This window comes from Notolepis coatsorum, assembly GCF_963971535.1.
Source record: "Notolepis coatsorum genome assembly, chromosome: 13".
Classification (NCBI taxonomy): Eukaryota; Metazoa; Chordata; class Actinopteri; order Aulopiformes; family Paralepididae; genus Notolepis; species Notolepis coatsorum.
In genome coordinates this window covers 7,267,006-7,339,094 of record NC_140177.1, presented here as the reverse complement: position 1 = coordinate 7,339,094, position 72,089 = coordinate 7,267,006, and the positions used below count along the sequence as shown (strand labels likewise).

Below are 72,089 nucleotides of genomic sequence, written 5' to 3'. Positions count from 1 at the left end.
TGGCTTTAGTTAAATCACCATGAATATACCACTGCGCTGGCTTTAGTTAAATCACCATGAATACACCACTGCGCTGGCTTTAGAATGTTGTAGAAAGTTTCAACTGCCATTCATCAAACGGAAACTGTTGTCAACATGACCTACTCCGCGGACGACGTAACGTTTGATTTAACGTACCCGTTAACCATAAACGAGTGGATAGATATAGAGAATGGGCCTACATCTAACGGTATTCATAAGAACAGCATTATTATACATGCCAATCCAATGAAGGGTGAGCTGGACGCACCAAGTCGACGGACTGGGCATTGAACTGGCCCAACACCCGGAACTGTCCGAGGTGCTGATGACTTTTTCCGACTTTCACTAATACGTCATTCGTTTGCGTTGCCAAGCTTGTTGAAGTTCACCTATATTTTTCCTGACGCAACCTGTTGTATAAAAGCAATAGTACACTCGGAAGCCAGTGGGATGTCATGAATATTGCCACGGCTTCGCTCTACTGGCTGCGGGCGCATCACAGCCATGGCAATATTCATGACATTCCACCGCTCCTCGTGTATTATTGCTTAATTATTACATCCAATTGACATATCTCAAGCTCCGCCCTCCTTTATTAATCTCCAATCACAAGCGTTGCTTTCCTCAAGGAAGGAGGGCAGGGTTTGCGATAGGTCAAGTATCTCCTTTTGAAGTGTGTTTTTTTCCCAAATGTATTCTATTCTATGCATCTATTTTGGAATTCTAGAAATCTATAGACCTTTTCTAACATGACAACATAAACATTCTAAATAGGCCCATTTCAAACATTTATTTCAACTTGTAAGACACTGAGGTTACTCTCATTTACAGTGACGACAAGTTTACAAAACATGACATCAGCAATGTCATACATATAGGCACAATAAATAAGAATAAACAATGGAAAATGAGATAAGACAGTTACAAGTCAACACACAGTGGTCGGAGACCATACTTGCAGCAAGAGAAAGAAAAGCCTTCAGCTTCAGAATCAGTCGGAAGGCATTCCAGCCCAGGTGTTGGAAGCATTAAAGCAAAAAGCAGTTTTTCCGAGCTGACTGGAGGAACCCTGTTGCAATGTTTGTTAATGCAGTTGCTGAGAGGAAATAAACAGGGGTCAAAGGTCAAAGCTGTTCCCCTGGCAACAGAATCCTTCTGAAAAGGTCTAGAACTTTCAATGACCAGCAGCCATTGTTACATCATCAAACGGTGTCTATTAAGCCCGGTTTGACCATTATATATCTTTTTACATGTCTGTAGATACTATATCTACGCAGTGGTCACCAACCTTTTTAAGCCCAATATCACTTTTTTTCTTTTTTTGGTGAAGAAGGCAAGATCTACCTATTGAAGCGTTGAGAGAAAAAGACAGCCAAGATTGTACTTTAAACTAAATGACTTTTATTTGCCTGTATTCTAATTACATGCAATGCTTTGGTCCAACATATAGAACTGTAATGTGTACTTTCTCAGTCAGTGCTAAGTGCAGTCATCTTATGCAGCATCACTTTTCACATCAAAACAAAAGTAGAACTGTAATGTGGACTCTCAGGGAAAGATAAAAAAAATGTAAATTAAACTTTTTTTTTTTCAGGGAAAGTCTCAAAGATCTACCAGTCAATCGCGATCGACGGGATGGTGACCACTGATCTACAGTATATATCGTACATATCCCTTACCTACTCTTACTAGTTACGCTGCTGGCCAGTAGGACTAGAGTGGTCGTCTGGTCTGGTTCCCGGGCAATGGGTCGATGTGTCCTTCGTAAATAAATGGTAAATGGTGCATTTATATAGTTATTTGATCCAAAGCGCTTTACAATTTGTTCCTCACATTTTTACCCACTCACTCACACATTCACACACCGACGGCGGAGGCGACCATGCGAGGTGCCGACATGCTCATCGGGAGCAGTTAGGGGTTAAGTGTCTTGCTCAAGGACACATCGACACGCTGCCCGGGAGGAGCGGTAATCGAAAAGATTACCAGACGACTGCTCTACCTCCTGAGCCACTATCGGCCCAAGATTGAGCAAGACACTTAACCTAACTGCTCCCGATGACCTTGCATGGTCGCCTCCGCCATCGGTGTGTGAATGTGTGAGTGAAGGGGTGAATGTGAGGCATAAATTGTAAAGCGCTTTGGATAAAAGCTGCTATATAAATGCCGTCCATTCACCATTTACTATAGTGTCTTTATAGCTGTATCACTGTACATATTAACACTACAACTCTGTACATACATCTGATTAGCACTATTACTCAGTAGTACTTATTTATATAATTTATACTCAGTTGAATCACCTGAACATTGTATATTACCATTGCACTTTACTGTTACATGTGCTCTGGTTTCGATGAACTTCTTTTACTGTACTTGTGCGGTATGGTGACAATACAGTTGAATCTAATCTGATCATTACACCTCAAAGGGTTGACGAATATTCTGAATCCTATGCACCTCTTGTGTCAAGAATGAAAGGTGGAAAATGCTGTGAATTGTGCCCAGTTACCTGTGTGGGATCCCTAGCCCCGCCCCTCCTAGCCACGCCCCTCCCAGCCATGCACCTCCTAGCCCCGCCCCTCCCAGCCCCGCCCCTCCCAGCCCCGCCCCTCCCAGCCCCGCCCGTGTGTGAGAGCAGCAGGTCACAGGTTCAGTGTGCGTGTCTCGACAGGGTGGGTCTGCCCGGCACAGTACTTAAAGGAAACAGGCAGGGGTCTCCCCCCCAGGTGCTGTCAATCCTTGTGTTTATAAAGGCTTCTCTCTTTATGATAAACCAAGGGCAAGAATTAAGATAAATGGGACAGTGTCTAGTTCCTTCGGACTAGAACGCGGGACTAGGCAGGGTTGTCCAATTAGTCCCTTATTGTTCGCAATTTTTATTGAACCCCTGAGTCAGTGGATTATACAGAATACAAATATTAAAGGGATAGATATGAAGGGGGGAGAACAAAAAATGTCCTTATTTGCGGACGATGTATTAGTGTATTTATCAAGCCCAGAACATTCACTTAAACAGTTATTTTTGCTTTTAGAACAATATGGGTCATTCTCAGGGTATAAATTGAATGTAACGAAAACGCAAATTCTTAGTTTTAAATATAGCCCTTCAAGAAATATAAAGACGAAATTTAAATTACAATGGGAAGCAGAATCCATGAGATATTTGGGAGTAAATATACCAAAAGATTTGTCAAATTTGTTCACCATTAACTTCCTCCCCCTGAATCAAAAGATTAAAGAAGACATAAGGAGATGGGATGCAATACCTCTTCTGAATTTTGGATCGCGAATTGAATCGGTAAAAATGAATATTTTGCCGAGATTACTCTATCTGTTCCAGGCCCTCCCTCTAGACCTACCTGACCAAAAATGTCAGGAATGGGATAAACTTATTTCAAGGTACATCTGGCAAGGGCGGAGACCTAGAATTAGATACAAGAGTCTACAACTAGCAAAGAGCAGGGGAGGGGTTGCACTCCCATGTGTGAAGGACTATTATATTGCAGCTCAATTAAGACCAATGACGTGTTGGTGTAGTCCAGAATATTTTGCCAGGTGGAAGAAGATTGAGATGGCGGTAACAGCAGAGTATCCAATTCAAGCTGCAATTGGGGATAAGGCTTTGATGAATGATTTAAGGGAGATGGGAAATCCATGGATTAGTTTACCACTTAAGTTGTGGAGTAAGGTAACAGCCCCAAAAAATTCAAAAGAAGCCATAAAAGTTTTGAGATGGTGTGCGTATGACCCAGAGTTCGTACCCAAAAGAATGGACGTACGGTTTAAAGGGTGGGAGACTCTAGGCCTAACAGCATATTGTACCTTTTTACATCAGGGGTCAATGAAGAGCTTTCAAGATCTGAAGTTGCAGCATGGTTTGAAACATGAAGATTTTTACAGATATCTTCAGGTTCGGCACCATATTGAGCAACTACTGAAGCAAAGTAAACAAACACTTTCTGAAAATATTTTATTAAAAGTCTTCAGAGGGGCTTATGTCCGGATCATCAACAAATCAATCTTAACTATATTCACAGGACATACTTGACTCCTATAAGACTGTGCCGAATGGGGCTTAAACAAGATTCCAAATGCACCCAATGTACAAATGGGGACGAAGGGACATTTATGCACATGTATTGGGACTGCTCACCAGTTAAGGCATTCTGGAAAGATGTGACCCAACAAATATCAAAACTCGTATCTTGGAATATACCTGTACACCCCTCGGTATTACTATTGAATGATGTTTTTGAGTTTGCAGTGAATCCACAGCTAAAGAGATTGGTTTTATCGGGTATCACAGTAGCCAAAAAGCTGATCGCATCACGCTGGTTTCAACCGGAAAAAAATGTGCCGTAAAGTTTGGTTTCTTACATATCTCGATGTAATTTACCATGAAATATCTACAGCAAGAATTCTGGGTCTCAATGAATCCAAAATGTCAATGTGGTTAGAAGTGGTGGAGAGAATAAAAGCTAGCTTATAATGGTAGTGTCTGGTTAGGTGCGAGGGATAGTGGAGGTACTTCTCAAGGTGGGGTCCGGGAGGGGGGGGTTCGAGCTGAGCATATGTGTGTAGGTTTTTTTAGATAACAGGTATTAGGGGTATATCTTATATAAGACAACTAACTAAAATGTGATCTCATTGGATGTGCCCTGACAATTAATGCTTGTATATCTTATCGTGTGTTGTCATGTTTGTTTATATGTTTGTTTAAAAAATAATAAAAAAATAAAATACAAAAGAGGGGCTTATGTCTCGAACTCGAACCAAAAAACCTTCTCAAGACTCTATAAGGGATTACAACAGACGAAAGGTAATTCATTGTATGTAAAACAGAAGTGGGAAAGGGAGGGAAACCTAAATATAACAGAAGAGGAATGGGAGGATTTATGTGAAATACAATGGAAAACATCAAGTTCACCAGTATGGAGAGAATTTTGTTGGAAATCCCTGATTAGGTTATTTAGTACTCCAGCTCAAGGGAGCCACCATACCAAATCTTCCAACTGCTGGAGACAGTATGGCCTCTCAGAGGCAAATCATTACCACATATTCTGGTCATGTCCCTTGCTGATGCCTTTCTGGAGGGAGGTCCATACAATCTTTGAAAAAGTATTCCAGGGGGACATCCCATTTAAATTGGAAAGTCTATACTTCGGCACCAGGCCATTAGAAAATGGGGATAGATATATATTTCAGATATTAAGTGCGGCCAGCAGGAAAGCCATCACTAGAAAGTGGTTAAGAACAGAAATTCCTACAGTGGATGATTGGATTGATATTATTTATGATATTTTTAAGATGAAAAGAATTACTTTTTCTTTTAGGTTGCAACAGGATAAGTTTAGGAAGAAATGGGAAAGATGGATAATGTACATTACACCGTTACGATCTTCATTTGTTTAAGGTGTATAGAAATGATAATTCGGGATAATTGTTAAGTGAAACTTGTGTAAATGGAGGAGAGTATCAGGAAGATGCACCCCAACATATTATTTGGTTATTTGTTTACTTTATGGTAAATGCAGATGTATTGGAGAGGTAACATAACATATCATTTTGTTTTGTTTTGTTATTTGTTATTTTTTGTTATTGTTTTTGCTTGTCTAGAAAAAAAAATAAGTATAGGATGTTATTGACTGTATGGGTCCTCACGCACGTAATGATACTTCTGCACTGCAACTTTTAAGTTAAGTAATAATTATTAACAATTGATGCAATTTGTACAGCAGAAGGCAAAATCAAGATATTGTTTGTATGGACCATGGTGAAAATCAATAAAAAGATAATTTCAAAAAAATATAAAGGCTTCTCCGGCGAGCACTGAATGTATGCTAGTAGTGTATTGTCTTTCCAAATTAAAGCAGTGATTAGATTAGATTCAAATGTACTGTCATTATTACACAGCAAGTACCGTACAACGGAAAGTGCTAATGTAACAGTAAAGTGCAATGGTAATATACAATGTACAGGTGATTAAACTGGGTATAAATTATATAAATTAGTACTACTGAGTAATATTGCTAATCTGATGTATGTGCAGAGTTGTAGTATTAATATATACAGTGATACAGGTATAAAGACAGTATGGTAGTAAGTCATACTGGCCAGCAGCGTAACTAGTAAGAGTAGTGCCAATTGGATGCTACAATGCCAATGGTAACAAATGAAAGATGCTATCCATGCACTACAGTAAATGTAATAGTAACTGTTCCTCAGTAAGACAATGTTATGAGGACCATTGGCACAGAGATTGCATTTTCCTCTCTCTCTCTCGCTTTCGACGGATCACTTAATATTCATCTGCCCCTAACAGAATTCTTAGGAATTCTCATAAAATCATACCCAATACCACGGACATTTTCAAGGATTTTAAAGTAAGAGGCAGATCATTGGGATTGCTGATCATAATGGCAATAGTTTCTGTTTTCTGTGCATCACGACCACTGATTTGACAGTGATATGTTCATCTCATCTTCAAAAAATTATTTTACTTCAAAAAAGATTTGTTAGACTGGCAACCCTCTCAGATCGATTTAAACCATCTGCTCCTCTTTTCAAGAAACTAAACATTCTGACTGTGTCTGAGGTTAATTCTTTACAGATATGTATATTTGTGTACAAATGCATTCATGATCACAATCTACCAAATGGTTTTAATAGTTTTTTTTCTTTTAATTCAGATGTTCATTCATATGTTACACGTCAGTCCAGGGACCTGCATATACCTTATTGTGGTACTTCACTTAGGCAGTTCTCAGTGAGGTATAGAGGGTGCAATCTTTGGAATGCAGCTGATCCTATGCTGAGGAAATCTCCATCTGTGCTTATATTTAAAGCAAACTACAAAAGAATTCTCATCCAAAAGTAGTAGATAGATAAATAGGTCATCCATGTAGGTATGCATTTGGTTATGTGGGTGGGTAGGTTTGTAGGCAGGTGGGTGGGTTGTTATATATTATTATGTACACAGTATTATGCATGTATGTACTGTGTGTATGTATGTTTGTATTAACACAAATCTTTTTAATGTATTCTGGTATTTTATAATATGCATATTTTTGTATTTTTGTATGTTTAATTTTATAAAACAGGGGAAGTTCTTGATAAGCCTCTAGGCTTCTAACTTCTCCTTCACAATCGTTATAACTTATTATGTATTGTTTTTACTTCTGTTTAACTGTGTTAATAAACAAACAAACAAAACAAACAAACAAATATGTTAATGAGAACAAAGTTGTACATTTAAAAGGGACTCCAGTCAACTGCAGAAGCAATTTCCTCACAACTAGTTCTTCAACATTCTTTGAGTCTGCAGATGTTACGGAGGGAGGAGGGAGATAGCGTCTGCAGTTCACCAGAGGTCTGGTCGGCATCCAGCAGTTTCTCTGGGGGGGGGGGGGGGGGGGGGGCTGGATGGGGGAGGCTAGAGCTCTTGAGACGCAGGACACGGTGGTCAGTTTCATGTCTGATTATCACATGTAATCCTCACTACGGAACAACAGGATTCAGGTTCAAAATAACATAAATCCGCGGCGGCTGGGTGGCGTAGCGGAGATTGCGCTCGTCACCAATGCAAGAGACTCCGGTATCGAATCCCAGTCTCAGCATTGCCTTCGACTTGGGCCGGCCGTCGTACTGGCTCATTTGGCAGAGTCAGCGGGTGGAAGTCGATGGGTGGGGATTGGACGTTGTGGACAGCGACTCCTACAGGTCATTGGGTGACGCCTGTACAGCAGAGACAGGAAGTATCGGGGGCAGCGTGAGCCTCCCACGCGTTACTCCTCGCCACTGAGAGTCCGCGCTATCTGGTGAAAAGATGCGACAGGCTGCCTCCTCGTGTACCGGAGGGGACACGTGATGCAAGGCTTCTATCCTCACTACAACCGACCAGTGGGGGGCATAGTCTAGCAACGTTCAAGACAGGGGAGGGGAGAATTGGCAATACGAAATTGGGATGGGAGAAAAATAGAAAATGAGGAGAAAAAGTGGATAAAAAAAAGAATAATAACATAAAGCCCCTTTAAAGTCTGCAACTCTATCTGATATCATGTGTAATTACATTCTGTATCTCTCTGGCTATAGGAGAGCAAACTTATTATGTTTAGCGGTTATAAATCACACGTCCCGTAGATAGTCTGTTATCCCATGTCAGTCAAACCTTTTTTAGACTGACATGGGGGTGAGTAGTTAGAAGGAGAGATTTCATTCCTCCTCCAATATTTTGGGAAATACACTTATTTACTATCTTCCCCAGAGTCAGATGAGAAGATTGACATCAATTTAATCTCTTATGCATCAGTTTTGAAGTTGTATTTCTTCCCTTCTGTTTGATGGAGTTATAGGCTATCTGCTCCCTACTGCTTCCAGTCCTTGTGCTAAGCTAGGCTAGCTGTTTCCCTACCGCTTCCAGTCCTTGTGCTAAGCTAGGCTAGCTGTTTCCCTACTGCTTCCAGTCCTTGTGTTAAGCTAGGCTAGCTGTTTCCCTACTGCTTCCAGTCCTTGTGCTAAGCTAGGCTAGCTGTTCCCTACCGCTTCCAGTCCTTGTGCTAAGCTAGGCTAGCTGTTCCCTACCGCTTCCAGTCCTTGTGCTAAGCTAGGCTAGCTGCATCCCTACCGCTTCCAGTCCTTGTGCTAAGCTAGGCTAGCTGCTCCCTACTGCTTCCAGTCCTTGTGCTAAGCTAGGCTAGCTGTTTCCCTACCGCTTCCAGTCCTTGTGCTAAGCTAGGCTAGCTGTTTCCCTACTGCTTCCAGTCCTTGTGCTAAGCTAGGCTAGCTGTTTCCCTACCGCTTCCAGTCCTTGTGCTAAGCTAGGCTAGCTGTTCCCTACCGCTTCCAGTCGTTGTGCTAAGCTAGGCTAGCTGCTCCCTACCGCTTCCAGTCCTTGTGCTAAGCTAGGCTAGCTGTTCCCTACCGCTTCCAGTCCTTGTGCTAAGCTAGGCTAGCTGTTCCCTACCGCTTCCAGTCCTTGTGTTAAGCTAGGCTAGCTGTTCCCTACCGCTTCCAGTCCTTGTGCTAAGCTAGGCTAGCTGCTCCCTACCGCTTCCAGTCCTTGTGTTAAGATAGGCTAGCTGCTCCCTACCGCTTCCAGTCCTTGTGCTAAGCTAGGCTAGCTGCATCCCTACAAATTCTCAGCAATACTAAACGACATGGCCCCCCTAAGAACCACCAGGGTAAAAAATCGCGCTGAGCCGTGGATGCACTCCGAAATACTGGCCGCTATGAAAACCAGAGACAAAAAATGCTCTGAGTTTCGTAAAAGTCAGTCAAAGCTTACTAAAAGCACGAGCAGTGAACTCCAAGCCCACGTGACTGAACTCAAACTAGAAAGAAACAGACTAAGAAACGACGTAAACTCCATGATCAAAACTGCAAAAAAGAATTTCATCAATGACAAAACTGAGGAAAACAAAAACAAACCACGTGAACTTTGGAAATTACTCAATAATCAACTAGGATGCAGTAAAAAACTTAAAACCAGATTCTCAAACATAAACATAAAAACTGACAACACGCTCATCACAGACAAGCTGGATGTAGCCAATTACTTAAACATTTTCTTCACAAACATAGCCACAACACTGGTAAACAAACTACCCTCCCACTCAGGGCTTTATGGGGTAGAACACATAGTAGCTTTCTACAAAAACCTAGGGGTCCGCAAGGACGACTTCAAGCTGGAAATGGTAACAACAGATGAGGTACTCAATAAACTGAGCGCCCTCCAACCTAACAAGGCCACTGGCCATGACAACATCCCCTCCAAATTCCTCAGAGACTCAGCAGCCGCCATCACACCAATCATCACACACATAATAAACCTCTCCATAAAACAGGGACACGTCCCCAAGGACTTCAAAATTGCGAGGGTGACCCCTCTGCACAAAAAGGGCAGCAAATTAGACCCAGGCAACTACCGCCCTGTTTCTATTCTCACCTCCATCTCGAAAGTCATGGAAAAAATAGTCTACGAACAGGTCGAAAAGTACCTAGCGGAAAAAAATCTAATCTACGAATTCCAATCTGGCTTCAGAACATCCCACTCCACTGACACATGCCTTCTCTATTTGAATGACCACATCAAACAAGAGGTGGACGCAGGCAAATACTGCGGCATGGTCATGCTGGACCTACAAAAGGCCTTTGACACGGTCAATCACTCCATTCTGATTGACAAGCTAAAAGCAATTGGTTTTGATAGTCTATCAGTGAGCTGGATGCAATCCTACCTTGAGGGGAGGGAACAGATGGTGGAGGTAAACGGTACCCTATCCCCCCCCCTCACAGTGAGCTGTGGTGTTCCACAAGGAAGCATACTAGGACCGCTACTGTTCCTAATTTATGCAAATGACATGTCGTCAGCTTGTGACTGCAACTTGTTCCTGTTTGCGGACGACTCAGCCCTGCTGGTCTCTGACAAGAACAAGTTACAGGTTGAAAAAACCCTCAGCTCGGAACTAGGCAGAATCTGCATATGGCTCGCTGATAACAAACTATCATTACACATGGGCAAAACAGAGTCCATTCTCTTCGGTTCAAATAACAAACTCAGCAAGACCGACGGCTTCTCAGTTACAGTGGGTGACAATATTGTCACAAGGAAAGATGAAATTACCTACCTGGGGTCCATCCTAGAGGCTAATCTCTCCTGTGACAAAATGGCATCCAATGTAATAAAAAAAGTCAACCAACGAACTCGATTCTTGTACCGGATCTCCTCTCTGGTAAACAAGAACACCCTGAAGACTCTGGCAGGAGCACTCATTCAGGGGTACTACGACTATGCTTGCACCTCATGGTACCAAAGCACCTCAAAGGCGCTAAAAACAAAATTACAAACATCTCAAAACAAACTGGTCAGACTACTGCTTGACCTTACTCCTAGAACCCACCTCACCCCTGCCCACTTCGACAACCTAGGATGGCTTAGAGTAGACGACAGAGTACAACAACTTGCAATGGGCCTGGTCTACAAGATACACTACACGACCAAGGTACCCATGTACATGTCAAAATACTTCCCAAAGGTCAGTGAATACCACGATCACAACACCAGAGGGAGCTCCACAAATCATGTCAAACCCAGATTCGGCTCAAATAAGGGACTAAACACGTTTCGCAATTATGCCACATCAATGTGGAACGCCCTACCCAAAGCTGTAAAGGAATGTGGATCACTACCCACTTTCAAAACCTCTCTCAAGGGACACCTACGGGAGACTGCAATTCAACACTGGCCCCTGTAAATATCCTAACCCAATCATTCCAACCCCCTCCAATGTACAGTCATTTACCTAGTATGGTTTTGTCAATAGTTCAATGTACAATTGGGTTTGTTTGTACAGTGTCTCCTCCCCCCCCCCTCAATGTACAGTGTTACTTGTTTATACAGTGTGCCCCCCGCCCCCCCCCCCCCCCCCCCCCAACCACCTCCAATGTAAATTACCCAGTATGGTTGTCAATATCCCAATGTACCCAACCCCCCCCACCCAACCTCCAATGTACAGTTTCTACGTCAAATGTATATACTCCCTTTTCTTGACTCCTTCTGTATCACAAACAGTACTGTATTTGCAAATCTGGTATGTCATAAATGTATAGATGTAGCAGTACTGACTATCTGTATGTCATGTATGTCATATATGTCTATATGAATTGAAAATGGGGGACCCTGATGGAAACAAGACAAACGTCTTTCTCAGGTCTGCATCCCCTTAACAATTGTATGTATTGAGCCGTACTGTATTGTACCCATTCTGCAATCTGTTAAATAAAGTTTTCATTCATTCATTCATACCGCTTCCAGTCCTTGTGCTAAGCTAGGCTAGCTGTTTCCCTACCGCTTCCAGTCCTTGTGCTAAGCTAGGCTAGCTGTTTCCCTACTGCTTCCAGTCCTTGTGTTAAGCTAGGCTAGCTGTTTCCCTACTGCTTCCAGTCCTTGTGCTAAGCTAGGCTAGCTGTTCCCTACCGCTTCCAGTCCTTGTGCTAAGCTAGGCTAGCTGTTCCCTACCGCTTCCAGTCCTTGTGCTAAGCTAGGCTAGCTGCATCCCTACCGCTTCCAGTCCTTGTGCTAAGCTAGGCTAGCTGCTCCCTACTGCTTCCAGTCCTTGTGCTAAGCTAGGCTAGCTGCTCCCTACTGCTTCCAGTCCTTGTGTTAAGCTAGGCTAGTGTGACGGATCATACTGGTCTGCGTTGTGTTTGATGTTAAATGACAATGTCCCGAGGGGGAGTCGAACAGGGGGCTCCTGCGTCCGCGGGCGACGACACAGGCCGCTGCACTAAGAAGTGAATTCACTCCTAACTACCGTACCTATGCGTCTGTTAACCCTGTTATGGGGAAGTGAGTTTAATTTACCAGCCCGCACTGCCACAGTCACTCGTCAACACACCTGTTTCCGTGACTGTGGACATACCCACGGGCTTCCCCGTTACTCTAGCTGCTCCCTACCGCTTCCAGTCCTTGTGCTAAGCTAGGCTAGCATGCACCTGGACCTCTCTCTGGGGCTACTCCACACACAGAGATGAAACTGATATCAATATTCTTGTCTGACTCCGGGGTAAGATGGCAAATAAGTGCATTTCTCAAAATGTTGGAGTGTTCCTTTAAAGGCACACCGTGGTATGTTCTAGAAGTACTAGAAGAGAGGTTACTTCTCCGTCGTCTTGCTTGTAGACCTCTATCTGTCCTCCTCTCGCTCCCCAGCTGGCTGGCAGGTGGACAATCACGCCCCCCGACACGAAGGGGTCTACAGTACTAGTCTCCTCCCAGAATCCTCGGCGGCTGCCTCTGCATCATCATCACCGGCAGCCAATCGGAGCGCAGCACATCTGGAGGAATCTGAATACAGGCTGAGCTGGCAGCAGCGCTGAGAGACACGGGCTGGAGGCAGCAGGAGGGGAAGAGTTATAGATTCAAAATGGCCCGAGGGCTGAGGAGAACAATTCTTCTTCAGGTCCAGAGAGGAATCCTATAAGAAAATACTCACTAGTTTTTTTTTTTTTTTTTTTTTACACATTAAATTTTAAATGGTGCATTTATATAGCAGATTTATCCAAAGCGCTTTACACTTTTGTTCCTCACATTCACACACCGACGGCGGAGGCGACCATGCAAGGTGCCGACCTGCTCATCGGGAGCAGTTAGGGGTTAAGTGTCTTGCTCAAGGACACATCGACACGCTGCCCGGGAGGAGCGGGAATCAAACCGCGAACCTTCCGATTACCAGACGACCGCTCTACCTCCTGAGCCACTGTCGCCCCACAGTAAAATTACGAAGTACATTCATGGAACAATGAACTTTTGGAAGAAAGATTGTCTGTTGTTACTCAAGTTCACCTTTGACCTCGATCAAAGGGCATCTGAACTGTGAGCCCAGTAAAGGGTGTTTGGGGGCGTGACCAACCGTCTTCTTAAATCTAATGGGATGGTTCCTGAATGGGTTCGAGTTTCAAGTTCAAGTTTGTTTATTCATTGTCACAATAAAAAAAAACACGTACTTTACAGTGAAATGCTTGGTTCTGTACGAGCCCCCGAGAGTGCGCTTCATACAGTAAAAAAAAGTAAGTAAAAAGTAAGTAAAGAGGAATATACAAGTTTCAAGTTCAAGTTTCTTTATTAGTTGTCATACAAAAATACAGAATACTTTTATATGAAATGCTTTTTCTGTTCTGCTCCTGAGAGTGTGCTAGATAAAAAATTAAATGGATAAGTATAAAATAGAAGTCAAAAGTACGTAACAAGTGTAAACAAAAGTGTTCAAAACAAAAGTGTTCATACAATATACAATACAGAGTAGAATAAAATGTGTAACTGAGTTTTACAATACAATATACAGTACAATGCAGAAATGGGATGAGGTACAACTTAGGTTAAGGTGCAATGAGGTATGAGTTATATGTTATATACATACAATATACACACCTGCGCTAACATTACGTACAAGCGGCCATATACATATATCTATATACATATATATCAATAGGTGTGTGGTTGTAGCAGTGTGGCTTTTAACCCTTTCACTGTGACAATACACAGAAGGTTAACCCTTTCACTGCCACACAACACGCAGGTTAACCCTTTCACTGCCACACTACAGAAGGTTAAGCCTTACCGTTGGTAGTGTGATAGTAAAGGGTTAACCTTCTGTAGTGTGGCAGTGAAAGGGTTAAAGCAACTTTAACCAAGGCGCGGTGGCAACCGGGTGGTCTGGAGGTTCAGAGGCCGCAAACCAGGAACAGAAAGGTCACAGGTTCAATCCCCCGCCACCGGTATTTTATTCCTGTCAGCTGGTGACCGGAGGATCAATGCATCTACTACGGTGCCCACTATCTCTGCCGTGTAGTGCTCTCGAGCAAGGCACCGAACAACCCCAAAACTAATCCAGTGGCACTGAGACACACTGCACTCTGAAATGCTGATGTACGGGGGGGACTGTATGTGTACGACGTGTGTAGGGATTATGTGGAGATACTAATATCAACTGCCTTGTTTAAAAAAGGCGATGAAAGTAATGTTCTTTCTCCTGACGGACCCCGAGGCTGTTGCCGTGACTGATTGGTGTTTGAAGACTTTAAGGCCTGAGATCCTATGAACAGTTTAAACCAGCTGACAGCTCCCAGTGATAAACCTCTTGACCCCCCCCCAGGACAGCCTCGCATTCCTGGGCCAAACGGGCTGCTTAGTTAAAGGAAAACCCCAAACATTTTGGGAAATTAGCTTATTTGCCATCTACCCTGGAGACAAGAAGATACATACCTTTTTCTTCTCTGCGCATGCAGTAGGAGTAGGAAGACGTGCACCGTTAGCCTAGCTTAGCGTCAGTCACTGGAAGTAGGTTCCTCCATTAGCCTAGTTCCCAACGTCTTCCTACTCAAACTGCACGCACAGAGAAGAAAAAAGGTATGCGTCTTTTTGTCTAACTCCAGGGAAGATGGCAAAATTAGCCAAAAGCTAATTTCCCAAAATGTTGGAGTTTTCCTTTAAAGGAAGCTTTGCGTGCAGATACTGTAATAAAGTACCGCTTTAGATCATTTCAAAATAAGTTGACCGTGGGGGATGAGTAAATTATAAGAACATAATGTAGATAAAATGTCTTTTGAAACTATGTTTTTGCGTTTGTTTCATCATTTGAAACTACTTTTAAAAACGCTTTTGGCTGCAGCTGTGTTTTGTCTGTGTGTGTGTCTCTCGCTTAAGTTAAGTTAAAGTGTATTTTGGACAACATTATAACGTTGTTATTAACGTTTAGAACAATCGAACTGATATGGAGAGGCATATGAACGTTTGCACGAGCGCAGAATAGATCTGGAACACCCTTGAATCTAAGCAACAGCGCGACGGCTGATGATGATGATGTGGAGCCTGGCGGCCATCTTTGATTCCATACCCCGCCTGTCTGGTCTCTCTCCACCTACTTCAAGGCTTCAGCTTCAGCAAACATAACCATGTAACTATGCAGTCAGTGGGAGCTCTGCCATCTTTAAAACACATTTCATCCCCCCTCCCTCCTCCTCCTCTCTCCTTCTCCGCCTCCCCTATTACCCCTCCTTCTCTCTCTCTCTCTCTCTCTCTCTCCCTCTCACTCTCTCCGTTGACTTGAGGAAGAGTTGAGTTGGGGTTGTCTGGATAGTCCAACGATGACTAACTGTTTTCTGGCACGTGGGGGAGGGGGGAGAGACGGAGAGGCTCCTGTCCGCGGCGTGGATGTGGAAGGAAAAGGAGATGCGGCCATTTTGAGATGGACGGTTTTTTAGGGAACGGATACAAGGCCCCCAGGAGGAGCAGTGTGTTGTCTTTGTACAGTTTTGTACAGTTGTTCCGAGGTCACCGTGCCATATCACCACCTGTGTGTTTTTGGTTCGATGGATCCCATTGTGGAAAGATTTAAGATATATGGTCATCAATGTGAAAGTCAGATTCTGTGTTTGTCCTCATTCTGACTCTTATTCTATTCGTCTCTTGCGCTTGTCTTTTCCACCTCACAAAAAGTGCCACCTCGAAGAATAGGGTCGCCCCCTGTTTGTCGAATAGCCAGTGAATCGGTCGGTTTGGTCTCAGTTGAAGACTTTGTTGGACTAAATAGACTTCATTGGATGAATAAAGTCTAAGACTTTATTAGTTAAGTTTAGTCATTTTGTTACGTGTTGTTTTTCCAATGCTCTGGTTTAGAATCGTTAGATCTGGAGAGGCCTGTCTGCGGGACTGCGCGTGGAATTGGGAAATTTGTCGATTCAATCAATGAATCCATCATTCTGCAAAGTCCTAGGACTATTAGTCGACTGAGAGCAGCTTCAGTCAAGGACAGTCCAAGAATAGAACAGTTAATTGCATGGTGCCGTAGTTACCCAGAAACATTCATCTTTCCCCTGTTGCCAAGCGCCATATCAGAATATAATTAAATAGAATAGAATAGGTAATTACATGGGTTTATCCAGCACCAGGCGACAAGCCCCATCCAGGGGTGTAAAAAGTACCCAGAAATTATACTTAAGTGAAAGTATGGGTACCGTCTCAAAATCGTACTCAAGTAAAAATCAGAGTATCTGGCTAAAAACACACTTGAGTAAAAGACAAAAAGTTTCTACTTTTAAATGTACTTATGTACTAAAAAGTCAAAGTAAAAACTTTTTTTCTGACTGTCTATTCTTCTGACAGCAGGTGTTTAATCAAAGATCCCCGCTTTCTAGTCTTGCACAAGGACCAATCAGCATGGGGGTATGGGCGGGTTAATTTTCCATTGATGGGGATTTGATTGGCTGTTTTTAAATAAAGTGCGGCCGCAGGATTAATAACGTTAACGTTAGTTCGGCCAGAGAAACAAATATACTCATTTAAATTGTTGGACCCGCATTTTAAATGTAAGGAGTGTTTTTCTTTTCTCTGAAATGTAATTGAGTAAAAGTACAAGTATACAAACCTAATAATACTCGAGTAAAGTACAAATCCCCAAAAACAGTACATAAGTATTGTAACGAAGTACAATCACTCAAGTACTTTACACCCCTGCATATCACCTACTGCCACATAGAACAACCGTTCTGCAGGGATTAGCCGTGATGTGGCCGTTGTTCTTATTCATCACGGTATAAGTTCCCTTCACTTTTTCCCTAAAATAAGGTTACATTACAGTAAAAATGGAACGCGTACATCCAAAGACAATACTCTCACACGTGACGGAGGGAAGAAATGCCTTGGAAAGATAGAAGAAAGCAGGCGGTCCCAGTGGGATGAATGAACCAACGTTTCAGCCACGTAGGCCTTCTTGACCCAGCTAGAGGCCTCTCGTTCAGCCTTCTTGACCCAGCTAGAGGCCTCTCGTTCAGCCTTCCTGACCCAGCTAGAGGCCTCTCGTTCAGCCTTCCTGACCCAGCTAGAGGCCTCTCGTTCAGCCTTCCTGACCCAGCTAGAGGCCTCTCGTTCAGCCTTCCTGACGCAGCTAGAGGCCTCTCGTTCAGCCTTCCTGACCCACCTCTCGTTCAGCCTTCCTGACCCAGCTAGAGGCCTCTCGTTCAGCCTTCCTGACCCAGCTAGAGGCCTCTCGTTCAGCCTTCCTGATCCAGCTAGAGGCCTCTCGTTCAGCCTTCTTGACCCAGCTAGAGGCCTCTCGTTCAGCCTTCCTGATCCAGCTAGAGGCCTCTCGTTCAGCCTTCTTGACCCAGCTAGAGGCCTCTCGTTCAGCCTTCCTGACCCACCTCTCGTTCAGCCTTCCTGACCCAGCTAGAGGCCTCTCGTTCAGCCTTCCTGACCCAGCTAGAGGCCTCTCGTTCAGCCTTCCTGACCCAGCTAGAGGCCTCTCGTTCAGCCTTCCTGACCCAGCTAGAGGCCTCTCGTTCAGCCTTCCTGACCCACCTCTCATTCAGCCAGTAGATGCCAACAAGTAAGAAGAACGCAAATTACTTTGTAAAAAACACACTAACATACATTCTCATTTCAACCCTTTTCAACCTAGGTCAATGGTCTCAAACTACACACCCTCAAGACCCCTACGCTCTGCATCTTCTGGCCGCCTCAGGCCCACTCCTATCCGAGCTCCGGGAGGGTCATCAAAATTCTCTGTCCTTGCCCCACAATGGTGGAAGGAACTTCCCACCACAGTTAGGACAGCCGAAACCTGTCCAATCTTCCGCCGTCAACTAAAGACACACTTCTTCAATCATTATCTGAAATAATAAAAAATAAAAAAATATTAATAATAATATTCTAACCCTAACTAACCTTACTGTCATGCACTTGTCCTAATATACTAACCTACACTGTAGCACTCAACACTTGTTACTCAGCTGATAGAGTTGTGCCCTTCCTGATTGTTGTATAAAACTTGTAAGTCGCTTTGGATAAAAGCGTCAGCTAAATGACTAAATGTAAATGTAGTCTTCTGTCTCTGTGCTGTAAATTTTGGCCCCTCGCGTTGTAATAAAACACAATATCCGTGTTTTCATCTTCGATGAAGATTGATTGATTGATTGATTGATTGAATTGATTGATTGACATTTTTATTAACAGATTGCAGAATGGGTACAATACAGTACGGCTCAATACACACAATTGTTAAGGGGATGCAGACCAGAGAAAGACTTTCGTCTTGTTTACATCAGGGTCCCCCATTTTCAATTCATCATAACATAATATGACATTGATACATGACATACAGATAGACAGTACTGCTACATCTATACATTTATGACATACCAGATCTACAAATATACAGTACTGTTTGTGATACAAAAATAGTCCAGAAAAAAGAGAGTATATACATTTGACGAAGAAACTGTACATTGGAGGAGGTTGGTAGGTAGGAGAAACCCACTCTCATTGCCAAGAGAGAGTCTTAACATGCCTATAAATACTGGTGCTATGGAACTACACACTACGACTGCATTACGTGGCCCACAATGGCCCCCAAACAGCATTGCCAAGTTCAACAGACCAGTGCACTCTTTATCGTCGGCTACTGGCAGTGAGATTTGCAAACAGATCTATTACTCTACTCTGCATTCTCCTCATTTTCTTCATTGTGTCACCCTGTAAGAGGGTCAAATGTGCATTTATTCACTTTCCACCGCTGTCATCTTCTAATCAGTCGACTACTGGGACTAGGTTTGTGCAGAGCGACTTAAAGGACAGGAGGCAGGAGCACAGTATTCACACCCTGGGGGCCCCAGATTGGGGGCCCGACTATCACTGTCTGCTCCTCTGAGAGTACAGGAATGACTCACTGCCTTCTCACCTTCTGCAACTCCCAAGTGCAGAACTCTGTCATTGAGCTGTGTTGACATATTGTGCTAAACATTTATTGGAAGGGTCTCGCAAGTGTGTGTATGATATTATGTGGAGGAGGAGGAGGTGGGGGAGGGTGGGGGGAGGGGGGTGTTTAGGGGCAAGGTGGGAATTATGTGAGGCAGAGGTAGACTACCTGACATGTCTGGTCCTGCTGCGACCACGCAGGTAGGATCTGTTTAGAGAGAGAGAGAGAGAGAGGGGAGAGAGAGAGAGAGAGAGAGAGAGAGAGAGAGAGAGAGAGAGAGAGAGAGGAGAGAGAGAGAGAGAGGTGAAATTAGATCTGTCTCTCTCTCTCTCACAAACTCTCTCATTCACACCTGTCTCTTTTTCAGTCGTTCTCAGTCCGTGTCTTTTTCATCCCCCACTGCATTCCATAGCCTGCGTTAAGGCTTTTGCTGAATAAAGGTTGAATGAAGTGCTTTTTGAACTCTAAAAACCAGCAACTATACAGTAATTATAACTTTTTTTGAGAAATGATCTGTTATAGACGGCAGATATTTGTTTGTAGGACGTAGTTTACATTTGTATGGATGAATGACAAATGTGAATCTGGTACTATGAGATATGGCAGCTTTGGACCGGGGATATTGGTATAAATAAATCCTATACGTGACGAGGCAAAACAGCAGCAACGATACTACTAAAAATGCGTCCCGTATATCGACCACTCATAGATTCAATAATGCAACATCATCGCCATACGGTTAAAAAAAATCCGTGCGTAAAAAGCTACAAGTCAATCGGCAAACGCGCTGTTGCAATAAACAGCTGCGCCCCGGTTTTTGATATAATAGATTTCTGTCTGAATATCCGATCGATCTTGAACGGAGCCAGCCAGGCCTTTCCCCGTGCCGTCGTGCCCCCCGTCCCGACGCATTCCTGCGCGCACCCCACCTGGGCTGGCACACTTTACGCACAGACCCGGGCTGGCGCGCAAGGTGCCACCGCGGTACCCATCTCTCTCTCTCTCTCTCTCTCTCTCTCTCTCTCTCTCTCTCTCTCTCTCTCTCTCTCTCTCTCTCTCTCTCTCCCTCTCCCTCTCTCTCTCTCGTCTCGGTACCGACGCGTTCCATTGCTGCTGCGCGCTGCCTGCGATTGTATGAAAACGGTCTGAGAGAAGAAACGTAGCTAAAGGCCCTCATCTTCTTTTTAACCCCGACGCCGCTCGCTGTGTCCACGTCCTCAAAAAGAATGGATCTAATTAAAACGTTGCACTCGTCATCATCGCCAAAGCTCTGCCAAACAAACGGTCTCTGGTGGAGGAGGAGGAGGAGGAGGAGGAGGAGGAGGAGGAGGTGGAGGAGGGGAAGGCTGGGAGGAGGGAGGGAGGGAGAGAGAGAGACGCGCACACACACAGGACCACATGACCGCGCAGCCTGGGATGATGATGATGGGAGTCAGATTTGGATCTCTCTCTCTCTCTCTCTCTCCACCCCCATTGGTCGGGGGGCAGATCCGTGGCCACGCACACGTAGGGAACCTCCTGCCGTATATATAGAGCCGTCGGCGCATTATTATTCTAGCATCACGGCAGCAGTCCGCTTAGTTTGGAGTTACCCTCGTCATCCCGCACACTGTATGCCCGCTTGAGGAGGTTTTAAAAACAGGGGTTTAGCAGCGGCACAAGGAGTCTGCATGCCTTTTTAGACATGCTCAGCTTTGTGGATATCCGGATTCTGTTGCTGCTCGCAGTAACCTCGCACCTAGCGACATGCCAATGTAAGTTCCATTCTTTTCTGTGATGATGATCGGATACTTTTTGAGGATCTGTGGCGACAAAGCTTTTTTCTCCTCTTTTGCTTCTTCTTCGCTTTGACTGGGGACCATATTGCAGCTTGATGGTGATGATGATGATGGAGGTCAAGCCGAGGACACGGTGGTGCTTCTGAATAGAACTCAACGGATTGTGCTCATTCAGAGAGGATCCTTCGTTGTTTTCCAAGGATACAATAATTAATCGTTTGATTATAGTATAGGGGGCTATCCGAGGGGGGGGGGGGGGAGGCGCACTGCTGAGAGAGAGTTTCCATTGCTTCTTCTGTTGCTTTGAAATTATACAGTCTAGAGACTCTTTTGTAACTTTTTAGCTCACGTCATATCTAGACTAAAATCGGGATCTTGTCAGTTAGAGTCCTATAGGATGAAAAGTTGGGGCGTTGTACATATTGTTCCATCCAGCCCGTCCAGGGAATGACGCTTTATTATAGGGAACTGCAACGTCGCCCCCTGGTGGCCGTGGTTGCAGGCATCCTTTTTTGGCATCGATCCGATTTTCCTTCCTCTCCTTTTAGAGAGAGAGAGAGAGAGAAAGAGAGATGTAGTGATCAGAGATACCAATTTATGCCTTGCTTCTTCTGATATTTCTCAGAATGCTTTCAGAATATGGCACTTACCAATATGGTTCTGTAAGGCCTGCGTGGTTTAATTAGATCAGTGACGTGGCAACGAGATTAAAGCGATATAAAGCACAGTGGGCATGAAGGAGCTGTCAAATTGTATAGATACTGTACTATTTAAATATATATATAATATATATATGATTATGTCCTACTCACTTTCAATTGTAAAAGCTCATATCTCGACTCTTAGAGTGTCCAAGTGCGCCATCTGGTGGTGGAGTGAGGTCACGACGCCACAGGGTTCAGGGAGGAGGCGCACTCGGTGCCAACCCCGCCCCGCGGCAGACGGACCCAAATATAGAGTAGGAGGTAATTGGTGGCCTTCTAAAAAAAAAAAACGAGGTGCATAATAACGTATACTTAGGTAATTTATATATATAAGACACAAGTCGGGCCATGTATCAAACAATAGTATCAAAACTAATTTGAACATTTTGTTTCACTCTTATAGTTATTCCGATAAAAATGCCAACCCTTTCCAACCATAAAAGTAACTTTTCAATAATAGTGTATAAAGTGAGTGACTTTATATTTCCAGCTGCTATATAATATAACCACTACAGGTTTACACAGGCCTACAGCGGCGGTGAATCTGCATCCCTAATTCCAAACGCTGTATATCTAGCTTAAAATCACCAACTATTCGTGCCCCGGGGGGCATTGTTGGGACACAGGTACCTGCCCGGGCCTGCTCGCTGCAGGGGCCCTTTCCTCCAGGGAGAGGGTGTAAGAATGTTCACATCCATATATACGTCGTGAAAGAAGCTGTAAACGTTTCACCTCTCTGGAAGAAAAAAAAAAAAAACACCTCTTTTTGAAAGTGGGTCCTCCTGGCATGCATTATTGGGCCAAATGTTCTATTTGGCTGAGGAGGTGATTGATATACAGCGCTGCGCTGCGGGATGTGTGGTATAGCAGGTTAACTTATAACACTGTGAGACAATTGCCTGTTGTAGCCACGACGACTGAAGGATTAGTCAGAGATTGCCTGAGACTGATATAGGAGAGCAGTGTTTAGTGCATTGTGTGCCAAAAGCCCCCAGGCGGTTGACAGCGGTTAGCGGCCTTAGATGGCAATTTAGGGCCTTCAAAAAGAAACAGAGGCCCCGCAGCCTTACACAATACTTTACACAGCCTACTGTGTCATCTACTGTATTAGGCAGTAACTGTTAGCTTTGAGCGCTTTACACTTTTAGATGGTTACAAATGCTTTTTCCTTCTCTCAGTCAACAGCGTTGCTTCTTGTTTCTGCCTTCTTCACACTGTAATGGTCCTGTACTGCATATCTCCACAGCCCGGGTTTCCTAGATTGCTAGAAGAAGGTCTTTTCTTTCCTCTCTCTTGGACATTTCCCCCCCGTTCTCATGTCCAGGAGGAGCTTTGCATAGTGGATACGAATGTAGATTTCTAGACCTATTGACCTATTTCTGATGATGATGATGATGATATGAAATGCAATGTGTTCTAACAGAATTTCCCCTTTTCTCTCTCCTCTCCTCCACCTCCTCCTCCTCCTCCTCTCCTCCTCCTCCTCCTCCTCCTCCTTATCGCACCGCCACAGACTCGGTTAGTACTGCATGAAGTTATCAAATCAAGATGGATAGAAAATCCAGTTTTACCTTTTGCACGTCGCCTTGTGTTTCAGTTCCTCGCGTTCCCAGTCGTGGTCTCTGAAACGATATCTGTCCCCTCTCCTGCATCCCATCCCGATGACAGCTTGAGCGATCTCAGCGCATAGCACAGCGGAGCGTTTTCATCCAGGAATTTCTCTATACCCCTGAACCAAAGTTATTTCCCCCAGTTCCCCCCCCAGCCCCGGATAGGTGAGGTGAGGGTCCTATTGGCCAACGTTTATGTCAATGAAAGCTAAAACCGGCCGTGCCGAGGTGCCCATGGGGAAGGGTACAAAGGATCCTTTCTGAGGACAGGAAAGAGGGCAAGGAGGGGGGGGGGGGGGGGGTCCCTAACAGCTGGCCTCTGATCAGTTTAGCTTCCTCTCCCACCTAATGTGTTGGAAAGGCGAGCTGATCTCAGAGCTGTGCCTAGAAGTGGGAGAATGTCACCCCAGATACTACTACACACAAAAAAAAGACATTTCCATATCGAATTGTAAAACGATTGATTTGATTCCCCCCAAGGTTTTTAATTTGATCTAGAAACCAAGACCCCTCTTTTATAAACAGCACGTCCCCCATATATGGTATAATTCCTCCTTGTTGGGAAGAGTCCGCTCGTCGCTGAGATTGCATCAAAGTGAACGCCTGATACTGTGATATTAAGCAGTGTTTTGCAGCAGCATTGTGGTGTCATAAAGGAGCAGTAGGTGCATTGTTGTTGTTGATAATTGCCACTGCCTGGTACAGAAGTAGTAAGAACTCTGTTCCACAACAACAACTGACACGTGGAATAAAATGATCCGAGATCTAAGAGATGATTTCATAATGGCGTTCACCATCTGCTTTGACTGGTGCACCTGCTGTAAGCATCTCTCAATGCAGATGTGAATTCGATTCGGTTTATCATTTTAGTAACAGATTGCTAGTATTATCACAGTACTGTTTCACCTTCCAGATTCCAGTATCTGCATGAGCATGTTTTCATCCGTGTGATATCCGTGCAATATTATCCATGTAATATCGCCATAATATTCACGCATGCCACGTTATGTTACAAGCAACACATTTTCTTCTTTGCTAATGTCAAAGACTAGGGACGACGAGAATCGCCGAAAGGTTGTTACAGTAAAGCCTACACGTTAAATGACATAAGAAACGCAGGAAAAGACGGAATAAATAAATATATTCTTCTTTTCGGTGTAGGAAGGCATCAAGGCAGGGGCCAAACAATGCTGTTCTTATGTTCATTTAGCATCTTGAGTGTGGCCCATACATGACACACGAAGCGGACCTAAGGCTAGCATAGATTAATGGTTGAGATGTGTAGCCCAAAGGCCTAGTCTGACAACGGTTTGCCCTCTCACTGTAAGGTCCAAGTCTGTTAACTAACGGATACTAATTTAGCCACTGTTTCCCGACACGTCCACTTGGATGGAGATTAAGAGACGTAGCGTTGTTCAGATCAGAGGCCTGTTGAGACCGTGATAAGTCAGCGAAGCTCTGAAGCTCTGAGTCATGTGTTCTGAACCGAGTCATGTCTTCCGGCACACAGGGCCCAAGAGGAGACAAAGGACCACGAGGCGACAGGGTAAGTTCAAAGAGAACCGCGTGGCTTTTTATTTTTTAGTGGAGATTTCTTTTTAAATGCCACGACGACGCCGGCCACATTTATTGTTTGTGTTTGTAACATCGGAACACGTCCACGACGTCACATATTTGGCACACTTATTTGATGACGTCATTTCAACCGTCGACTTGGATAGGCCACGCCCCTTTGTTTACATGGCCCACAGGCCGCTACATCCACAACGTCGATCACAGAGGATGTTTACTATATAGGCTACATCCTCTCAATTATCAAGTCTCCTGCAATTTATTTAACTTTTCTCTTTTTGGGGGGGGGGGGGGGCAAATATGAAACTTTTTAACAGTAAAGAGGGCAATGGACAATGCTTCCCACATCGTCTGTCTTTGTGACGCCAGCACAATTTTGAACCTTTACTCACATTTCACATCATAGTGTTCTCACGACGTTTCATGGCAACCTAATAACCCACAGCTGCTATTTAGTGATGCTCACCTGTTCCTCAACCACCTGTTTGCTGACCAAGATGTCTGCAATAGAATACTTTAAATACTATGAATACCTTTTTGGAACAGACATTTTAAATCTCACATATTTCACATTATGGTAGTATCTCCAGTAGTCACTCAGCTCAGCTGTGGTTTACTGACATTGTGGTCTGTGCTTTTACAGAACAATATATATGTAGTTTACTCACAATATGGTCTGTTTTACAGGACAATAATATATCTAGTTTACTGACAATATGGTCTGTTTTACAGGACAATAATATATCTAGTTTACTGACAATATGGTCTGTTTTACAGAACAATATAATAATTTACAGACAACCTGTTCTTCTGTGTTTTACAGAACAATATATAGTTTACTATTCAACATGGTCTGTTTTACAGAACAATAATATATCTAGTTTACTGACAATGTGGTCTGTTTTACAGAACAATATGTATAATAATTTACAGACAACATGTTCTTCTGTGTTTTACAGAACAATATATAGTTTACTCACAATATGGTCTGTTTTACAGAACAATAATATATAGTTTACTCACAATATGGTCTGTTTTACAGAACAATAATATCTAGTTTACTGACAACATGGTTTGTGTTTTACAGAACAGTATAACATATATTATTCAATATAAAATATGATTCAAAAACAGTATAACATATATATATATATAACAATATTATTCCTTTACTTATCCCCCTGGGGACATTTGGGGATATATATGTAGTTTACTGACAACATGGTCTGTGTTTTACAGAACAATATACAGTAGTTGACTGACTGTGTTTGTGTTTTACAGAACAGTATACAGTAGTTGACTAACAACATGGTTGTGTTTTACAGAACAGTATACAGTAGTTGACTGACTGTGTTTGTGTTTTACAGAACAGTATACAGTAGTTGACTAACAACATGGTTATGTTTTACAGAACAGTATACAGTAGTTGACTAACAACATGGTTGTGTTTTACAGAACAGTATACAGTAGTTGACTAACAACATGGTTGTGTTTCACAGAACAGTATACAGTAGCTGACTAACAACATGGTTATGTTTTACAGAACAGTATACAGTAGTTGACTAACAACATGTTTATGTTTTACAGAACAGTATACAGTAGTTGACTAACAACATGGTTATGTTTTACAGAACAGTATACAGTAGTTGACTAACAACATGGTTATGTTTCACAGAACAGTATACAGTAGTTGACTAACAACATGGTTATGTTTCACAGAACAGTATACAGTAGTTGACTAACAACATGGTTATGTTTTACAGAACAGTATACAGTAGTTGACTAACAACATGGTTATGTTTTACAGAACAGTATACAGTAGTTGACTAACAACATGGTTATGTTTTACAGAACAGTATACAGTAGTTGACTAACAACATGGTTATGTTTTACAGAACAGTATACAGTAGTTGACTAACAACATGGTTATGTTTTACAGAACAGTATACAGTAGTTGACTAACAACATGGTTATGTTTTACAGAACAGTATACAGTAGTTGACTAACAACATGGTTATGTTTTACAGAACAGTATACAGTAGTTGACTAACAACATGGTTATGTTTTACAGAACAGTATACAGTAGTTGACTAACAACATGGTTATGTTTTACAGAACAGTATACAGTAGTTGACTAACAACATGGTTATGTTTCACAGAACAGTATACAGTAGTTGACTAACAACATGGTTATGTTTCACAGAACAGTATACAGTAGTTGACTAACAACATGGTTATGTTTTACAGAACAGTATACAGTAGTTGACTAACAACATGGTTATGTTTTACAGAACAGTATACAGTAGTTGACTAACAACATGCGTGTGTTTTACAGAACAGTATACAGTAGTTGACTAACAACATGCGTGTGTTTTACAGAACAGTATACAGTAGTTGACTGATGATGTGTTATTGTTTCTTAGGGTCCACAGGGACCTGATGGTAGAGATGGCAAAGATGGAGTGAACGGCCCCGCCGGACCCCCTGGACCCCCCGGCCTCGGAGGAGTAAGTCCACGTTTCTTCCCTTTCTTCTCTCTTTCTTAATCACCAGCTTGTGACGTTTGTTTCAAACCTCGGTCCACTTTGGGCCACGTAGATCAAGCTGTTCCCGAAAGGGTTCGAATAATATACACGAGGCCCAAACCATGTGCTAAGGAGTCTTAAGGAGATGTGAAATGATGTCCCTTTATGGAGCGCATGCTCACACTCCCGTCTGCTCTGTAAAGTCCTACGATATGATCCCATGACCCTTTGACCTCATTAATGATAACATCACCGATGACCTTTTGTATCCATCCCACCTCATGACCTCACAATAGGCTCAGTAATGGCTTCCAGTGAGGTTGACATCATCAACATCATCAACATCATAAACATCATAAACATCATAAACATCATCAACATCATAAACATCATCAACGTCATAAACATCATCAACATCATAAACATCATCAACGTCATAAACATCATCAACATCATAAACATCATCAACGTCATAAACATCATCAACGTCATCAACATCATCAACATCATAAACATCATCAACGTCATCAACATCATCAACATCATAAACATTACATTCAAACGCTTTTTAGCTCCAAATACTGTATATCATGCTATTTTAAATACGGCTAAATAAGTTATTTGGCATCTGATGAATGAACCTGACTTTTGGAAATGACAGAAGACTTAAGTTAGAGTTCACCTGACTTTCTGATGATCTGAACAGGAAACAAAAATAGTTACCTCATTACCCTTGTGTGTCTTCTATTCAACCAATTGTATTGTTGATACGAAAGTAGAATATACTATCTAACTGTGTAGCAATAGATAGTATATGATACTATACTATTTATTTTTGGACCAACAATACCTTTGGCAGGACAGGCGATAAACTCATTGACTGTCTATTGACCCTCTATTGGCTGTCTATTGACCCTCTATTGGCTGTCTATTGACCCTCTATTGACTCTCTATTGACTGTCTATTGACCCTCTATTGACTCTCTATTGACTCTCTATTGACCCTCTATTGACTGTCTATTGGGTGTCTATTGACTGTCTATTGGATGTCTATTGACTGTCTATTGGATGTATATTGACTGTCTATTGGATGTATATTGACTGTCTATTGACTGTCTATTGACTGTCTATTGACTCTCTATTGACTGTCTATTGACCCTCTATTGACTGTCTATTGGGTGTCTATTGACTGTCTATTGGATGTCTATTGACTGTCTATTGGATGTATATTGACTGTCTATTGGATGTCTATTGACTGTCTATTGGATGTATATTGACTGTCTATTGACTGTCTATTGGCTGTCTATTGGCTGTCTATTGACCCACTATTGGCTGTCTATTGAATGTCTATTGGCTGTCTATTGACTGTCTATTGACCCTCTATTGGCTGTCTATTGAATGTCTATTGGCTGTCTATTGACTGTCTATTGAATGTCTATTGGCTGTCTATTGGCTGTCTATTGAATGTCTATTGGCTGTCTATTGGCTGTCTATTGGCTGTCTATTGACCCTCTATTGACTGTCTATTGGCTGTCTATTGACTCTCTATTGATCCTCTATTGACTGTCTATTGGCTGTCTATTGACCCTCTATTGACTGTCTATTGGCTGTCTATTGGCTGTCTATTGACCCTCTATTGACTGTCTATTGACTGTCTATTGATCCTCTATTGATCCTCTATTGATCCTCTATTGACTGTCTAAGGGGAGCCTCTCTGTGAACCTTTAGAATAGAATATCTCTGCACTGCTGCTACACTGGTCATTGAAGCTCACTGTTTTGGAGCAGAATTCAAACCATAAAATCCTACTTCTGGAGCTTTAAAGTGTATTTAATCACGAATGAGAGTATTTATATTAAAGTCGGTACACACATGAATAACATACGATGATGTGTTTCTTTTTGCCAGAACTTTGCCGCCCAGTATGAACATGGATCCAAATCCGCTGATCCCGGCCCTGGAGTCATGGTGAGACACACACACACACACACACACACACACACACACACACGCACACGCACACGCACACACACACACAGACACGCTAGAAGTGGACTAGAGACACTTCCTCTATCACCTAATGGACGAGAGACACTTCCTTTATCACCTAATGGACGAGAGACACTTCCTTTATCATCTAATGGACGAGCGACACTTCCTTTATCACCTAATGGACTAGAGACACTTCCTTTATCATCTAATGGACGAGAGACACTTCCTTTATCACCTAATGGACTAGAGACACTTCCTTTATCATCTAATGGACTAGAGACACTTCCTTTATCATCTAATGGACGAGAGACACTTCCTTTATCATCTAATGGATGAGAGACACTTCCTTTATCATCTAATGGACGAGAGACACTTCCTTTATCATCTAATGGACGAGAGACACTTCCTTTATCATCTAATGGATGAGAGACACTTCCTTTATCATCTAATGGACGAGAGACACTTCCTTTATCACCTAATGGACTAGAGACACTTCCTTTATCATCTAATGGACTAGAGACACTTCCTTTATCACCTAATGGACGAGAGACACGTCCTTTATCATCTAATGGACTAGAGACACTTCCTTTATCATCTAATGGACTAGAGACACGTACATATTTATCAAATACACATCTGCAGTGACACAAATGACTATGTGTGTTGGAATGACCTCATCTCCGATAATGTGCTGATAGTTGAATGATAAATGGATGAAAGTACTAATGATTATCTCTCCTTCCTCTCCTCCTCAGGGAATGCTGGGATCTCGTGGACCCTCTGGCCCATCCGGTGCCCCTGTGAGTGGCACACAGTGTTTGTTTATATTAGGGATGTCCGATATTGGCATTAAAATGTGATATCGGTGTCGATATGATGGTTGTCTGTCTCCTAATCACCGTGTCGTCCTCCACAGGGCCCCCAGGGACACACCGGACATGCCGGCGAGCCCGGAGAGCCTGGACAGACTGTAAGATCATCCTCTATTATCACCGTTTAACCTCTTAACTCTGAAAAAAGTGCATACCCAAAGTAATCTGCAATTTATTATACTTTATACTTACAGCACATGCATGATGAGTCCGGTCTCTTTTCACGATTCAAGAGATTCAAGAGATTCAAGATTGTTTTATTGTCATGTGCAACACAGTTAAACAGACAGTTTGCCATACAATGAAACTCTTACTTTGCTAGTCCGCCCCTTCACACAAAATCACACAATACTTATTAACTAAAACATATTTAAATACAAGCGAGTGCTAAAAAATAAGGTAGAAATTGATAAATATAATAATATACAAGGCACAGTGAGTAACGTTGCACGTTCCGATTCAGTGTTTACAATATGAATGGAGGTGATAGTGGGTCACAGATGGTCCTTCCTTTTGAAAGGAAACATTCAGAAACAGGAAGAATCACTTTGCTTGCTTTTACATTTTTTAAGTTAAGTTAAGTTTTAAAGTTTTTTTTTACTTCCATTTGAATTATCTTGCAAACAGAGGCCTCTTACGGGTTCCAGCTGATAGGTATGACCTGGAAAACACAATGGGTCCATAGCCTAAAGCCTTATCTAGTATAGGTCCAAAGTTGATAACAATACCACAGAAAATGAGTGTTTTACACAACCTTTTCTAATGGTATGTCTATGCGTTTTTCCAAAATGACCATTTGGAGGAGACCCTATGTCTCCAAACGCTGTAACTCTTGAACGCTTCAACGTACAGTCAAAGTCCTGGGCTCTAATGAAAGGTTACACATAGAGCTATCTTCAGATACTATCAGATTCACTCTCAATATGACTGAAACAGAGTAAGTGAAGCATAAACGCATCCCATTGACAGTTATATAGGAAGAAAATACATTAGAAATCTGACTCAGACATGGCCCCTAAATGTGGCCTCAGTTTCTCGATGAGCTGCCGGTCACAGCCCTGTGTGTGTGTGTGTGTGTGTGTGTGTGTGTGTGTGTGTGTGTGTGTGTGTGTGTGTGTGTGTGTGTGATGCTTGCCGGTTCGATGGTTTTGATTGCTCGTGATCTTTCCTTCCCAAAGGGCGGCGTTGGTGCTCGCGGACCCCCAGGACCCAGCGGCAAAGCCGGTGAGGACGTAAGTAAACATCTCGGTTTCTAAAAATAATACCACTTCTGTTTTTTTCCATTTCTTTTTGATGTGTGTCATCTTCTCAAAGTTGTGATAAATTGCAAACATGCTCTATTTATGGACCGTACGTGTCCCTGGAGTTTCCCGGATGTTAGTTGTTTGGATTTTAAAGGTGAAGAGAGGCCACACGCTGATTCCACTGTTCCCGTAATGCACTGGGAGCATCAGGTGGCCAGCGCGTGGTGATTCTCCTCAACTCAAGTGCTGCTGTGTTACAACTCCAGCACTTTGCTAAAGCATTTCCTGTTTTTTTTTTTTTTTTTTTTTTTTTTTTGGGATGTGCACCATGTCTACCTTTGTTTTCTATAGATAAGTAGACTTTAACTTGTGTTTTTTTCGACATGCAGGGTAACAACGGCAGACCTGGCAAGCCCGGTGACAGAGGTACCCCCGGCGCTCAGGTGAGTGAGCTACACCAAAACACACCAAAACACTCAGAGCCGACACATAATGCAGGCTGCTAACACAACCGTAGCTAGACATATAATGAACTCGGATACACAAAATGTATCGGAAACACCTTCTGTTAACACCCCCCCCCACACCACACACACACACACACACACACACACACACACACACACACACACACACACACACACACACACACACACACACACACACACACACACACACACACACACACACGCACACATACACACACACACACACACACACACACGCACACATACATATTATAGGTAAACAAACAGATCATCCACACAGACAAATGCCATAAATGTCATAAATCTTTGTTGTGTTGTAATAATCACCCTATACATCTCGCTGTGATCCCCTGCAGGGTGCTCGTGGATTCCCCGGAACCCCTGGACTTCCAGGAATGAAGGGACACAGAGTGAGTGTTGACGGCCTTGGTCCTGTCCTGTCCTGTCCTGTCCTGTCCTGTCCTGTCCTGTCCTGTCCTGTCCTGCATATAAACGTCTGGGTCCCATTCACTAAGAGCAAATTGGAGAAACACTTCTAAACCAGAGCAAAATGGAAGAGGAGCTACAACTGCACTTTAGAAAAAGAAAACACCTTTACAAGAAGGTTTTGGAACCTAGCGAGCACCCTTGTTTGGACCTCCGGGAGTCTGACTTGGCAGTGGGAAAACAAGCCTCTATGGATTCTCCACTTCCTGTTCACCGACTTCCTGTTTACTCCCTGTTTCCCGTGCCCCGAGGGGTGCCTTGGGAATCTTATGAATGATAAGACCGGGATGGGTCAGTGTGTGACATCATAAAACCGTTGGAAAATGCCTTCCCTTTTTCCGCTTGGAGATAAATCAGAAGAAGCGGTGACTCCCCAGTGCCGAACTTCTTCTGGGGCTGCGTTAATTCCATCCTCATCTAGGAACTAGGAAGCGCCTTCTGACTCCCAAGGAATAATGGATTCAGATGTGTTGGAAGCACGTGTCATACGATCTGAGGAATTGAAGGACTGAACGTCTCTGAATAAGGCAGCGCCGTTTTTTTGCTGTCGTTTTAGATCCATGGTGGCTCTTTAGTGACATGGTAGCTCCAGTAGAGAGTGAGTAGGGGCTGATTTGTGGATTCAGAGAACAGTTCCACCGGAATGGGAGAGAGACTGTAGCCCTGTTTTCCACCTACCTGAGGACAGAGACTCTAACGTGACGTGGGGATAATGTGCCTGCCTCACACGTTCGTTTGCCAACTCCTCTTCCAAATGGACAGATTAGCTCAGTCATTCTACCCCTGTATTGAGCACAGGTCTTCCACTATAGATAACAACTGTAGAATGTTCATATGTGTAGTAGACTAGTAAGACTTTTCCCTTACCACCGGTGGTGAAAGCTACCGTCTCATCAGAATTCAGAATTCGGATGAAGTTTATAGTATTTTTCGATGAATGGATGAACCTTGTTCAATCACTCTGGATAACTAGTATCTCACTCTAACCTTCTATAGAGCCCCCCCCCCCTGCTTTTCTTAGTCGTTGTGGATCATCTCCATTTGTATTTTAGTCCTCTCTGCTCTTCAAGGAGAGCTTTTTCACACCTTCCTTCGCTCAATAGGTGTGTAGGGAGAGATAATTCCTGGTATCCCCCGTCTTCAGCTGCATAGCGTGAATCTGACAATCTGTTTCGGTCACTTTCACCTTCATCTGGCACCTTCGTCTTCCCCGTAGGGCTTCAAGTCCAAAGCCTACTGTGTCTTGTGATGTTTGTCATTTGGTTCCCCGTTAAAACTATGGAGGTCCTCGCTCTGACCCTCTATCCTCCCTGCTGTGTGTTTTCAGGGATACACCGGTCTTGATGGACGCAAGGGAGAGGCTGGTGCTGCTGGTGCCAAGGTAAGCTGGCACCCACCCTAATCACAGAGCCGTGTAAGCTAGTAGCACCCATACCCATCCTAATCACAGAGCTGTGTAAGCTAGTAGCACCCATACCCCATCCTAATCACAGAGCCGTGTAAGCTAGCACCCATACCCACCCTAATCACAGAGCGGTGTAAGCTAGCACCCATACCCCACCCTAATCACAGAGCTGTGTAAGCTAGCACCCATACCCCACCCTAATCACAGAGCCGTGTAAGCTAGTAGCACCCATACCCACCCTAATCACAGAGCTGTGTAAACTAGCACCCATACCCACCCTAATCACAGAGCCGTGTAAGATAGCACCCATACCCCATCCTAATCACAGAGCTGTGTAAGCTAGTAGCACCCATACCCACCCTAATCACAGAGCCGTGTAAGCTAGTAGCACCCATACCCCATCCTAATCACAGAGCCGTGTAAGCTAGCACCCATACCCCACCCTAATCACAGAGCCGTGTAAGCTAGCACCCATACCCACCCTAATCACAGAGCCGTGTAAGCTAGTAGCACCCATACCCACCCTAATCACAGAGCCGTGTAAGCTAGTAGCACCCATACCCACCCTAATCACAGAGCCGTGTAAGCTAGCACCCATACCCACCCTAATCACAGAGCGGTGTAAGCTAGTAGCACCCATACCCACCCTAATCACAGAGCCGTGTAAGCTAGTAGCACCCATACCCACCCTAATCACAGAGCCGTGTAAGCTAGCACCCATACCCCACCCTAATCACAGAGCCGTGTAAGCTAGCACCCATACCCACCCTAATCACAGAGCCGTGTAAGCTAGCACCCATACCCCATCCTAATCACAGAGCCGTGTAAGCTAGCACCCATACCCACCCTAATCACAGAGCCGTGTAAGCTAGCACCCATACCCACCCTAATCACAGAGCCGTGTAAGCTAGCACCCATACCCACCCTAATCACAGAGCCGTGTAAGCTAGTAGCACCCATACCCCATCCTAATCACAGAGCCGTGTAAACTAGCACCCATACCCATCCTAATCACAGAGCTGTGTAAGCTAGTAGCACCCATACCCACCCTAATCACAGAGCCGTGTAAGCTAGCACCCATACCCCATCCTAATCACAGAGCTGTGTAAGCTAGCACCCATACCCCACCCTAATCACAGAGCCGTGTAAGCTAGCACCCATACCCCATCCTAATCACAGAGCTGTGTAAGCTAGCACCCATACCCACCCTAATCACAGAGCCGTGTAAGCTAGCACCCATACCCCACCCTAATCACAGAGCCGTGTAAGCTAGCACCCATACCCACCCTAATCACAGAGCCGTGTAAGCTAGTAGCACCCATACCCCATCCTAATCACAGAGCCGTGTAAGCTAGCACCCATACCCACCCTAATCACAGAGCGGTGTAAGCTAGCACCCATACCCCACCCTAATCACAGGGCTGTGTAAGCTAGCACCCATACCCACCCTAATCACAGAGCCGTGTAAGCTAGCACCCATACCCATCCTAATCACAGAGCTGTGTAAGCTAGCACCCATACCCACCCTAATCACAGAGCCGTGTAAGCTAGCACCCATACCCACCCTAATCACAGAGCTGTGTAAACTAGCACCCATACCCACCCTAATCACAGAGCTGTGTAAGCTAGCACCCATACCCCACCCTAATCACAGAGCCGTGTAAGCTAGCACCCATACCCCACCCTAATCACAGAGCCGTGTAAGCTAGTAGCACCCATACCCCATCCTAATCACAGAGCCGTGTAAGCTAGCACCCATACCCACCCTAATCACAGAGCTGTGTAAGCTAGCACCCATACCCCACCCTAATCACAGAGCCGTGTAAGCTAGCACCCATACCCCACCCTAATCACAGAGCCGTGTAAGCTAGCACCCATACCCACCCTAATCACAGAGCCGTGTAAGCTAGTAGCACCCATACCCACCCTAATCACAGAGCCGTGTAAGCTAGTAGCACCCATACCCCACCCTAATCACAGAGACCTGTAAGCTAGCACCCATACCCCACCCTAATCACAGAGCCGTGTAAGCTAGCACCCATACCCACCCTAATCACAGAGCTGTGTAAGCTAGCACCCATACCCACCCTAATCACAGAGCCGTGTAAGCTAGCACCCATACCCACCCTAATCACAGAGCTGTGTAAGCTAGCACCCATACCCCACCCTAATCACAGAGCCGTGTAAGCTAGTAGCACCCATACCCACCCTAATCACAGAGCTGTGTAAACTAGCACCCATACCCCACCCTAATCACAGAGCCGTGTAAACTAGCACCCATACCCCACCCTAATCACAGAGCTGTGTAAACTAGCACCCATACCCCACCCTAATCACAGAGCCGTGTAAACTAGCACCCATACCCCACCCATGTAGAAAAAAACGATATATTATAATATATTATACAATAATATAAACAGACAAACACACACGGAAGCCACACAGTTCAGCCTACCACTTAAATACACATACGTAATGTTTTATTTATCACAATCAAACCTATGCCTGATGCCTTTAGACCTTTGACCTTAAGATACTTAGAAAATACTTCATCCAATGAATCTGACCCCCCCCCCCCCCTCTCTCTCTCTCTCTCTCTCTCTCTCTCTCTGCCCCTCCTGTAGGGAGAGACTGGTGCCCATGGAGCTGCTGGAACCCCTGGACTCGCTGTAAGTCTGATGGAAATATACACATAATTATTATATAATAATATATATTTCACCGTGACACGCTTGATGCGTCGCTACTGGGAACCGCTTGGACCGCAGTCGACTTCCCGTTGTGCAGCGTTGGCAACAACAGCTGACAGGACGTCGACGGTAGTCCGTTCTAGAAGAGGGCTGGTTCATGTTTGTTTTGGTTGTCGGGTTGAAGCTGTGTCTACGTGCAGAAGGCTTGACTCCATCACTTACATCACCGTGACTTAGTAGCACGGTCAATTCATCTTTCTATGATTTTGATATTGATATTGGATGGCATGTTGTGTCATACGGTATGCTCATTATATTATATATATGAGATAGATTGAATATAGATATGCAACACAGACACAAGAGAGATATCATTCTACTATTTTACAGCTACATCTATCTAAGTGTGGATTGTTTGATGGCAGTAAAGGCACTTGTTGATCCTCCCTCCTCCCCCCGTGTGTTTCCTCCAGGGATCTCGTGGTTTGGCTGGCGAGAGAGGCCGTGCTGGACCCGCCGGCCCCGCCGGTGCCCGTGGTGCTGACGGCAATGTTGGACCCTCCGGACCTGCCGTGAGTACCGGCCCTTTGAAGGAATTTACCGAATTTGCCGATCTCGGTGCAGTTTTATCTCACCGCGTTCTGACCATAGCAGTCAGACATGTAATATAAAACTGCACCCAGGTCAGCAGCACCGGCCGTTAGGATAAACCTAGACACCCAAGCTTTCGCCGCCCCTTATGTGAACTTTGACCTCCTGATGTAATAACGTCTGTTGTCGTGTTTCCCAGGGTCCTCTTGGAGCTGCCGGACCTCCTGGTTTCCCCGGATCCCCCGGCCCCAAGGTGGGTGTGGTGGTGATGATGTCACTTCCTGTCTGACATCTCTTCTCGTTCTCGTCAGAAATCACGCGTGATTTGAATAGATGTATTATCTTAAGGTCACAGTGAGTCATGTGACTCTAACGACTGAACCCTCATAGGATCCCTATTCGACCGCCGACGGCAACATCCCCCGCTCCACACACATTAGATTCAGTCTGATTGGCCCGAGTGCCCGAAGTTATAGCCAATCGCCATCCCTTCAACTCCAGCTGTTGGATCTGCGTTTAGTATCCCCAGGGGAATTGACCCAAGGAATCCCAACCTGAGCGTGTGATAAGAGCAAAATGCCCCCCCCCCCTTTGCATTTAGAGAACCCACATCCCCCCCTTTGCATTTAGAGAACCCACATCTAGTCAAGTAGTCAAGGCGTGATGATAGTTTCACTGCCTCGCTTGGTCTCTCACGGGTGTCTCTCACGGGTGAATTTATGGTACTGGCCAGTTATATTCTTAAAAAGTCTTAAGATAAAGAGATGGGATTCGTGAGAAGGGTTAATCGTTTTCTTATTTTACAGTACATGGGTAACTTATAATACTGTTCTCCAGCAGCAGGTGTGACTACTAGTGTGTCTTGCTGACTGTCTCTGGTTGTGTGTGCGAACAGGGAGAGCTCGGAACCGCTGGATCTTCCGGCCCATCCGGATCTCAGGGATCCAGAGGAGAGCCCGGTGTCAACGGCGCTGTCGGACCCGCCGGCCCCGCTGTGAGTTTTCCTTTACATTTTTAATACACAAAAGAATCTGTAAAATCAATAAATGTGGTAATTATTTTGCTGTAGTGTTAGTGTTGTAGTAGAGCAGTGTGGACTTATATCAAATCCCGACCTCTTCTCTCGATGCTCCAATCACACAACCGTTGCTTCCCGAGGGAAAGCGACAGTTGCGATTGGAAGGATCGAGAAGAGAGGTCGTCGGGGTTTGAGACGAGTCCATTGGACTGTTTCTTATTACATTCCCTTTTAACACGTCCTCTCTTCTCCCCTACAGGGTAACCCCGGTGCCAATGGACTGAATGGAGCCAAGGGCGCCGCTGTAAGTATCATGATGGTTATATATACATAGATAGGTCAAAAGGTCACTAGTAGGGGGTCACACAGAGTGTGTTAGTTGGGGGGGTGCAGCGGTGGCCAAAAGGTTTTTCGAGAAGCGGGGGCTCGTTATGAATGAATAACACTCTCCCGTTCCCTCAATACCAACCGCTCGTGGTGCCCTTGAGGAAGGCACTTAACCCCCCAACCGCTCCAGTGGAGCTGCTCAGTGGCCAACAGTGTCAGACTGTGGTTGTACTGGGCAGCAGCTCCCAGGTGTGAATGTGTGGAACAGGACGTTTCTGAAAAAAAGAGCGTCAAATACTCGACGATTCACTCCTGGAAAAGCATTTCTCTCTATTTATGATTCATTATTCATGTATTTCACGATGAGCAATGCGCTAATGGAGGACCTGTACCTTGTATACAGGGTGCTGCTGGTGTCGCTGGAGCCCCTGGCTTCCCCGGAGCAAGAGGTGGACCCGGTCCTCAGGGCCCCCAGGGATCCTCTGGACCCAGAGGCCTCGCTGTGAGTACAACTCTCTCACTCGCTTTCACTTTCACTTTCACTTTCACTTTACTCTGCACTCATAAAACACACACAAGGAAACAACACACAGGCTACTTTATCTGACACGTGCACACGGAGACGTACAACTATAAATGCACACAAACACACTTGCACAGGCAAACATATGCATCATATGAATTGAATATGATATTCACGAATATTTACTACGAATTGAAAATGGGGGGGACCCTGATGTAAACAAGACGAAAGTCTTTCTCTGGTCTGCATCCCCTTATACAATTGTGTGTATTGAGCCGTACTGTATTGTACCCATTCTGCAATCTGTTAAATAAAGTTTTCATTCATTCATTCATTAATTTCATCACGGATACACACACAAACATACTTGTATGTGACACATTTACTGTACATTACCTGCACGCACACACACACACACACACACACACACACACACACACACACACACACACACACTCGCTATTGAAAACTCACTTGTTCATTAATACTAACTGTTTACTTGCATCTGTTGTAGGGAGATCCTGGTGTCGCTGGTATCAAGGGAGACTCTGGAGTGAAGGGAGAGCCTGTAAGTATTATTGATCATATATACCGTGTTGATTCTAATCAATATAATATATTAGTCAAAATATAGCTTCACAGTCAGTGCCATGAAGCATAAAGTATAAAGGTACTATAGATACAAATGTTATGTAGACGAATCATTTTAAATATATATATATAAAAATATATCCACATAGCCTTTAGAAAGGTGTGGAATTAAAGTATTGCTTTTCCCCCAAAACATGTATTCCACAATGGTGGAATCCATTTACTGATCAGTTGCTTGGTTGCTGTGAAAATTGTTTCTCTGCTCCTGTTTTCAAAAAGAAAATGGCAGCCTCCTCGCTTGTTAACGTTCTCTTTGTCAACCTAAAGTTGAACCTAAAGTTGAACCTAAAATATGGTTCTGACAACATTTTCCATATGAAATAGGATATACATTTGCAGAATCTTGATTCACATTTGATCTGCAACACCTAGTTTGATAGTTTCATCTGAACTTAGGCTCTTACTCGATGGTATTAACCACCGAGGGGAGGGGGAGGTGTAGTGCAACATCTAGTGGCTGAATCTATAGCACCTTTAACAGGTTAGCTTGACATTTTTTTTATTTTAGTAGACTTTATTTATCATAATACAATTTATCTTCAATGTGGCACCTATGTGCCGGTACCTTAAAACAGATTGTTAGCTTCATGTTGCGTTCTTCATTCAAACCAACTGGTGCTGCTACTACCTGAAAGCTACACTAGCTTATCTAGTGCTATCTGAAAGCTAGCTCATCTAGTACTACCTGAAAGCTATCTCATCTAGTACTACCTGAAAGCTAGCTCCTCTAGTACAACCTGAAAGCTAGCTCATCTAGTGCTACCTGAAAGCTATCTCATCTAGTGCTACCTGAAAGCTATCTCATCTAGTGCTACCTGAAAGCTAGCTCATCTAGTACTACCTGAAAGCTAGCTCATCTAGTGCTACCTGAAAGCTATCTCATCTAGTGCTACCTGAAAGCTATCTCATCTAGTGCTACCTGAAAGCTATCTCATCTAGTACTACCTGAAAGCTAGCTCATCTAGTGCTACCTGAAAGCTAGCTCATCTAGTGCTACCTGAAAGCTATCTCATCTAGTGCTACCTGAAAGCTATCTCATCTAGTGGTACCTGAAAGCTAGCTCATCTAGTACTACCTGAAAGCTATCTCATCTAGTGCTACCTGAAAGCTAGCTCTACTACCTGAAAGCTAGCTCATCTACTAGTACCTGAAAGCTAGCTCATCTAGTACTACCTGAAAGCTAGCTCATCTAGTACTACCTGAAAGCTAGCTCATCTAGTACTACCTGAAAGCTAGCTCATCTAGTACTACCTGAAAGCTATCTCATCTAGTACTACCTGAAAGCTAGCTCATCTAGTACTACCTGAAAGCTAGCTCATCTACTAGTACCTGAAAGCTAGCTCATCTAGTACTACCTGAACGCAAGCTCTACTACCTGAAAGCTATCTCATCTAGTGCTACCTGAAAGCTAGCTCATCTAGTACTACCTGAAAGCAAGCTCTACTACCTGAAAGCTAGCTCATCTACTAGTACCTGAAAGCTAGCTCATCTAGTGGTACCTGAAAGCTATCTCATCTAGTGCTACCTGAACGCAAGCTCTACTACCTGAAAAGCTAGCTTTCAATGAGAAACGCTAACAACGCTAACATGACAATCTTCGGTTCATAAAATCGCAGATGGAGAAACATTTTCTCCCAACGGCAGAGTTCCATGAAGCTGCCATTTTGGAGAAGGGACTGGCCGAGGGAAAATAACTGAATACAATTTAGTTTCGACAAGTCCATTAACCCGTCCGTGTTCTTCCACACAGGGCCACTCTGGACCCCAGGGAGGTCCCGGACCCGCTGGTGAGGAAGGCAAGAGAGGACCCACCGGTGAGCTCGGATCCACCGGCCCATCTGGAAGCCGTGGAGCTAGAGTGAGTATAGGCCTCCCTGACCTCCGTCTCCTGGTGGTGGCAGATCCATCCATCCATCCATCCGTCCTTCCATCCAGTGTTGACCGGTTCGTCCGCTAACATGCTCTGTGTCTGTGTGTCTCTCTGTGTGTGTTTTAGGGAGCTGGAGGTACTCGTGGTCTGCCCGGCGGCGAGGGTAGAGTCGGACCTATTGTAAGTATTCATCGATTCATTTTATTAAATCCTCAATCCACCGACACTCCCTATGTGCATTCAAAGTCAAGCGTGCATTTTCTTCCCGACTGCCCCTCACTGATATACCGACTCTTCTTCACCTCCTTCCTCTGTCTCTCTCTCTCCCCGCAGGGCATGCCTGGTGCCCGTGGTGCCTCCGGTGCTGCTGGAGCTCGTGGAATCCCCGGTGATGCTGGCCGTGGTGGCGAGCCCGGTCTGACCGGTGCCAGAGTGAGTCTCCCTCGTCTGCTCCGAAGTTAAACGGGAAATAAATAAAAAACGTGATCGCTGTTTTTTTTTTTTTCACTGGAGATGTGAAGGTACCACTGATTGGTTGATTGGCCGTGTTTAATATTAAATGTCTTGATTGTTTTCATTCTTGTAGGGTCTCCCTGGAAGCCCAGGAAGCTCTGGACCCAACGGCAAGGAGGGACCCGCTGTAAGTATAATCTACCTGAGTTACACCTGAATCTACCTGAGTTACACCTTAATCTACCTGAGTTACACCTGAATCTACCTGAGTTACACCTGAATCTACCTGAGTTACACCTGAATCTACCTGAGTTACACCTTAATCTACCTGAGTTACACCTGAATCTACCTGAGTTACACCTGAATCTACCTGAGTTACACCTTAATCTACCTGAGTTACACCGTAATCTACCTGAGTTACACCTTAATCTACCTGAGTTACACTGTAATCTACCTGAGTTACACCTTAATCTACCTGAGTTACACCTGAATCTACCTGAGTTACACCTTAATCTACCTGAGTTACACCTGAATCTACCTGAGTTACACCTGAATCTACCTGAGTTACACCTGAATCTACCTGAGTTACACCGTAATCTACCTGAGTTACACCGTAATCTACCTGAGTTACACCTTAATCTACCTGAGTTACACCTGAATCTACCTGAGTTACACCGTAATCTACCTGAGTTACACCGTAATCTACCTGAGTTACACCTTAATCTACCTGAGTTACACCTTAATCTACCTGAGTTACACCTTAATCTACCTGAGTTACACCTTAATCTACCTGAGTTACACCGTAATCTACCTGAGTTACACCTTAATCTACCTGAGTTACACCGTAATCTACCTGAGTTACACCTGAATCTACCTGAGTTACACCTGAATCTACCTGAGTTACACATTAATCTACCTGAGTTACACCGTAATCTACCTGAGTTACACCGTAATCTACCTGAGTTACACCTTAATCCTGAGTTACACCTGAATCTACCTGAGTTACACCTTAATCCTGAGTTACACCTGAATCTACCTGAGTTACACCGTAATCTACCTGAGTTACACCTTAATCCTGAGTTACACCTGAATCTACCTGAGTTACACCGTAATCTACCTGAGTTACACCGTAATCTACCTGAGTTACACCTCCATGCACCTGAGGACCAGACTAGCAGTGGAGCCTACATTACATGCACTGGAACTTCCTGTCGTACTTACCTGCGTCCTCTTCTCAGGGACCCGCTGGACAAGACGGACGCTCTGGACCTCCCGGCCCAACTGGACCCAGAGGCCAGCCCGGAAACATCGGCTTCCCCGGACCCAAGGGACCATCTGTGAGTATAGAACCCGTGATGAACCCACGAGGCCGGACAGAACCGAGACCGGGAGATTATTTATGGCTGCCTTCCGAATTGTACCCCTGCGAGTCTTTCGTTTTTGGGGTTGTGAAAAAGACCTGCAGGGTTGTGTGATCCAGTAGTTCTCAAAGTGGTGGTCTGGGGACCCTCCGGGGGTCCATGAATGGGGATCTAGGGGGTCCCCAGCAACACGAGTAATAGTTTAATTTCACTAATATTTTATCCACGCATCCTAGAAATCAGCCCAATGAGAGAGTATATAAGAGTGACCACATCAGAGGTTTCACTCTCTCCAATCTTATCAATTTGGGGGGACATATAAAAGTAATAATCATCCCCCAAGGGTCTAACTATGCTTAACATAATATAATGATGATAATATAATGATAAATATAGATATTAATTATTTCCATCCAAGTGGGATGTACTGTGTACCAGCTTTTCTTCTGAAAACAATACAGCACGCCTTGACATGCTTTTAACCTCTCTTTTCTCCCCCTCTCTCCCCCCCCCAGGGTGAGGGTGGCAAGCCCGGAGCATCTGGACCCAGTGGTGCCTCTGGACTGAGAGTGAGTCTCTGTTGAATACATTACAGTGTAGCATTCGTCCCACAGGGATTTGTCAAGAGGTTATCCTCTGAATTAGCTGTTGTTAGCATGTTGTCACCATGTTTTTAACGGTGCCTCTCCCCCCTCCCTCTCTCTTTCTCCCTCTCTCTCTCTCTCTACGTAGGGAGTACCTGGCCCCGATGGCAACAACGGAGCCTCTGGACCCGCTGGAGTTGTTGTAAGTACCCCTATGTACCGGGTTTAAGCCTATACCTAGCCCTTATATTTATTTAATTTAATTTAATTTAACCTTTATTTAACCAGGAAGTCCCATTGAGATACAACATCTCTTTTGCAAGGGAGACCTGGCCAAGATGACAGCAATGACATTTGCAATATATCAGACAGCAATAAAAATGTGTGATACATCACACGAGAACATAATAAAAGTGCATGTAATCACATGTAAACACAAAAACACAAAACAGAATAGTCTACATAATAGTAAAAGTGTATGACAGTATAATACAGGGTAATACAGTAATTTTGCAGTTTTGCAGTTGGGACCCGACTACAGAAAGCAGCGACATTCTTCTTGTAGGAAGTTATGTAATAAAGATGTAAATTCGCAGAGAGAGACCAGGGTGTCTAAGTGGATATGGTGCTGTAGCCCATTCCATGCCCAAGGTTGCGAAGCTTGAAAAAGCTGTTCTTCCTAGTTCAGTGTGTATTCTCAGGTTTTTTTAAAGTAGCCATCTTGTGGACCTGATATGGTAGCTGCTAGAGGCAAAGCTAATTAGATTGTATATATCTCCTACAGTTAGCTTAGCTTCCCTTGGGCTGTCCTATATGGGAGACCCGGCTTCAGATCCTGCTATGAATCCATGCATAACATCTAGAGTAGCTTGGATTTGAACAATACATGATTAGGTCACTATCAAATCAGGTGTGTTCTTAAATATGACTGCTGATGATTTGTCCCAGTGGTTAATATCATGTCTCCTCTCGCTCTCAGCGTTCAGTTGTGTCAAATATTCTTAAACCTGTCATATCCTCTCTTTGCCACCATTACTATGCATTGACTAATGACTCTGTCTCCCACTCTTGTCACCCTCTCTCTCTCTCTCTCTCTCTCTCTCTCTCTCTCTCTCTCTCTCTCTCTCTCTCTCGCTCTCCCCCTACAGGGTAATGCCGGAGAGAAGGGAGAGCAGGGACCCAGTGGAGCTCCAGGCTTCCAGGTTTGTACCAAATCATGCTATATTGAGTTTACCTGATACTCAGTTCATTATTCACGTCTGAGAGCTTCCAGTCTGGACAAGTTCAGTTGTTGTTATTCTATAGGTATGACAGTTACGAGTAGACTCTGCCTAGTAACAGACGCTCGAGTGGCCCGGTTGAAGGTCCAACCTGAAAAGGCACCAGGACCAGACCCTGAATCACAAAAAAATTATCACAAAAATCAGGCGGGACTAGCCGCTAGAGATTCAGGGGTTGAATCCAGGTCAGTTCAATGTAGGCCTATTTTTTATTTGTTGCATCTCTCATTGTCGCCTACATGCGATGAGATGACACAAGACATGTCATATCATTGTCAGAGAACTGAACAGCTAATCACAGTATGAATGTTGTGGATTATTAGCCAATACAAGTGAGACCCACCTCACACAGTGAACTGGACAGTGTTAGCTTAGCAGAGATGGAGGAATCTAATCTCTCATTGCACCTATTTGTATTCTGCAACATTTTTATTTAAACAGCAGCAGTCAATGTCCATTTGATTGATGAGAATCTAATTTCCTTTCATCACAAAGTTGAAAAGACACACGAGAAGAAAAAAATAAATACAATTGTAAGATTCAAACCTTCGAGTTTCTCAGATTCTCCTTTTTATTCCGGTCAGCCTTTTTATTCAGAAAATAACATTTGATATGCATTTATCTGTCGTTAGTTTTCATTTATCTCGAGAGTAACTCGGTAGACATACATTCATATTATGATGTTGTTGTTGTTGTTTTTTTTAAACTGGCACTGATGTTTTGGGTCGATGTCCACAGGGTCTGCCCGGTCCCGCTGGTCCCGGTGGTGAGGCTGGCAAGGCTGGAGACAGAGTGAGTAGAACACGGGAAACACACGCACGCCACATGAGTGACACAAAATTATGACAAAAGAGGTCGATATCTTTCTCGACACGAGGTTCGAAAATGTACAGTATATATTGCGGTGAACTGTTTTGCATCTCTCTCAACCGAGCGCTTGTCTCTCCACAGGGTGTCCCAGGAGACCAGGGAGTTTCTGGACCCGCTGGTATCAAGGTAAGTTCGCCCCGTCGATCCACCGTAATTCTTGCTTTACCACACAAAAACACAGATCCATAAACATAAACACGCGGTAGCTTGCCGACGTAGGCTCCGCTCTGAGCCCCGAGGTCGATTGTCTCATACGAGTGTCTTATCGAAGGCTTCGGTTCTATCCGTTCGGTGGATGCTTTCATCTAAAGCGCCTCACCGTATACAGTATTCTAGTATGGGACGACCTCCAAGGGGGAATTGAACCCGTAACCTCGTCCACATTAGTGCCACGCTCTACACATTGAACTACGGTATACAAGGCCTCATTCAAATAACATCTGATCTGGAGACCACTCTGTCTCATCCATACGGACTCTAACATTCAAATAACATCTGATCTGGAGACCACTCTGTGTCATCCATACGGACTCTAACATTCAAATAACATCTGATCTGGAGACCACTCTGTGTCATCCATACGGACTCTAAACTCTCCCTCTGTGTGTGTGATCTGGAGCCCAGTCTGTCTCATCCATACGGACTCTATACTCTCCCTCTGTGTGTGTGATCTGGAGCCCAGTCTGTCTCATCCATACGGACTCTAACTCTCCTCCTCTGTCTGTGTCCCTCCAGGGAGAGCGTGGAAACCCCGGTGCTGCTGGATCCACCGGAGCCCAGGGAGCCATGGGTCTCCGTGGACCCGCTGGAGCCGCTGGTATCGATGGTGGCAAGGTAAGATCCCAGCCGGCATGGTGGTGCACTCGGTAGCGGAATGCGATAGTGAACAGGTACAGGTATAAACGGAGGACATGGTCGCACAGTGCACCGGCCTCAGATCTGTACCAGATACACAGTATGTTCTGTAAATATAATTGTAGTGCTTAGAAATGAGAAGTTCTATTGTAACATACGAAGTGTAGTTTCAATACAACCTCTGCCTTTCTGAGTAATAGTACAACAAGTCGCTGTATTATCGGTAGCTCAACGCCAAAGGGAAACAGGGTTGAGTTTGCTAGCGGAGAAAGACTCATTCCTTCGTTGTCTCCTTTCCCAGGGAGAGCCTGGTGCCCTCGGAGTCGTCGGTTCCGCTGGACACCAAGGAGCCGGTGGTATGCCCGGTGAGCGCGGAGCTGGTGGTACCCCTGGAGGCAAGGGAGAGAAGGTAGGCGGCCCCCCAGAAAAGTACCACCGTTTAGGCCCAAGTCAGGGTCCATCACCGCAGATTCAGCATGGCCAGATAATTTACCCATCTCTGACCTCCTCGTCCAGTCTCCTCAAACCTCCGATCGAGCGACAGTTGCAATCGGAGGATCGAGAGAGAAGAGAGGGGCGGGGTTTGAGATAGGTCAATTAGCCTCCGGCGTTCGGTGAACTTTGATTTGTACCATTTCTACTGGTGATGTTTTTTCTTCTCCTCTATTCTCACAGCGTTCAGTTGTGTCAAATATTTTGAAACCTGTCATATCCTCTCTTTGCCACCATCACTATGCATTGACTAATGACTCTCTCTCTCTCCCTCTTTCTCTCTCTCTCTCTCTCTCTCTCTCTCTCTCTCTCTCTCTCTCTCTCTCTCTCTCTCTCTCTCTCTCTCTCTCTCTCTCTCTCTCTCTCTCTCTCTCTCTCTCTTTCTCTCTCTCTCTCTCTCTCTCTCCAAACAATAGGGAGAGGGTGGACACAGAGGACTTGAGGGCAACTCAGGAAGAGATGGTGCCCGTGTAAGTTCCTCTCTCTCATCCCTCAACATCCACGTACAATCCAAACACATAACATTGGATTAGATTTCATTCAAATGTATTGTCATTACAGCACAAGTACAGTACAATGAAAATCAGAGTGCACATGTAACCAGAGTGCAAATGTAACAGTAAAGTGCAATAGTAATATACAATGTACCGGTGATTAAACTGGGTATAAAATATATAAATTAGTAATACTGAGTACTACAGAATTGTAGTATTAATATGTACAGTGATACAGGTATAAAGACACTATGGTTAGTAGTCATACTGGCCAGCAGCGTAACTAGTAAGAGTAGGTAAGGGACATGTACAGATATAGATATAGTATGTACAGATATGTACAGATATAGATATAGTATGTACAGATATGTAAAAAGGTGAACCCACCTAAACACATGTCACCCTCCTGTTTAAGTCAACATGGATCGCTATGATCTCTTATCTTATCGTCTTTTTGGAGAAAAATAAAACAAAATATTATACTGATATATTGTAGTTTACCCACCTTGTATTTCACCACCGATCAGATCCTCGGTCTTAACCCGACGTCCTCTCTCTCTTTCTCAGGGCATGCCCGGACCTGGTGGCCCCCCTGGACCCGCTGGAGCCAATGGAGATAAGGTTAGTCAACTCCTACATGCATCTTTCACCTGCGTGTTTAAGAAATACTCAACCCAACTGGAACGTATGGATTGGATCAAGTGTGAGTGTGTGTGTGTGTGTGTGTGTGGGGGGGGGGGGGTATGGGAGGTGTCAAATAATTGTTATTTTTAATTGTGTACAAAAACAAAATGGAAGACATACTGTATACATCATCCTAGAGGGGAACATACTCCCGATCCGAGGTGACCTGATACTAGAAAGGATTACCAATACAGGGATTTTATTTATCTGCACGTTTGAGGTCAATAGTTGAAACAGATTCACTTTCTGATTGAACGTTGTGAGTACCTGGACCCCCCACCTCTCTCTCTAGATGAGTCCGCCGCTGTAAATTAAGCCAAAACCTCAGCATTGCCACCTGCTGGCAGTTTGGTAGTACTGCATCAATAACTCCAGCACGACAGCTCCAGTGGCAAATAGAGAAAGACGGCTATTTACTATAATATAACAAGTCAATAATGAATTCCCCAGGAAATATGTACGATTTAGTGTATTAACTAACAGCTTCATTTATACCGATGAAAGCAGGAATGCAACGATATGTAAAATCAAAGGATTTTCCATCTGAAATTATTGAAAGATATACAGGATATGATGTTTTGAAACTGAATCACCACTGGAATGGTCAATGACCAATAGTCAAAATACCAAAATACCAATATACCAATATAATATAACAAAGATAACTGGCTATCTTTCTGAAACTCTGGCTTGATTGCTTGGTTGATTGATTGATTGATTGATTGATTGATTAACTGACTGATTGGTTGGTTGGTTGGTTGGTTGGTTGGTTGGTTGGTTAGTGGGTTGATATGCTGATTCATTGATTATAGTATTAATCCTCCACGGTTGTTCTCCTCCTCCAGGGTGAGACCGGCTCCTTCGGACCCTCCGGACCTGCTGGAGCCCGTGGACCCTCTGTAAGTATCCCTGGACCTCCTCCTCCTCCTCCTCCTCCTCCTTCTCCTCCTCCTCCTCCTCCTCCCTCTCCTCCTCCTCCTCCTCCTCCTCCTCCTCCTCCTCCTCATCCTCCTCCTCCTCCTCTTCCTCCTCCTCCTCCTCCTCCTCCTCTTCCTCCTCCTCCTCCTCTGTGAACTCATATTGCAAGTGAATTCTCGACAATGGCAAAGATCCGTCTCCCTGACCCGCTGCTCGTCTCCCTGTCTGCCTCTAGGGGGAGCGTGGAGAGGTCGGACCCGCCGGATCTACCGGATTCGCTGGACCCCCTGTAAGTAGCTCAGCCAGTCGCCGTACGACACACACAGTTAAACCCTGTGAGAACGATCGAGACGGCCGCCATTTTGTGCCAAATCCTCACGTGTGCACTCAATACGTAGATAAGACACACGCACACACACACAAGCATACATTCTCTAGACAAACATTCTGCAACACACTTAACTGTATTAGAACCAGGATATTAAGATGGCACACGTGTGTGTCAACTCCTCATGAGTGTATTCAATACAAACACACACACACACACACACACACACACACACACACACACACACACACACACACACACGCACACACAGCTACTGACCCGTCCTCACCCCCGCTGTGCCGTCTCTCAGGGTGCTGACGGTCAGACCGGAACCAGAGGAGAGCGTGGACCCGCTGGTGGAAAGGGAGACCTTGGACCCGCTGGAGCTGCTGGACCCGCCGGATCATCTGGACCCCCTGTGAGTACAGACACACTCTGGGACCACCTCACACTCACCATGATGGCCTCTCTGGGACCACCTCACACTCACCATGACTCTGGGACCACCTCACACTCACCATGACTCTGGGACCACCTCACACTCACCATGACTCTGGGACCACCTCACACTCACCATGATGGCCTCTGGGACCACCTCACACTCACCATGATGGCCTCTGGGACCACCTCACACTCACCATGACCCTGGGACCACCTCACACTCACCATGACTCTGGGACCACCTCACACTCACCATGACCCTGGGACCACCTCACACTCACCATGATGACCTCTCTGGGACCACCTCACACTGACCATGACTCTGGGACCACCTCACACTCACCATGATGGCCTTTGGGACCACCTCACACTCACCATGACTCTGGGACCACCTCACACTCACCATGATGGCCTCTCTGGGACCACCTCACACTCACCATGACCCTGGGACCACCTCACACTCACACCATGACTCTGGGACCACCTCACACTCACCATGACGGCCTTTGGGACCACCTCACACTCAACATGATGACTCTGGGACCACCTCACACTCACCATGACTCTGGGACCACCTCACACTCACCATGACGGCCTCTGGGACCACCTCACACTCACCATGATGACTCTGGGACCACCTCACACTCACCATGACCCTGGGACCACCTCACACTCACCATGATGACTCTGGGACCACCTCACACTCACCATGACGGCCTCTGGGAGAAGGGACTGATATAGCACTTAGATCTGTTGTTTATCTCACTATCCACAGGATTTTGCAGCAGATACAGTATGAATTCTTATTGAAATCTCACACTGGAATATCATTCCTTTTGGAATAACACTGAAATAGCACTTTTATACCTTAGTTTATATAGTATGGTTTAATGCTAATACCTCCCATTCAAATCAAATCAAATTTATTTGTAAGGCCCGACAACACACGTTAATGTCCCCATGGGCCGGACACGTCTTCTTTAAACAAGTCGAGAAGAAACATCACAATAAATCAAGAACAAAACAAAAACACCATAAAGTCAATATTTTTTTTAATAAATGCAAAATAAATGAATGCAACACTCCCAGACATAGCCCACGCGAAGGTAAGGAAAAACTCACTAAAACCTAACAATAGGAAAAAATGCACCACGGGCAATGTGGAGGAGAGAAACCTTAGAAGGGCCGTTCAAGGGGGGATCTCCCTTCTTAGATGTCGGTGATAGTAGTGTTGCAGTAAAACAGGAGAAACAGTTGGTAGGCATGCACTCATGTGTGTAGTGAAACACAGATAAGTGCCTGCGATAGCAACTGAACATTTTGAAACCATCAAACTGGCGATAGCAATGAGAGTAACAAGATAGCGATGTAATAAGAGTTGGGCGGGACACCTGGGGGGAATACTGGAATGAAATGTAATGAAATGTACTGATCTGACTGTGAACTGTGTCTCTCACTTCAGGGCCCATCCGGACCCGGTGGCCCCACTGGTGCTCGTGGTGACAACGGACCCTCCGTAAGTACCGCTGTTTGAATACCGCGCACTCACTCACTCACTCACTCACGTCACATCATCCCAACTAGGCCTACTACACATTATACCCGCGTGTGTGCGCAGGCAGACTCCCAGAGAACGTGTCAGCAGGGGTGGCTGCTGTCACTACGGAGAGAGTGAGTGTCCTTTGAGAACGCTGGAGAGAGCACCCGGGAGTTCATATTATCAAGCGCACCCAAACCTGAACACGGAGGTTTTAGGTGTGGGGGCCTTGTGTGTTAGCGAACAGCGCGCCGCCATTTTCACAAGGATGAATCACCTACGTACGCTGAGCGACAAACAAGCAAACTTTCAAGTCTCGCTGAGTAAGATAAGATGAGATAAGATATTCCTTTATTGATCCCCTTGGGGGAAATTCAGGCATCATAGCAGCATGGGGGAGGAGGGGGGAGGGGAGGTACAGGTAGTAAAAAAACAAGCAGTGTAAACAATGCTTGTAGTGTCCCAACATCAACGGCGGTGTGAACGGCGTTTAGTAACGGCGAGCTGATGTCACACACACACCGTGTACACCGACGAACACGGGACGAGTTAAAGAAAAAGACGGGGGGGGGAGGGGGCTTTTGAGGTCAACGTTAGAGCGGTACCGGTCCTTTAACGTGACTGGGTACCGGGGCGGGGCGGGGCGGGGCTAATGTACTGGGGTCATGTCCCCTGCGCTGGACCTCTTTAAGAACACCTGTTGTTGTAACAGCTGGAACACAGTGGTGTGGGGTCTTCAATGGACCCATCACCCCAAAGCGTGGCCGTGGATATCTGTTCTGGTGTGGGTACGGGCCGGCGAGAGTCTCGCAGGCGGTATTTCAGCTTTTAGCCGTCGTCACGGTGACTGTAGGAGATGCTAGTCCTCCTCACTGAGGGATTTTTTTATGTCACACCACTATTTGCAAACAGGTGCACACACAGACACACAGACACACAGACACACACACACACACACACACACACACACAGACACAGCCCTGGTGACCTCTGCATAACCTTTGACCTTGTGTGTTTTTCTCCTCCGTTAGGGTCTGACTGGTTTCCCCGGTGCTGGCGGTAGAGTTGGAGCTTCTGGTGCATCTGTGAGTATAATACCATCACAATCAATAATAATAATCAATAAACAACACACATTCAGTATGACGTCACAATCAATAATCAATAAACACACACACAGTTTGACATTACAATCGTTACAATAATCAATAAACACACATACACAAACAGTATGACATCACACAATGAATAATCAATAAACACACACACACAGTATGACATCACAATCATTACAATAATCTATAAACACGCACACACACACTTAATGTTATTTACTGTGATATTACCCTTTAGTTACACTACATTATTTGTCATTTAATCGATCACTGCATTTCATAACATGAAAAGTGAATGATGACACCACACACAGACACACATAAATAATAATGTATCTCTGACATTAACCCTTTCTCCCCCCCCCCCCCTCTCAGGGTATCGTCGGACCCCCCGGCCCCGCTGGTGCCTTCGGTAAGGACGGTCCCCGCGGTCTCCGTGGAGACTCTGGCCCATCTGGAGCGAGCGGAGAGCAGGGCATGGTTGGACCCGCCGGTCTCGCTGGAGACAAGGGACCTGCCGGAGAGAGCGGTCCTCCCGTAAGTCTGTGGTTCAAAAGTTGTTCGCGAAGAAGAGACATTTTTTATAATAATAATACGTTGGAATGCCGATATATATACGTAAGAAGAAGAAAGAACATTTTAAATGAGGGAAAATCGATAGAAGAAGCAGGAGCACTCTTAATGGGCCGATCTCATTAATATGGCCCGCCCCCCTTTTCTCGATCCTCCAATTGCAAGTGTTGCTCCCAAGGAGGATCGAGGTTAAAGAGGGGGCGGGGCTTGAGATAGGTCAATTACACAGAATAGGGCCAAACAGGCAGGCGTGTTTTTGAAGGTCTTTGAAGGGTGAAAGAATTAGGCCTCCCCTCTTGCTTTTATCCCTACGTAGAATATCCCTATGGAAATGGTCCTAGAAGCTATTTTTCTATCTAAGTTACTACCTTTCTCCTCCTGTTCGGGGGTTTAGTTTGGAGCCAGTTAGAACTCTTTGGTCGGAGCGTGTTTAGCGTTCGGATCCTCACTCCCGATCTCTCCGTCCCGCTAAGTGATCGTCTCTTGTGTTTGTGTGAACAACAGGGAGCCTCCGGTACCTCGGGACCTCAGGGTCAGCTCGGATCCGTGGGATTCGTCGGTCTGCCAGGATCCAGAGGAGATCGTGGTGTTCCCGGTGGCGCTGGAATCTTGGTGAGTGTGTGTCGCTGTGTGAACCACCGCGGCGTCTCTATTGAAGTCTAACGTCTCAAATCACCTGTTAAGACGTTGGTGTTTCGGTTCTGTTGACCGTCGTGTTCTGTGTGTTCTCCCCCAACAACAGGGAGAGTCTGGTAGACTTGGACCCTCCGGTTCCCCCGGAGGCCGTGGACCCTCTGGCAACATCGGCATGCCCGGTATGACCGGACCCCAGGGAGAGGCTGGCCGTGAGGTGAGCAGGACTAGTCCACTGTGTAACGATTGAACATAACATTCCTGTTGCATCATCGGCTTGTGTGTACGACGACCACAGCCTCTCTCTCTCTCTCTGCCCCCCCCCCCCCCGGGGCACGCTGGCCCGGTGGTGACCGGTGAACTCGATTGTAATATTTTGTGCCGTCTTCCTCCGCAGGGCAACACTGGTAACGATGGTCCCCCCGGCCGTCCCGGAGTCGCTGGATTCAAGGTGAACGTCCTCTCACACTCACACATAACGGAACGTAGGCCAAATGCGTCCACATTTTTATAGGATTCTATCACATTTTCATAACAATAGCACCCTGCGCCGTTTTCATTGAGGTTTCTTACAAATTAACGATGCTTTATCTTGTCCTTTATATGCCGATTATCATTAGAATCTTAAATTGTACCATATGTCCCCCTTTAGACAACATGTGTAACGCTACCAGCGCACTTTTGTTAAGATAATTAGTTGGCCATTCGCGGTCGCTATACCGAGGTCGCAGTAATAGTTTACCGCTGTTCAGATCACGTCGGAGAATATAGACACATCCCAGTGACCTGCGACCTGTGCTAACGCTCTTGGGAAATGCAGTGTTGTAGTTCTCAACATTTTCAGCCTTTAATTTTAAACCAATGCTGCCATCTACTGACAACAGAAAGTGTTGTCTAACAGCGTCGCCCGAAACCCATTTTAGAGATTCCCACTTTTTACTGGGAGTGGGGCGTGGCCGTATTTGGTCCCAGACAATAAGAGTGGCTGCAATTGGTCACTGTGACGTTACGTCTGTCTCAAGACCAGTCCTGCATGGGTCAACAAATGCGCATGTTGGTGTGAATTTACGTGTGTGCCGTTATTACTACCAAATGTAATAATTGTTGGAATATTACGATAATGAGCTGTATGTGTGTAATGTACCTGTACTTTATACGTGACAAATAAACCGCTACTACTACTCTCTCACCTCTTATCATCAGGAGAAATTCATACTATTACATTCGTGATAGTTTAGAATGCATTAGAGGAGTTCATCCTTCATCAATGCGATTCAATTGCCGTATGCAAAGTGGAATACTTTTTTGTATACAGTACACACACACACACACTCACACTCACATACACCTGCTGCTGCTGTGCTCTGACCTTTGACCCTTTGCCCGCCGACCTCCAGGGAGACCGTGGAGAGGGTGGAAACAACGGAGCCATGGGAATGTCCGGTGCCCCTGGACCCGCAGGACCCAGCGGAGCCGTCGGCCGTAACGGAAACCGCGGAGAGGGTGTAAGTAGTACCGACCCGCTAGGAATGGAGGCCGGTATGGAATCATCAGTGACTGCCAATCAACATAAATACAATTAACCGTCCATTGGTTTTCACCGCTGTGCCATAAGGGCTCAGTGCATGCTCGTTAGTAGTAGATGGTATTTAAAAGATTTCTTGAAAGTGGTTTTGGATTCTATTTCAGCGAAGTAGCTCGGCAATGAGTTCCATTCCACGATAGCTCTGTAAATCACAGAAGATTTGAGTCGATTTGTTCTGGGTTTAGGTGCCATTAGAGTAGATGGCCTGACGTAGCTTGTCTGGTCATGTGGTCAATCATGTTCTTCTCTTATGTAAACTATATGATCAGTAAACAGTGGCACGGTGGCAGAATGTCCCATGTAACTTATTGTGTGCGAAAGTTGTATCGCACATTGTAACAACTTACGACGAGTACTTTACAAGAAGAAGAAGAATGTTAAGAAAGAAAAAATAAATAATAATGTGTTTTCAGCATGATGATATACAGACCAACCCTATTCTGAGGTAAATCGTTTTTTTTTAATACATTTGTTTCTTTCCTTCTTCCCATCCAGGGCCCAGGAGGCGCCGCCGGACCCGCTGGAGCTGCTGGAGCCAGAGGAGGCCCAGTAAGTACAGCAGAACCTCCATACACTCATACAGCACTACAGCAGAACCTCCATACACTCATACAGTACTACAGCAGAACATCCATGCTCATACCATCACCACTACTACAGTTAGAACCTCAATACACTCATACCATCACCACTACTACAGTTAGAACCTCAATACACTCATACCATCACCACTACTACAGTTAGAACCTTAATACACTCATACCATCACCACCGCTACAGTTAGAACCTCAATACACTCATACCATCACCACCACTACAGTTAGAACCTCAATACACTCATACCATCACCACCACTACAGTTAGAACCTCAATACACTCATACCATCACCACCACTACAGTTAGAACCTCCATACACTCATACCATCACCACCGCTACAGTTAGAACCTCAATACACTCATACCATCACCACCGCTACAGTTAGAACCTCAATACACTCATACCATCACCACCACTACAGTTAGAACCTCCATACACTCATACCATCACCACTACTACAGTTAGAACCTCCATACACTCATACCATCACCACCACTACAGTTAGAACCTCCATACACTCATACCATCACCACTACTACAGTTAGAACCTCAATACACTCATACCATCACCACTACTACAGTTAGAACCTCAATACACTCATACCATCACCACCACTACAGTTAGAACCTCCATACACTCATACAGTACTACAGCAGAACCTCCATACACTCATACCATCACCACTACTACAGTTAGAACCTCAATACACTCATACCATCACCACCACTACAGTTAGAACCTCCATACACTCATACAGTACTACAGCAGAACCTCCATACACTCATACCATCACCACTACTACAGCAGAACCTCCATACACTCATACCATCACCACCACTACAGTTAGAACCTCAATACACTCATACCATCACCACTACTACAGTTAGAACCTCAATACACTCATACCATCACCACTACTACAGTTAGAACCTCAATACACTCATATCATCACCACTACTACAGTTAGAACCTCAATACACTCATACCATCACCACCACTACAGTTAGAACCTCAATACACTCATACCATCACCACTACTACAGTTAGAACCTCAATACACTCATACCATCACCACTACTACAGTTAGAACCTCAATACACTCATACCATCACCACTACTACAGTTAGAACCTCAATACACTCATACCATCACCACTACTACAGTTAGAACCTCAATACACTCATACCATCACCACCACTACAGTTAGAACCTCCATACACTCATACCATCACCACCACTACAGTTAGAACCTCAATACACTCATACCATCACCACTACTACAGTTAGAACCTCAATACACTCATACCATCACCACCGCTACAGTTAGAACCTCAATACACTCATACCATCACCACCGCTACAGTTAGAACCTCAATACACTCATACCATCACCACCGCTACAGTTAGAACCTCAATACACTCATACCATCACCACTACTACAGTTAAGTACCGTGTTTATTAATAATAATACACTTTATTTGTATATGGCACCATTCATACAAGAAGTACTGCTTCATAGCAGTAAAACTACTGTTGCGTAAATAAAATAAGTAAATAAATAAAACTCCCTCTATTACATTACATCACATTTCATTATCCAAATACGGATGACACGAATCATCCGAGATTACAGCTCGGTCTTTTAAACAAAGTATTCTGCCTTCTCTACAAAAAAAAGAGTTCCCTTCCTCCTGAAGCACAACGACTCAAGTTGTTCCCATTCATCCGGCTGGAGAAGATCGATCTCCACGACTGACTGTGTATATTGTGTTGTTGTGGTGTCTCTGTGTGACCGTGTGTCTCCCTGCTGTGAGTGAGGTGTCCTTCTGACTCGTTGTGTTCCTCTCTCTCTGTGCGTCGCAGGGACCCGCTGGACCCCGAGGAGAGAAGGGTGTCGGTGGAGACGGGGGAGACAGAGGCATGAAGGGACTGCGCGGACACGCTGGAGTCCAGGGAATGAACGGACCTAGCGTGAGTTCACACACATACACACACACACACACACACACACACACACACACACAATCTGATCTGGGATCAGGACCAGGTGGGTCGGCGTCGATGTGGTTTGTTATTAATAACGGTGTTCCTCCTTCCCCCCCCCCTCAGGGACCATCTGGAGACACTGGTGCTGCCGGATCTGCTGGACCCTCTGGACCCAGAGTGAGTAGAAGACTGCGTTGCCCACAATGCACTACTCACTTTCCCGCTCGTTTCACCCCGATATATATATATATATATAGAGAGAGAGAGAGATAGAGAGAATCGGGGGTATTGTCCCCGGCTCCTCCACTGCCATTCTTCTTAGCCATTACACTGATTCAGATTCAGATTCAGACAACTTTATTGATCCCCACGTGGGGGCAATTCATATTTGTAGCTTCACCACGTGTAATAAAAACAAAAACAAAAACATCTCAATGACAGCACGGCAACAACAACAACAACAACAACATTCCATGCAATACACAATCCAGTCAAAGTCAAAGTAAAAACAGATAACGGGTCAACGGAGAAGACTTCACGGTAGCTTACGCTTCAAGAGAGGCAGTGTTCACAGTGAAAGGACTCGTTTATTATGCATCAGACGTTCATACCGGACGTGGTCTCTTTGATTTACCGTATTCTCTGCTACCGAAGAATCACTAAAAGCGACATCTTAACAGCCATAATGTTTCAGCCACGTGGTATCGAAGGTCTTCTCTAGAAAGATGTCTCATTTTTGCTCCATCGTCTCCTCTCTCTACACACAGGGCCCCGCCGGACCCCACGGACCCCCCGGTAAGGATGGTAGATCTGGTGGACATGGCAACATCGGTTCCCCCGGTGCCCGTGGAGGCCCTGGATACGTCGGACCCGCCGTGAGTACACCTAGCGTTGTTGTTTTCATCCAAACACAAAACACCTTTTGTCGAATTTTCAGTACAGGTTCACACACGCTGTACTTATCCCGGGGGGGGGGGGGGGGGTAGCCCTGGCCCTAGAACAGCTCCCCGTAGCCTGATCCCATTATTCACAACGCTTCCCAGAATAGGAGTTCTGATCTGGGGTCAGTGACCACCAGGAACTCTTTTCTTAGCTAACTAGCTAACTCTAGATCAGTACTTTAGTTAGCGGGGTTCAGTGCTAGCGTTCTAAAACGGCAGAGCTAACACGGCTCCAGCACAGGCCTAGCTTTTTCAAATGTACCCGTGTACAAAGTTAGGGCTAAGACAAGTTATGCGCCTAACCCAGAAAGGATTCTTCACTGTATAGGGAACTTGGGTAGTTGAAAGGCTTAGAAGTATAACTCTTATATATAAAAGTACTCATTTTGGTAACTACATAACTCTAATGAACAAGGAATCCTCCTGACCAAGGATCCGCTCTCTCTGACTCTCACTCTCTGTCCTCGTGACCTCACAGGGTCCCCCCGGAAACAACGGTCTCCCCGGACCCGCTGGCCCATCAGGTGGCGGATATGACGTTTCCGGCGGATACGATGAGTACAGAGCCGACCAGCCCACCCTGAGAGCCAAGGACTACGAGGTGGACGCCACCATCAAGTCCCTCACCACCCAGATCGACAGGCTGCTGACCCCCGAGGGATCCAGGAAGAACCCCAGCCGCACCTGCCGCGACATCAAACTCGGCCACCCCGAATGGACCAGCGGTGAGTGGGGCGCCGCCTCCGTAGAGCGGTGGGATCTGCTGACACACACACACCTAGTGTTACCCATCAACCCACAGGATCCCAACTCACACCTGAAAAGAAGAGGGGAACTTATATATCAGCAATACATACAATATATATATTTTTTTGTTATTATTTATTCAGGCCTATTAGACACAGGGTTCCCACAGACAGTGCAAACTTAAATTCGAGGACTTTCACATACTTATCCAAGCACTATTTTTCATTTTAAAAGGGCATTTAAACGGATACAATTAAATTTTTAAATGCTGTTTTTTTTATAGAAGACAAATCGGATCCAATATTTATGGCTTAAAACCAATTTCCGACAATTAGTTACACTTTAAATAAAAATATTATATATATTTCTTGATTCAGACAAATTTTACCATGGATGAACAAAACTTTCAATGCGAATGGTTGATTTTAATTTCAAGGACTTTTTAAGCACCTTGTTAAAAAATGGGCTGTTTTCAAGGAATTCCAGGCCTTGACTTTCTTGGTAAAAAAAATCAAGCACTTTAAGCACTTCAAGGACCTTGTGTGAACCCTATTAGACAGTATTTGCCGTTGTCTGACTCTCTCTCTCTCTCTGTCTCCCCCCCTCCCCCGCCCGCCTGTAGGATTCTACTGGATCGACCCCAACCAGGGATGCATCCAGGACGCCATCAACGTCTTCTGCAACTTTGAGACCCGCGAGACCTGCATCCACGCTCACCCCGGAAGCATCGCCCAGAAGAACTGGTTCAGAAGCACCCAGGCCAAGAAGCACGTCTGGTTCGGAGAGACCATCAACGGAGGCACCGAGGTGAGCGTCCACACAGACCCCAGATCAGGACCCAGGTCTACGTACCAAATCAAATATAAACTCTGCCTCAACGTCTTTTGATTTGATCTTTATTTAATAAAATATATATATAAAAAAAAATACAAATACAAATAAAATAAAATATATCTTCCTAGACATGGAAGCAATTGTCAACATAGCTCAAGACAAAAATGGTTTTGTCCGAGAAGGGACAGAAAGAAGCAAAGCTTATCTGGTCCTGCCCCTTCCTTACAATATCATATTATTAATATGTAATAAGTTATTTATCAATATCAAAAATAATATACCTATCCACCACAGCAAAAGATACATAAATAATTACAAAAATACTAGTTCACATTATTTTCAAGCTCCTCTAACTTATTATACTTGTCCAAGAATTCCTGTTTATATCTGCATTTAAACATTTCAATAGCACTTGTTGTTTTTATTGCTACATCAAATGGATAACCATTGGCCCTTCCTTCTCTCCCCCACCCCCCCCACCCCACCCCGCCTGCAGTTCGCCTACAACGACGAGAGCCTCAGCCCCCAGAGCATGGCCACCCAGCTGGCCTTCATGCGCCTGCTGTCCAACCAGGCCAGCCAGAACGTCACCTACCACTGCAAGAACAGCGTGGCCTACATGGACGGCGAGAACGGCAACCTGAGGAAGGCCGTCCTGATCCAGGGCTCCAACGACGTCGAGCTCAGAGCCGAGGGCAACAGCCGTTTCACCTTCTCCGTGCTGGAGGATGGCTGCACTGTGAGTTGACATAAAAAAAATTTAAATAAAAAAATTTCTTTATTGTCAGTTCGCACAAGGCGGTAGCAATGTATCGTTCCTCCTTACGATCCCCCTCCTAGATACTCGTTCACTTAAGTCCAGACGGACCTGTTATAGAAGGAGGCTCCGGTTCATTGCGGTAGAAGTTTGAGTGCCTTGCTCAAGGGTCGGTGGGAATGGTACTATAGACATAAGACCAGCCTCCCTGCGGTTGCCAGCCCACAGATGGAATACACCACCCCCCCATATCATGAACAGGGGGATAGAACCAGCTATAACCTATACGGTTAACTGACGGGCCTCTGTACCTCTAGGCCGCTCTGCTTAGTCCCATCTCTGGTTAACTGACCGGCCTCTCTACCTCTAGGCCGCTCTGCTTAGTCCCATCTCTGGTTCGTTACGACGCGGCAACACTTTGGCACACAGCGCACTGATGCACTGACTGACACTAAGCGAGTCGACGTGGGCCTACTGGAGGACTCACGAGGACTCACAGGCGGCGGACAACGCAGCGCAGTACATCACAGACCGCGGAGTGCAGTTGTAGAGTATACACCAAAGTGCAGGAGTCCAGTGCATCTGGGTGTAGTTCACATTACATAGATTGTATAACCGTGGTTACGAGGGGTTTCCATGCTGCAGGGTAGCGTGTGATATTGAGTGTGAAGACGGTAAGCAACGCGAAGGAGCCCTGGGTAGCAGGTGTCGTTGTCCTCTCTCCATTCTTCTGGGTGCGTTCCGCGCAGCTGCGATGTGAACAGTGGTCCAGCCGCGTTGGATAGTAACGGATCACTGATAACGGGCAGATACAGACACAAGAAGCAACACCATGTACAGTAGCTCGGTTTACGTTCTTTATTCAGTCGGATACAGACGCTGACATATCACAGCATAAGGGAAGATTAAAAACAAATGTTATTGTTGTTTGTGGGTTTTGCAAGAGTGTAGGTATGTCGATAATGTTCCTCTCACATGGCCATAGTATAGGTACCGTACTGTATGTAGGCAACGTGACTTATCTGTACCTTCTAGTTGTGTGATATATATATATATATGTAGCGTTGGTGAGAACTGTCCTGAAAACCCCCTCTTCTCTCTTTTCCCACCGCAGAGACACACCGGCGAATGGAGCAAGACAGTGATTGAATACAGAACGAATAAACCATCTCGCCTGCCCATCCTCGACATTGCACCTTTGGACATTGGTGGAGCTGACCAAGAGTTTGGTCTGGACATTGGGCCAGTCTGTTTCAAATAAATGGACTCATGTTAAATTAACAACCCTTCCCCACCCCCCACCCCCACCCCTGAAAAAATAAGAGAGAGAGAAAAGAAAGAAAAAAACAAAATCTCTGCCCATCTTTCGTTGTTGTTTTTTTATACCGAAAAAAGAAAAGAATGCTGATTTCTCTCCTCCGCACATCCACTTGCTTAAAGCCGGACTATCGGACTGAACGGACTGAACGGACTGAAACGGAGCATTTGTGCAAAATGCAAAATGAATACAGCAGGCCCCCTACAGGGGAGACGCGGGGATAACACCATGTTGTGGGACTTCTGAAAACAAATGTCATCATTTTGTAAAAAATAAAAGAAGTGTAATAAAAACGCTGAAAGTATGCATCACGTTGTGGTCTTTGTATATCTTCCAAAGAGGAGGTTTAAAACCACAATTTCCATGAAAAAAAGGTTTAAACTACCTCGTGCTTGTACTTTAAAGAAAATACTATTGACAAAACCTGGGTCCGCAGCCGACGACGCGTTGCGAGGTTCCGAGGCTTCAAGCTCGGCCCTTTTGTCCGAAGGCGCTCAAATACTTGAAGCAGAGATCTATGGTGCTATTATGCAGCGCCGGAGGGTACCACTTTTTTTCACTGTATTACTTTGTATCGACCCTTGAGGAGTCTAGTCCCTGATACACCCCCATTTTAAGCAGGTGGAATGTTCCAAAAATTCTGATGTCTGTCTGTTTTTTGTTTGTTTTATTTTTTTTTTGTCTAGATTTTTTTATTTTTTATTTTATGTTCAGGCTTTTTTTCCAACCCCCCAGTGTTCATACTGACGGCACACAATTCATCCAATTCTCAAATGTTTTTATTTTTTTATTTTTTTTACATTTTTTTTAGGCGGCCTCTCTTTCTCAAAAACAAAAAAAACCACAAAGTCTATTGTACCTATTTTGTATATGTGAGATGTTTAAATAAATTGTGAAAAGTTCTGAAATAAAGCATGTCCAATGTTCCCAAACACGCCATTCAATGACTAAAGTGCTTTCAGTGTTTTCGATGACATCATTAAATGAGGCTGGAGTTGGTAATTTGTGGTTGTTTTTTTTAGTCTAAAAGACGTGCGGCTGATGATCTATTGCGGTCGTCTTCTGCCAAAACACGGTTCTACTGTGGAAACACAGCGGGGGGCCTTGATTGATTTGAATTTGAATTTATTCACACACACACACACACACACGATACAATACAATAATCTTGTATCACGATCTGGCCCCGTTTACATAGCTCCCGCAACGGTGCATCAAATACAATGTACAGTGCCTTTCTGTTCACACTGTCGGTGCCAATGTCTGAATACTAACACACGGTTTCTTGTAAATATGCATTCTCGGTTACTGCTATTTTCCTTTGCATAATACAGCTTTTTTTTTTGCATCCAAATAAATTGCTGTGATTTGGATCTCACATATGCGTGGATTGCAATGATGAATGTCACTTGTGTAAAAGTGGAAACTTATCCTGTTTTGATTGATGATGCTGCTGTCTTGACAATGGGGTCTTCCACTGGTGGAGAATTGACCGCTCTCGAGCCCCGCTCTCTCTCTCCTCGATCCTCCGATCGCACCTGTTGCCGCCGGGGGGCGACGGCACCAGTGCCCCTGTCCGACGGTGGAAGCGACGGTTGCGACCGGTGCGATTGGAGGATCAAGGAAAAGAGGGCGGAGCTTGAGACAGGTCAATCACTGTGTGTGGTGTACTGAGGAACATGAGGCCATAGGTTCCATAGAGAGCTTGAGGAACCTGGGGATGCTAATCAATGGAAAATGTCTGTCATGTGCACAGATCTAAAGGAGCCTCACAACGTACCCTCTTAGGATGTGTTCACTCGTGTATTTCGTAGGCATGTATATTCTGGTTCATTGATCTTTTCTACTTAAAGCTGCACTGTGTAGTTTGAAGGCCTATTTAAAAGCTGCACTGTGTAGTTTGAAGGCCTATTAAAAAGGTGCACTACGTGGTTTAAATACCTATTTTAAGCTGCACAATAGTTTCCACGGAGGGGGATTTGTTTGCATTTGCAGACCCAGCAACTTTACAAAACACATTTACTGTACATGTAATTGTGCATCATGCAAATGTAGGCCTAGGATGTGTTCTTCAAACAAGACTGTGTGGGACCCTGCTTTTGTAAACGACAATGACATCGCTTGTTGTCAGGCAGCTTTCTAGGTTCAAACGGTGTTCCAGGGGGACCCTGTCGTCCTTTGAGAACCGTTCCTTTATTCAGTCGTGAATGTAGCTTAGAAATGTCTTCTCTGACACGACATAGTGCACCTTTAAAGTGTGGCAAGATATCCACCATAAAATAGGTAACTTATCAAAAGAGAGAGAGCACCCCAACCCCTCTGCTATGAGAAATGTAGAAACACGAGTGCTCTGCTGTTGCTGGAGCCCTTGCTTGCTTTATTCCATTTATTGTTTTATTTAAAAAGGGACCATGTCCAATATTATGCAGTCCCTTGGCAGGTTACAATCAATACACTTAAATACATACAGTAACAGTACACTACAGTAATAAATACACAATAGTTCCGGTCACCCTTCTCCAGCCCCTCCATTTGAATCGCCTACCCCCGCCCCCCTTGTCTCATCCTCCTATCCTCCCCCCCCCCCCCCCCCTGCTTACCTGACCCCCCCCCCCAATCATGTATAAAGATCGACGTACAACGTGAATTCGGGGAGCCACTTCTGGGGTCCCCAGGCCAGGGACTTCTGGTTGGGTACTCTTCAAGCCAATCGTCTATTATTTGACCTAATACATTTGTAACAACCAAGTACTATGGTATATTTCAATAACTATACTTTAAAAATAATTAATGAATATCACGATCCAGGACAAGACTTCAGGACACAGGATTCAATCGGTCAAAACCCCGCTTGAGGAAGTTTATTCGTCAAGTGCTGTCACAGCTCTCTGTGGCCTTCCTGTGTACGTGGCTCTGTTGTGAAATATGTGAGCGGCTGTGTGTTTAACTGGTTGTGAAATGTGTCATCATGTGTTATGACAGACTCTTTGGTTTTAAAATGTAAATCACATATCATTTATACTATACATACATATGGAATATTTAGTATATTCCACCACACTACTTGACCAGAAAATGATTGCCTCCAGCATCCACGACAACTGAGAATAGCCTGCTTCGCTTTGATGACCCTCCCGGAGCTCAGATAGGAGTGGGTCTGAGGCAGCCAAAAGATGGAGAGCATAGGGGTCTTGAGGGTGTGTAGTTAGAAGATGCAGAGCGTAGGGGTCTTGAGGGTGTGTAGTTAGAAGATGCAGAGCGTATAGGGGTCTTGAGGGTGTGTAGTTAGAAGATGCAGAGCATAGGGGTCTTGAGGGTGTGTAGTTAGAAGATGCAGAGCATAGGGGTCTTGAGGGTGTGTAGTTAGAAGATGCAGAGTGTAGGGGTCTTGAGGGTGTGTAGTTAGATGATGCAGAGTGTAGGGGTCTTGAGGGTGTGTAGTTAGAAGATGCAGAGCATATAGGGGTCTTGAGGGTGTGTAGTTAGAAGATGCAGAGCGTAGGGGTCTTCAGGGTGTGTAGTTAGAAGATGCAGAGCGTAGGGGTCTTCAGGGTGTGTAGTTAGAAAATGTAGAGCGTAGGGGTCTTGAGGGTGTGTAGTTAGAAGATGCAGAGAGTAGGGGTCTTGAGGGTGTGTAGTTAGAAGATGCAGAGCGTATAGGGGTCTTGAGGGTGTGTAGTTAGAAGATGCAGAGCGTAGGGGTCTTGATGGTGTGTAGTTAGAAGATGCAGAGAGTAGGGGTCTTGAGGGTGTGTAGTTAGAAGATACAGAGCGTAGGGGTCTTGAGGGTGTGTAGTTAGAAGATGCAGGGCGTAGGGGTCTTGAGGGTGTGTAGTTAGAAGATGCAGAGCGTAGGGGTCTTGAGGGTGTGTAGTTAGAAGATGCAGAGCGTAGGGGTCTTGAGGGTGTGTAGTTAGAAGATGCAGAGCGTAGGGGTCTTGAGGGTGTGTAGTTAGAAGATGCAGAGCGTACGGGTCTTGAGGGTGTGTAGTTAGAAGATGCAGAGCGTAGGGGTCTTGAGGGTGTGTAGTTAGAAGATGCAGAGCGTATAGGGGTCTTGAGGGTGTGTAGTTAGAAGATGCAGAGAGTAGGGGTCTTGAGGGTGTGTAGTTAGAAGATGCAGAGCGTATAGGGGTCTTGAGGGTGTGCAGTTAGAAGATGCAGAGCGTAGGGGTCTTGAGGGTGTGTGGTTAGAAGATGCAGAGTGTAGGGGTCTTGAGGGTGTGTAGTTAGAAGATGTAGAGCGTAGGGGTCTTGAGGGTGTGTGGTTAGAAGATGCAGAGTGTAGGGGTCTTGAGGGTGTGTAGTTAGAAGATGTAGAGCGTAGGGGTCTTGAGGGTGTGTGGTTAGAAGATGCAGAGCGTAGGGGTCTTGAGGGTGTGTAGTTAGAAGATGCAGAGTGTAGGGGTCTTGAGGGTGTGTAGTTAGAAGATGCAGAGTGTAGGGGTCTTGAGGGTGTGTAGTTAGAAGATGCAGAGTGTAGGGGTCTTGAGGGTGTGTAGTTAGAAGATGCAGAGCGTAGGGGTCTTGAGGGCGTGTAGTTAGAAGATGCAGAGCGTAGGGGTCTTAGAGGTGTATAGTTAGAAGATGCAGAGCGTATAGGGGTCTTGATTGACAAATCTTGAATAATTTTCTGCCGATTCACCGCGGCTATAGGCTTCCATTGTATCTGGAAATGCACTCCTGCCATCTCAGTGTCTTCCGCTCCCTTTTCACAGTGAGAGAGTCCCGCAACACCGCCGAGACGTTGGCTACGCGCTACGGCGAGAAGAAAGCCGAGTGTGAACGAGAGGAGAAGAAGACGGGTCCCCTCCTGCTGACGACGACCCAACTCATCCTCCAGCAGGCCCGGCACACGGACAAGGCCGGTGTCCACAACGCGGAGCTCCGCGTCAGGCAGGAGACGCAAGTTGGAGGCGGACGGTACACGGGCTGGAGGCGGTAGCCAGGGGTGTAACGTACTTGAGTAATTGTACTTTGTTACAATACTTAAGTACTGTTTTGGGGGATTTGTACTTTACTCCGAGTATTATTAGGTTTGTATACTTGTACTTTTGCTCAATTACATTTCAGAGAAAAAATACATACTTTTTACTCCTTACAGATATTTATTTTAATGCAGCCCTACAAAGTACAAAGTACAAATCTCGCAGGTCCAACCATTTTAATTAGTATATTAGTACTAACGTTAACGTTATTAATTATTAATTAGTATAATTTCTGGGTACTTTTTACACCCCTGGTGGTAGCCTACACGGGCTGGAGGTGGTACACGGTAGGGATGGGACTTTCTAGCAAAAGTGCTATTCGAAAAATCGCTGGTTCTTAAAATCGAAATTCGAATATTCGACCCCCCCCCCCAACCACAAAAAATTATTATTAATAAAAATATATATATTGTTATTTTCTGTTTCAGTATAAATTCAGTTAACACTATGATCGCAGAGAGCGTGTTAAGACGTCATTCCTAGCCATGCTCATTCTGCCGAAGACGCCGTAACTCGTCTTTGATATCAATATTTCAAAAATCTGTGATCGAAATCATATTTCCCCTCCGCAGCCCTGAGACACACTGCAAAGCTCCACTCAACTCTCTAGCGGTTCAAGAGCGCCATCTGGTGGCCGATCGGCAGATCGCCAACCGGAAATCACCCTTTGAACCGGAAGGTCTCACTCCATATGTGGTCCGGGCACTCGCTATCGTTAGAGAGACTCCGTCTTCACACAGTGAACATCGATCGGTGCAAATAACTCGAAAAAACAACATGATTTGGACGTATATACTATTATACAACCTGGAAATAGATCGGGCATTTCTACATCCCATAATAGAAAAAATTCTGTTCCACGCTCATCTGCCAGCGGCGTGAGGAAGCCACGGTGAGTTTCAACGTTATTTTCTAATGTCTTCTATACTAACTGATCTGATGAACATATGACCCACCCTAGATGAATGGTATAACGTTGCCCACGGAATTATAAACGCCCCCTCGCCCATCCGGTCAACATCAGATGATACTTAGTAACTTCTAGAACCAGGTCGAGTTGAAATTTTTCATCTCGCGCCGATTGCTATCAAACTGTATTTCATCATCAATATAATGCATTTGGAGCTATAAATCACGTTCTGGAGAAAGCTGCAGAAAAAGATAAAAACATACTTATACTTTAGACCATATTTTAGTATGAATATGTGAATGAAAAAGTTTAACGTTGCTACACCCTGAACAATACATATAGGACATTGAATGGGCCATAATAATGGCAATCTAGCAATAGAATTTAAAAAGTTATAGCCCTGCAAAGAAGGGGAACTTCTCCATAGACAAATAGAGCTGGCGAGGGATGGTAAATTATGAATTTAACCCATGGCGATCAAAGTGTTGTTCAGTTTCAGTTAAATTCAGTTATTCTTTTTAATAGAATGGATCATTAAAATCAAAGGGTATTGCACATAAATAGGCACTTCTATCAACCGGTTTTAATAAACAAACAGAAACAGTAGCATGTGCATCTTTTAGATCAGGGGTGGCCAACCTTTTTTGAACCAAGATCTACTTTTTTATTTACCACCTAGCCCGAGAGCTACCAGCCAAAATTGTATATTGTAAGCCGTCATTTGAGGCTTTATAAAAGCAGCATAATGAACACAAATCTGTCAGTGCCGAGTCCGACCGCATCTTAAATAACAAACAGCATTGCTTGTTGTAGTTAACAAAGAGAGGAAGAGTTGATTTAGCAAAAAAAAAAAAAAAAAAAAAAATGTTTTTCTTTTTATAATCGAATTTTATTAATCAAGATCTACTTGAAATCAGCCCGCGATCTACCTGTCGGTTGGGCACCACTGTTTTAGATGAACACACACACACACACACACACACACACACACACACACACACACACACACACACACACACACACACACACACACACACAGACAGGCGGACACACACACACAAACGCACACACATACATACAAACACACACACACACATACAGACATACGTACAAACACACATACACACACACACAAATACACACACACACAAATACACACACACACTCACATAGATAGCAGGTGTTTTCAACACACTGGTCTGGATCTCAGGAGGACATTGGGAGAGTTCATGGCTTTTTCCATGTATCCAAACTGAAAACACATGTCTTCAAATCTGCTTTTAATCTTTGATAATAATGTATTATTATTATAATTATTATTATAATAATAATAATAATTATTATTATCCTTTTTGGGCTACTTCAATTGAATGACTATACTAAGAAACCTGTGTTTCACAAGACAACATAATTTGTCCTTGAGACTATATACATGATAATATTTTAGAATATAATAAAATCCTTATTTGACCCCTTCCCCCTCCTTAAAATAATCTCTTAAACCCTTTATGATGTCACTAACAACTCCCAGGTTGAAAGTCACTGATTTACACAGTCGCTTTATGTGTGGAATGTCCTGATGCATAAGGGTCATCAATTTCTTTCAATATAATCTAGTTTGATTCATGATGAAACAAACATAAATCTTGAAGAAAGAAAATACATGGTTTTTTTTCTTTCCGTTGCTGTAATTTTCAAACATGATGTTTCACTTAAAGTCCACTAGGGGTCAGTATTGCATCAGGGACACAATTATAACACACACACACACACACACACACACACACACACACACACACACACACACACACACACACACACACACACACACACACACACACACACACACACACACACACACACACACACACACACACACACACACACACACACACACACACACACACACACACACACACACACACACACACACACACACACACACACACACACACACACACACACACACACACACACACACACACACACACACACACACACACACACACACACACACACACACACACACACACACACACACACACACACACACACACACACACACACACACACACACACACACACACACACACACACACACACACACACACACACACACACACACACACACACACACACACACACACACACACACACACACACACACACACACACACACACACACACACACACACACACACACACACACACACACACACACACACACACACACACACACACACACACACACACACACACACACACACACACACACACACACACACCTGCTATTCTTCCTTCTCTCACTGTCTAGGTTACACCAGGGAAACACCCCCAGTCAGATGGGTACGTTATTCAATGGTCCAATCTGTACTTTTTTTTTTTTTTAGGAATGCAAACAACTCCCTCAAAGGCAGAAACCAGAGAACTCAAATCTGTGTTATCATCAAGCTGCTCCGTAATACACAGATTTTCTTTTATCGTGTTTGAGTTTTATAATGTAATGAGCTTTATTCAATCAAAAAACGTTGGCAGTTCCCAGAATCCTCTCTGGCTACTCACCTCGTGCATCATTCCCCATTAAAAAAAGGTATCACAGTATTTCCATCATTCTTTTGGCCGCTACAATGACGAATGATACTGAATTACCATCAGTATCATGGTTTAGATAGGACTATACCATGGTGTTATACAAACACGGTACAGTACCATGGCAATATATAACCTTTACTATGGCCGCACCGTGGTAAATGGGGCGACAGTGGCTCAGGATGTAGAGTGGTCGTCTGGTAATTGGAAGGTTCCCGGTTCGATTCCCGCTCCTCCTGGGCAGTGTGTCGAAGTGTCCTTGAGCAAGACACTTAACCACTAATTGCTCCCGATGAGCAGGTTGGCACCTTGCATGTTCGCCTCCGCCATCGGTGTGTGAGTGACTGTGTGAGTGAATGGGTGAAATGTGACGAACAAATTGTAAAGCGCTTTGGATAAAAGCTGCTATATAAATGCACCATTTACCACTAAATTATTTATACAATGGCCGGCACCATGGTACAACTGATGTGATCTCTATACTACTGTCTTATTCTAGCCCCTTTTGTGACTGTGTGCACGCCTTGCTTTGAATACGCAGTCACTTGCTCGACGTTACTAGCTATGTTAATGTGCACCATGAAGCACTGGTTATT

General features: G+C 44.7%; 1 protein-coding gene across 1 annotated transcript; it reads left to right on the top strand.

Moving 5' to 3' along the window:
* The first annotated feature begins 24,815 nt into the window (after positions 1–24,815).
* col1a2 (collagen, type I, alpha 2) lies at positions 24,816–63,310 on the top strand. Its single transcript, XM_084328103.1, has 48 exons — positions 24,816–24,912; positions 27,362–27,445; positions 29,371–29,430; positions 30,210–30,254; positions 30,371–30,424; positions 31,505–31,558; positions 31,960–32,013; positions 32,415–32,468; positions 33,872–33,925; positions 36,574–36,618; positions 37,113–37,211; positions 37,430–37,483; positions 38,126–38,224; positions 38,508–38,552; positions 38,979–39,077; positions 39,613–39,666; positions 41,500–41,607; positions 41,746–41,799; positions 41,953–42,051; positions 42,206–42,259; positions 43,311–43,409; positions 43,949–44,002; positions 44,166–44,219; positions 45,166–45,219; positions 46,036–46,089; positions 46,249–46,293; positions 46,903–47,001; positions 47,324–47,431; positions 47,931–47,984; positions 48,576–48,629; positions 49,538–49,591; positions 49,846–49,899; positions 50,249–50,356; positions 51,842–51,895; positions 52,948–53,001; positions 53,407–53,568; positions 54,109–54,216; positions 54,347–54,454; positions 54,635–54,688; positions 55,635–55,742; positions 56,318–56,371; positions 58,287–58,394; positions 58,533–58,586; positions 59,177–59,284; positions 59,829–60,075; positions 60,720–60,904; positions 61,428–61,670; positions 62,803–63,310. Exons 1-48 carry the CDS (start codon positions 24,859–24,861, stop codon positions 62,947–62,949), a joined length of 4,008 nt encoding a protein of 1,335 aa, XP_084184229.1. The 5' UTR covers positions 24,816–24,858; the 3' UTR covers positions 62,950–63,310.
* The last annotated feature ends 8,779 nt before the right edge of the window (positions 63,311–72,089 follow it).

Excerpts from the sequence above, each read along its gene's own strand:
- col1a2 (XM_084328103.1), top strand. The coding sequence starts at position 24,859 with ATGTCTTCCGGCACACAGGGCCCAAGAGGAGACAAAGGACCACGAGGC. Across the intron at positions 24,913-27,361 it reads AAGGACCACGAGGCGACAGG|GGTCCACAGGGACCTGATGG; the intron begins GTAAGTTCAAAG and ends ATTGTTTCTTAG. Across the intron at positions 31,559-31,959 it reads GCGGCAAAGCCGGTGAGGAC|GGTAACAACGGCAGACCTGG; the intron begins GTAAGTAAACAT and ends TTCGACATGCAG.